General features: G+C 50.6%; 5 long non-coding RNA genes across 7 annotated transcripts; 4 read left to right on the top strand and 1 right to left on the bottom strand.

Moving 5' to 3' along the window:
• The first annotated feature begins 3205 nt into the window (after positions 1-3205).
• Positions 3206-6843, top strand: LOC136290482 (uncharacterized). Its single transcript, XR_010721144.1, has 4 exons — positions 3206-3929; positions 5092-5314; positions 5476-5541; positions 6607-6843. It is a non-coding gene; the product is annotated as an uncharacterized lncRNA (long non-coding RNA).
• Positions 6844-13857: 7014 nt separating this feature from the next.
• On the top strand, positions 13858-15210 carry LOC136290481 (uncharacterized). The gene is made up of 2 exons (XR_010721143.1): positions 13858-13897; positions 15071-15210. It is a non-coding gene; the product is annotated as an uncharacterized lncRNA (long non-coding RNA).
• A 1681-nt stretch (positions 15211-16891) lies between these two features.
• LOC136290793 (uncharacterized) lies at positions 16892-20670 on the top strand. The gene is made up of 3 exons (XR_010721382.1): positions 16892-16985; positions 18041-18687; positions 20584-20670. It is a non-coding gene; the product is annotated as an uncharacterized lncRNA (long non-coding RNA).
• Positions 19832-20923, bottom strand: LOC136290792 (uncharacterized). Of its 2 annotated transcripts, XR_010721381.1 has the most exons (4): positions 20851-20923; positions 20517-20655; positions 20255-20377; positions 19832-20150 (listed from the first exon to the last, which is right to left on the bottom strand). It is a non-coding gene; the product is annotated as an uncharacterized lncRNA (long non-coding RNA). The 2 variants fall into 2 exon arrangements; XR_010721380.1 differs by lacking the exon at positions 20851-20923 and having other exon boundaries at positions 20513-20599.
• Positions 20924-52351: 31428 nt separating this feature from the next.
• Positions 52352-56163, top strand: LOC136290480 (uncharacterized). 2 transcript variants are annotated; one of them, XR_010721142.1, is made up of 4 exons: positions 52353-53376; positions 54539-54761; positions 54923-54988; positions 56054-56163. It is a non-coding gene; the product is annotated as an uncharacterized lncRNA (long non-coding RNA). The 2 variants fall into 2 exon arrangements; XR_010721141.1 differs by lacking the exon at positions 56054-56163 and having other exon boundaries at positions 52352-53376; positions 54923-55453.
• The last annotated feature ends 7417 nt before the right edge of the window (positions 56164-63580 follow it).

Raw genomic sequence — 63580 nt, 5'->3', positions numbered from 1 at the left:
GGCTGCGAGGTGCAGGGCTCTAAAGAAGTTGGGTTTAGAAGGGGGGAGGTGTAGCCACACACACAGAGGCTGAGGTAAAGGACTCGAGGACTAGAGGACACACGGTGAAACTCAGGGGAGCAGGCTAGGATACAAGTCAGAGTACAGGTGTAGCGGCCCTCACAGCACTGCTACCAGCACACTTCCCCTGAGAGCAGGTGCAGGCAGCAGCCCTAGTGCAGGAACACACCAGAAGCTCTGACCTGTGCAGACACTGTCAGGCTAGGGCCAGGCAGGAAGCGATAGTGGGGAGCAGGATCCAACAGGGCTGGGGATAACGGGGGTTTCCCGCCCCACCCACCCTGGGATTCCCTGTCTCTCCGCAGCCGGTGGAAGTGCTCCTGATTCCCTCTCGAGGCGGCGGTTGGTAAGGCTTCGTGCCTTTTGCCACCGCAAAGAGTTCGGCTCTGTCAGCCTCTGCCCTGTCTCAGGGCCACGTTTCTTAGGGTAGGCAGGGAACAACTGTGGATGTACCTGTCCTGCGTGCGGGACAGCTCTTGGGACCCTAACGGTGCAGAGCGTCCCCGGCTGCAAGGTCTAGGGCTCTGAAGAAGCAGGGTTCAGAAGGGGGGAGGTTACAGTGATACACACAGAGGCTGAGGTAAAGGACTCAAGGACTAGAGAACACACAGTGAAAATCAGGGGTACAGCCTAGGATACAAGTCAGAGTACAGGCATCCCGGCCCTCACAGCGCTGCTGCCAACACCGTTTCCCTGAGAGCAGGTGCCGGCAGCAATCCTAACGCAAGACAAGGCCAGAAGTCCTGAGAGGTGCAGGCAGTAGCCCTAAGCTAGGGCCAGGCAGGAAGTGACCGTGGTGGGGCAGAGTCCACAGGGTTGAGGTTCACCGGGGATGTCCACCCTGCGTTCCTGTCCTGCTCTAACCGGGGATGCTCACAGCCCTAATGGAGGCCACGGTGGGTGGGCTCGGTGCCAGTAATGCCTCTAAGGCTTTGGCGCTGCGAGCGTCGGCCTCCGAGCTCAGCTGAAGCACGCACGGGGCCCGAGGACCCGGTCCTGCTTAAGAGACGGTGAGTAGCAGAGCTGCTGGGTTTTGGCTGATGTGCAGCTAAGATTATGCTTTGATATTTGGTTTTCTTTATCGTAGCTGACTGGGAGACAGCAGCCCAGTGACAGGAGGAATTTCCCAGAGGCATAGGCGGCCTTCTTTGGGGCCCAGCGTGGATTCACCTCCCCAGACATCTGAGAGATAAGTGGAGGGCTTGGAGCCACAGAGGGGATGAAAGCGGGGTACCAGGGCAGGGGTCAGCGGGAGGGATTTTTTCGAGTCGGGTTTGGAGCTGGGGATGTCCCAGATGTGACCCCTTAGGCTACATGAAGGGAAAGTCTCATTTTTCATGTCAGTGCTGAGGTGTGCAGGGCAGAGCAGTCCTGGTGTGTGTTGTGTCACTTGTCTGTTGTGCACTCTGTCTGTTTGGTGTCTTGTCTTTTCCTTTAGTCCTTTCAGGGGCCTGTCCAAACCCCTGGCATCAGTCTTAGCATTTCTGATCTCTGTGCTCCTCAGCCAGGTGCCTTTGTCTCAGCTGCTCGGACACTCATCAGAATCCATCTCTCTTCACAAGCATCCAGTCCAATGCCTTTTCAGGTCTTGTTCTGAGCTGTATTGACAGCCGTGCACCGCCCTGATCCATTCCGGCGGGTTAGGTCTTGTGAGAATGCAAAGACAGGTGGAGGATTCTGACCGTAGGATTCTCGGGCATCCATCTCTGCGTCTCTTGGGATAAGTCATCCCGATGGCATCTTGTTCCTGCAGGGTTCTCTGAGCCTGGCCAGCTCACCTTCCATCTTACCTCGGTCATCTCATTCCGAGTTCTCTGGACCCTCAGGGTCATTCTTCTTGCCAGAGTTTTCTGTCCCTGTTGCGTCCCCTCGTTTGTCCTGTGCTGTGTCACGGGTGTTGGTGTGTGTTTGGCCCGGAGCTGCTCTGCCTTGCTGCTCAGTCTGGGTGTAGGGGTACGAGGGTAATAGTCCTGGGGGCTTGAAATTTGTGATGTGGGGTGTGGTTAGACTGTAGAGGGTATTCCTAGATTGCCACAAGATGTGTGGAGCTGTCAAGGTATCCTGCAGCACTCTGACTTTTGTCCTGACTCTGTTTCAGATGCAGAGAGATGAAATCTGTGGCAGAGCCCCCCATCCTGGGTGAGGGGGCTCCCCTGAGAAGGTCAGTCCCTGTTTCTGTTTGCAGGGGAGGTGTAAATGATGGCTGTGTTACAGCTCTGTTCTTTGTCTTTATTTTTAGGTGGTGAAGCCGGATCTCAGCAGTCAAGCTGACGTGGGCGAGGTGAGCAGTGACGGGTGGACAGAAGCCGTTGCTATTGTTCAAGCCTCACTCGCTGGTGCAACTCTAAGCCTCCGTTATTGTGCGTTTTAGGGAGTCCACTCGCAGGAGGCCGAGCTCCCCTCTCACCAACGGGACGACAGACCCGGGTCACCTCACCCGTGAGCCCTCCGGGAGCATTCCAGGAGTCTGTGATGGAGCCTTGATCTTCTCCTTGGGAAGGCCCCATCCAGGTAGGCTTGGATAACGGCCGAGGAGTTGAGGTGAGTCAGGGAGGAGAAGGAGGAGGAGGGAGGGTCCCCTCAAGTTCCAGCGCTGCCACGTCACCTTGTCTGCTCTTTACCCAGGCAGACCCTGCGACGCCGGCGTTGGCCTCTGAGCGCAGCTGAAGCGCGGGGCCGAGGACACAGGCAAGCTTAGGAGACAGTGAGTAGCAGAATTGTCGGGTTTTGGGTGATGGGCTGCTAAGATCACGCATTCATGTTTGGTTTTTTTTGTTGTAGCTGACTAAGAGACGACAGCCCGGCGACAGCAGGAATTTTCCTGAGGCAGAGGCGGCCTTCTTTGGACCTGGCAGGGATTTGCCTCCCTGGATGCCTGAGAGATAAGTGGAGGGCTGTGGCTCACAGAGGGGATGAAAGCAGGATGCCAGGGCAGGGATCACCGGGAGGGGTTTTTTAAGTCAGATTTGGAGTTGGGGGCACCAAGATGTGACCCCTTAGGCTACATGAAGGGAAAGTCTCATTTTTCATGTCAGTGCTGAGGTGTGCAGGGCAGAGCAGTCCTGGTGTGTGTTGTGTCACTTGTCTCTTGTGCACTCTGTCTGTTTGGTGTCTTGTCTTTTCCTTTAGTCCTTTCAGGGGCCTGTCAAAACCCCTGGCATCAGTCTTAGCATTTCTGATCTCTGTGCTCCTCAGCCAGGTGCCTTTGTCTCAGCTGCTCGGACACTCATCAGAATCCATCTCTCTTCACAAGCATCCAGTCCGATGCCTTTTCGGGTCTTGTTCTGAGCTGTACTGACAGCCGTGCACCGCCCTGATCCATTCCGGCGGGTTAGGTCTTGTGAGAATGCAAAGACAGGTGGAGGATTCTGACCGTAGGATTCTCGGGCATCCATCTCTGCGTTTCTTGGGATAAGTCATCCCGATGGCATCTTGTTCCTGCAGGGTTCTCTGAGCCTGGCCAGCTCACCTTCCGTCTCACCTCGGTCATCTCATTCCGAGTTCTCTGGACCCTCAGGGTCATTCTTCTTGCCCAGAGTTTTCTGTCCCTGTTGCGTCCCCTCGTTTGTCCTGTGCTGTGTCACGGGTGTTGGTGTGTGTTTGGCCCGGAGCTGCTCTGCCTTGCTGCTCAGTCTGGGTGTAGGGGTACGAGGGTAATAGTCCTGGGGGCTTGAAATTTGTGATGTGGGGTGTGGTTAGACTGTAGAGGGTATTCCTAGATTGCCACAAGATGTCTGGAGCTGTCAAGGTATCCTGCAGCACTCTGACTGTTGTCCTGACTTTGTTTCAGATGCGGAGAGATGAAATCCGTGGCAGAGCCCCCCATCCTGGGTGAGGGGCTCCCCTGAGAAGATCCATCGCTATTCAAGGTGAGAGTCACACATTTCACATTTATTGGCACTCCAGTGCAGGCCACCTGCGTTTACAGCTTCAAACAGGTGAGTCCCTTGGTAACCCCCCTGGGCAGCAGCTGGAGCCTGCTCCGGGCTGGGCTGCGGGAGCAAACACTTGTGGCTGACACAGCTCCACACTGAGGGTACTTGGGAAAACACCTGCCTTGTCCTGGAATTTTTTTTTTTGAGCTTTTGACAAGGTTTTAATCATCACCTTGGTAAAAATAAATGGTAAGGACTGAAAACATGAGAGGCTGGCAGGTTATACGCACGAAAGACAACTTTTTTTTTCTTAAATATTTGTGCAGCCTATATCTTAATTTTGAGACTCTTTTTTGGTCAACTTTATTGTAAAAACCCCTTATTTTCAAGTTAGCTGCTTCAATAATGAATTTGTTTTACAAATACCCGCTAATGTCCGAAGGTTAAAGCACTAACACCAACATCCCACCTCTTTTATTTTTGCAGCAAAATTTTATCTTTACTAAACTTGAAACTTGATGTTTTTGCAGGTAGTAAGTTAAAGAAGGTGTTTATCTGCCCATCACTGATAGTCAGGGTCATGAAGAAATTGCTCTAGTGTTCTAAAATAAATGCAGATTTTTAGGCCTCTCCCATTCTCTCTGACTAGCAACATGTGAATTGATTTTTGATCTCCTTTCTGTTGGTGTCTGTGGGTTTTAAGCTGCATGGAGAAGGTGTCTGTGGACATGGCACCCAGGGAATGGTGCTGGGAAGGGCAGGATGGAAAGGAGCTGCTCAGGAATCCAGAGCAGCAGTGGAGTGGGAGCTGGTGCTGCTGCCTCAGTCACACCCTCCTGGACAGTCTGTGCAGTGATAATATTCCTACTTTCCTTCCTGAACCTGGGGTTGGAGGAGAACACGAGTCTTGGCATTGATGGAAAGGGGAACTCGAGGGAAAAACTGCTGTTTGTGTCCTTAGAGAGCAGTGGGAAGAGCCTGGGAGAAATCCTGGCTGGCTGAGGGATCCTTGTGTCCCCTCGGGAATAAATCCCTGCGTCTCCTCAGCCCTGCTGGTTTGCAGTAGCGTTTGTACACCTTTCGCTGCAGCTGTGGTTCTTAATAACTGGAAGTCCAGGGATTCTGGGCGATTCCCATAAGTTCTCCTGTTTTGTAGGAGCTGCACGGTGAGGTCAGCATTCTGAGGGAGGCCCTGGCACAGCTGCCAAGGGCAAGGAACGTGGAGCATCCCGGGGCTTCTCCCGCCCGAGTTTCTCCCGGAGCGTGCTGCGTGTCGTGCCGGATGTTTAACCCGGGTTTGGGGTGTTCTCCTGCAGTCCCAGCTCTAACTGCTGCCCCCGAGCCCCGGCCTTGCTCTGTCCCAGCACTGAACCTGGCAGGTGGGTGTGCTTTTCCAGCCCTTGAATCCCACGGGCAATCCCAGATTCCCGGAGCTCCCCGAGGCACAGCCTGGCCTCCCTCCCTGGGAGCTGCACCTCAGTCTGCCTGGACCAAGGCCATCCTGTTTGAGACTTTATTCCTGTTGCTTTTCCTCTTGCAGGTAGTTGGCGAAAAGGAGAGAGCCAGTAGGAAGTGAAGCCACTGGAAGGCCTTATCCCAGTCCAAGGTTGGATGGGAGTAACTGGACCTGTTGAATTCCCACTTCCCTTTAAATCAGTGCAGAGGAAGCAGATTTTAAACCATCATTCCATGAACTTTCACCAACTTCATGACTCTTGCAAAAGTTTTCAATGTTAGAAATTCCTGAGCTTGTTTTCCAGGCAGGCTTGGATTTGGATGTTATTCCTTCCTTTTAATTGAAGGAATAACTCTGATTTTCTCTCTGATTTTAGTAAGGGAATATTTATTTATTCCAATTTTCCATCCTAATTGGAATTTTTGTACCTTGTAGAGCACATTTCTAAGGAAATTTACCCAATTAATGTTGGTAAATCAGCAATTGTCCAGCACCATCTCCACAAAATTCTGTGATTTCCCAAGAAAACTTTGAAGTATTTATTTGCCACGATTCGTCTCTTTGTAAAGTTCAATTTACTGCATTTTTAATTACATAAATGCCATTAAAACCTGAATCCAGGCCTAGCTGCTGTTCCTTGGACACAAGGGGCTGGTTCTTTCCTACCTTGGCACATTTGGATGTTTGTCCAAAATGAGCTTCCCACTACAATAGAATTTGTTTCCAAGCAGAAGTGGGAATTGTCTAGAAAACCTTCTGTTCTGGGGGGCACTGGGTTTGTTTCCCTTATTGCTGCATAATTGAGGAAAGCCATGGCGCTTTTTTAGGCAGTGGCAGGAGGTGAGAGCTGCGTTTATTTAATTTTGTATTTTATTTTTTGTTATTTTTGTATTTTTGTGCTCTTTTGTTGTGGTTTTTCATGTTGCGTTTTGTGGTTTTTCAAAGACTTTTTCTTCAGTTTTTTAATTTTTATTTTTTTTCTTTAGCTATTTATTTACTTGTTAAAACTACTTTTCGTTTTTTATTTTAATTTTTTGTTTAAATTTTTTTTCCACTTTTTTGTTACTTTGAAATTTTTTTCTTTTGGTATTTTAATTTTATTTATTATTTTCTATAGTTTTGGTTTATTTTTTCATGTTTTCTTTGTTCCTTTTTTTTTTTCCCCATACTCTTTCTTCCCCCGGGCGCCTGGGGGTTTGGCTGTTGGCAAGAAAGATGAGAAATGACCTCGGTGCCCGCTGGACGTCGGGATGTCATAGAGAGCGCAGTTGGCAAAAGCTCTGTATTTTCTGCTCCATAAAACTCCTGAAGGGAGAAAGCTGTGACCACCGTGGTGCCGTTTTTTCCTTTCCAGCCCCGACCAGGTCTCCTCCTACCCGTGCACAGTGTTACCAGCAGCAGCCTGCTGTCCAGGCTGTCGAGGCGTATTTCAGAGGGAGCAATAAAAACAAAGTAGACGTTTTATTTTGTAACTCTCCGACCCTGCTTGTTTATTAGCAAAGAAATCCAAAACAAAGCGAACAAAAAAAGAAAACCCCCAAAATAAACTCCCCCGCAACCCACCAAAAAAACCCCATACAGATAGAGAAAATATGCCCATATTATCTAAATAAAGATTAAAACTTTACCCCTTAGAAAACCAGGCTCATTTAATTCAAATTAATTGTGTTTCTGATGTGTTAGGTTCATGAATTCATCTAGTGTAAAATATCGTTTAAAATATAAACAAACGAATTTAAAAAATAATGAAAAAGAAAAATAACAAAAAGTATAGGATATGAAAAATAATATCAATAAAAAATACACAATATATTATTACTTACTACACGTTTTATAAATATATTTAATATACATAATATAAACATCTATAATGTACATAATCATATTTAAATGAAATGTATTATTATTTATAACATTACATAATAAATAAATTATTTTATATATAACTTTCTATATTTAATATCTATAATAAATATAATAGTATAATAAACATAATACATGATGTATAATGTACATAATATAAAAGATGAATTGTAATGATGAATGTAAATATCAGAATCACAAAGATAAAAAATATTGAAATAGAGCCTGAACGAAAGGCTTTTTTTTTCGGTCTGGTTGCTGGCAGGGCTCTCGCAGGTGTGCTCGGGGGTCTTTTGGGCCGTTTATTCCGGAGGCTGTTCGCCAGGGCATTCCTGGGCACGTTCGTTTATGCCTCCGCTCCGCGCCGCCGCGCGGCAGTGCTGCCACCCTGTGGGCAGAGAGCGGTAGTGCAGCTGTCCCTCCCGCCCGTCCCGCCTGATCTGTGTGGCAATGCTGCCACCCTGTGGGGAAAGAGCGGCAGTGCAGCTGTCCCCCGTGCCCGTCCCCGACGCGCGTGGCAGCCCCGCACTGTGAGCTCGGGGGCGGCGCTGCCGCCCGCCCGCCCGCAGCTCGGGGCCGAAAGGGAGGGAAAAAGGCAAGGAGCCCGGGCGCGTGGCAGCCGGCTGCCTGCGCGCGCCACCCGGACCCCGGAGCCGTCCGGGCGCGATTTTCCGCGGCGTTTGCGGGTGTGCGGACACGGGATGGGGGCGCAGCGGCGCCGCGGGCTGCAGTCCATTCAGTCAGGCGCTTGTGGGAGGAGCCGAGGGGGCATTTTAGTGGGTTCCACTACCAAGATGGCGGCGAGACGCGAGGCGCCCGACCTTCCAAAAAGGGCGGCCAAAAGGGCGGGAAAAAATAAGGACCCTATAGGCGTTTAGCCAGACGCCTGCACAAAAACCCCGACTACGGCGCCGCTAGGGCGCAATTTTCCGCGGCGTTTCCAGGTGTAGGGACACCGGTCGTGTGCTCAGCCGCGCCGCGCTTGCGTTTGGATTCGCGGATTTAGTCAGGCGTCTGTGTAAACACCTGGCGGAGGCCTATGCCGAGCCGCAAAGAACATGGCGGCCGGGACGGAAGTGGCCTCAGCCGCAACAAAGATGGCGGTAAGGAAAAGCGGAAGTCACGCGACGCCCCTCACAAAATGGCGCCCAGGCGCGAGGCGCCCGACCTTCCAAAAAGGGCGGCCAAAAGGGCGCGAAAAAATAAGGACCCTATAGGCGTTTAGCCAGATGCCTGCACGAAACCCCGACAACGGCGCCGCCGGGGCGCAATTTTCCGCGGCGTCTCCAGGTGTGCCGACACGGGCCGTGTGCTCAGCCGCGCCGTGCTCGCTTTTAAATTCGCGGATTTAGTCAGGCGTCTGTGTAAACACCTGCCGGGGGCCTATGCCGAGGCGCCAAGAACATGGCGGCCGGGACGGAAGTGGCCTCAGCCGCAGCAAAGATGGCGGCGAGCAAAAGCGGAAGTCACGCGACGCCCCTCACAACATGGCGCCGAGGCGCGAGGCACCCGACCTTCCAAAAAGGGCGGCCAAAAGGGCGCGAAAAAATAAGGACCCTATAGGCGTTTACCCAGATGCCTGCACAAAACCCCGACTACGGCGCCGCCCAGGCGCAATTTTCCGCGGCGTCTCCAGGTGTGGGGACACGGGCTGTGTGCTCAGCCGCGCCGCGCTTGCTTTTAAATTCGTGGATTTAGTCAGGCGTCTGTGTAAACACCTGCCGGGGGCCTTAGAGGTGCCGCAAAAAAGATGCCGGCGGGACCGGAAGTGGCCTCAGACGCAACCATGATGGCGGCAAGGAAGGGCGGAAGGCTCGTGGGGCTCGTCGCGGCCGAAAATCGCCGAGTGCAGCTCACACCCTGCAATGGCAAAAGCTGTTTTATTAAAACTCAGCCGAGAATTTTCCTCTTATTTCCAGGTCACAGGATATACTGAGGCTGAGAGGGATCCTAAAATCTGACTCTCAAGCGGACGGACCGTTTGAGAATCGAACTCAGCACCTTGGCATTACCCGGACTCTGCTCCAAGCAGCTGAACCAATCTCTGCATTATGGGGATGGACCTCCATAGGATGGCAACGCTTGGCCCCACTAAGGTAAGTGCAGTGCCGCCTTCTCTGCCAAAGCTGCTTCACACACCAGCCCCTGGAATGGCTCGAGGGCAGAAGTGGCTGGCAGCTCACGACAGCACAAAGCTCTTCCAGTGACGCTGATTTCCTGTCCTTTCCAGGATTTACCCAACAGCTGCCGTAAAAGTACTCACACAAAGTCTCTTTCCGGGCGGAAAGGAGCAGGACAAGTCCTGAGGCTTCCCTTCTTCCACGGCCAAAGCTCTGCAGAGAGGCAGGGCCGGTCCCACCCGCACAGGGGCGTTTCCTGCAGGTGAGTGTTGCCGGGCCAAACTGATGGCAGCTGCTGAGGCCGGGGCTGCTTTTCTGGCCGGAGGCCTCGGTGCCCCCCCGTGCCGCCTGCAGTGTCCCTCGGGGTTTCCTGCAGGTGTCCCGGGTGCCCGGAGGCGCAGGGAGGAAGGAGGCCGGCAGCCCCAGCGGGGCCAGCAGCCCTGGGATGATGTGCAGGGAGGAGCTGTGCCTGCGGGGCCCCGCCCGTGGCAGCGGCGGCCAAACGCAGGGCCCGGGGCCGGGCTCGGGGCTGGCACGGACACGGCCCCGGGGCTGCCGCGGCTCCTCGGCCAGGGGCTGCTCCCGCCGGGCACGGGGAGATGCTGCAGCCCGGACAGAGGCACCCACAGCCCAAGAGCTCCCCGGGGAACAGCTGGCATTGCCCGGGAACGGCGGCTCGGGCTGTCTGCAGAGGGGCTCAGACAGCAATTCCCACCTCCCGGAGCTCCCACACAGTTGCCAGGGATGTCCTGGCCACCCCAAATCCCCTCCCTTTCAGCCTGAGGACATCACCCGTCGGCAGCATTAAAGCCAAGGCGCTCCTCCCTCACAGAAATTAAATCCAGAGCAACGGCCCTCGGAGATGCCTCAAAATCAAAGGTTTGAGTGGGATGGAGTTTCGTTTGGATGAGGTCTGGACTTTTCCAGGGAGCCGGCCGGAGTGCAGAAGCGATGGAAAGCTTTTGCAGGTGGGTCCCACTGGAGGTGTGCTGAAGGCAGGGATGGGCGTCCCTTGCCTGAGGGAAAGGCACTTGCAGAGGCCACTGCTGGGGCTCGGAAAGGAGCTGAGCTCCTGCAGGGAGCTGTGTCCTCCCGAGGGCACAGGGGCTGCCTCAGCACAGGCCGGCCAGTGCCTTCTCCTGCTCTGAAACATCACCTGGAGCCCGAGCTCAGGGGGGTGGCTGAATTCCAGGGAAATCTGACAGGTGACCCCCAGGGGGTGAGGGTTATAATTAACCAAATCTATGGAATAGAAACCTATCCTGTCCCCATCCTGCTGAGCTTCCTTGGAAGCTCTGCTGGTTCCTGACACGTCTGGCATTCAAGCAGCAGCTCTGTGTGGGAATATCCGTGCTCCGTGAGGCACTGTGAGGTTATTGCAGCAGGAACTGAGCAGGGAATTCGGGGCCGTGGGTATAATTCATCTAAACTAGCAAAGGTGACAGTGAACCCCAAATCTGGGCACCACACAGAGAACAATCTTTCTGCTGCCCTGTCAGCTCAAGCCCCTGGGCTGGGAAGTTTTGGGAGTCAAACATATGGAATGATAGAAGTCACAGCAACTGGTGTCACCCCGAGGGACAGTCCAAATCCCAGACAATTCCTCTGCAATCCCCTCGGGGGGAAAACACCCTCTGTCTGCCAGGAGCCCTGGCTCTGTTTCTCCTATCAGCTGTGTTGGGCTTTAAGAACTTGAAATAACTTTGAAGCCAAAGAAATCACCTTTTCCTACTGGTTTGATTGTTGTGTTTGTTTTTTGTTTGTTTTTTTTTTCTTTCAGATGCTGGACTTGCTTCTGTGGATGTGTGCTGAGCTCTGGCTGCAGGGGACTGTCAGGCCTGAATGGCTGTGAGTTTGTGTTCTTCTCGCTGGGGAAGCGGAAATAATTATTAATTAGACTGCAGAAATGTTTTCAGAAACCTTTCCCCTTTCCTGCCCTTTGCTGGTGGATCTTCTCTTTCTGCCTTTGACTTTACAAAGCTGTTCCCTGATGTCATTTCCCCTGCCTGAATTCCTTGCAGCTCCTAGCTGGGAAAAACTGGGATGATGTCCTGGGGGTGTCCTTAGGGGAGGACAGAGGTGAGATTTTTTGCCTGTATTTTTCTAATATTTTCTAAAATTTCAGGGAGCTGCTGCTGCTGCTGCTCCTGCTGCTGCTCCTGCTGCTGCTGCTGCTCCTGCTTCTCCTGCTGCTGCTCCTGCTGCTGCTCCTGCTGCTCCTGGTGCTCCTGCTGCTCCTGCTGCTGCTCCTGCTGCTCCTGCTGATCCTGCTGATCCTGCTGCTCCTGCTGCTCCTGCTTCTCCTGCTTCTCCTGCTTCTCCTGCTGCTCCTGGTGCTCCTGCTGCTCCTGCTGCTCCTGCTGCTCCTGCTGCACAAGTGGAGCCTTGTCAGCGAAGACCTGCACCTGCAGGAGGCCCCGCAGGCCCTGGCTGGGAAGTGCCAAAACAAAGAAGTGATCAGTAAGTGCTGAACTGCTTCCAGGAGGGCGTATTTTGTTGCAGCCGTTACAGACCAACAGTACAAGTGAGGCCAACTGCTCTGGAAACAGTACTAATGCCTTCTGCCAGCCTGATGGAGCTTGAGGGAGGAGGAAAGGAAATGGCAAGGCATTTTTCAGGTCTTCCTTGGGGTGAATTCTAAGCTTAGCACAATTGGGAAGCTTTGAGGAAACACAGTTTAAAAAGGGGAAGAGTTGTAAAATGAAACTTAGTTGCCAATCTCATGTCAGGCTCTGAAAAATGGTCTTCTTGAATCAAATCTCAGAAGAAATAAGCGGTGCCTGGAGGCTCTGTGCTCAAAGGTTTGAATGATTCTGAGTGTGGATGGGGATCTGAAAGTCACGTGTAAGTAAAACCAAAAAATACATCAAGCAAGCAAAACTGCAATAGTTGACTTTTCTTGTTGTCATCGTTTTGGAAGAAAGGAAAAATATGGGGCGAGAGGTGAGAGCAGGATCTGCAAAATCTCGGAGTTCTCCGCGTCTCCCTGAGGCTGAAGCCGTGTTTGCTGTCAACGATGGCAGAGTGGAAGATGCTAAAGACTGAAAACTTGGGGTTTTCCCCCCTGAATCCCAAGGCTCTGTCAGCAGCTGTGCCCTGTCTATCTCTTCAAGGAGTTTCCGGGTTTAGGAAGGCTTTTCCGTTCTTCCGCATTTCTCTAGAACTCCACTCCAAAAGAACGGTGCTGTGTCCGTGTGGTGTTGGTGACTTTGTGTGAGTTGCTGTATTAAAGCCAATCGTTGGTAAGGGTTCTGAGCCTGCCTTGGAGAGCCCTTGGAGGTGGCAGCTCTTCTTTAATTTCCCTTGGTTCCTTTCATGCCTTTCAGTGATTCCTGCGAGGTGCACTGCAGTCTGCCTGAAGCCAGCACATCCTGTCCGTGTTTGAACTTGACTCCTGTTGTTTTTCCTCTTGCAGGCAGTTGGCAAAAAGAGGAGAGAGCCAGTAGGAAGTGAAGCCCCTGGAAGGCCTCATCCCAGTCCAAGGTTCCCACTTTTCTCTCTGACTCCTGGGTAATTACCTGGCCAGAACTGGACACAGACTGTCCCTTTGATTTCCTGCCTTTTCCAAGAAATCCTTGCTGTCAGCCGGAGTGTGTTCCTGGTCTCCTCCTCCTCCTCCTCCTCCTCCTCCTCCTGCTCCTCCTCCTCCTCCTCCTCCTCCTCCTCCTCCGCCTCCTCTGTTTGCCAAGGTGAATTTTGGTTATTGCAGGAATTCTGCCCAGAAATCCTGGCTGGCTGAGGGATCCTTGTGTCCCCTCTGGAATAAATTCCTGCGTCTCCTCAGCCCTGCTGGTTTGCAGTAGAGTTTGGGCACCTTTCGCTGCAGCTGTGGTTCTTAATAACTGGAAGTCCATGGATTGCTGGGTGATTCCCATAAGTTCTCCTATTTTGTAGGAGCTGCACGGTGAGGTCAGCGTTCTGAGGGAGGCCCTGGCACAGCTGCCAAGGGCAAGGAACGTGGAGCATCCCGGGGCTTCTCCCGCCCGAGTTTCTCCCGGAGCGTGCTGCGTGTCGTGCCGGATGTTTAACCCGGGTTTGGGGTGTTCTCCTGCAGTCCCAGCTCTAACTGCTGCCCCCGAGCCCCGGCCTTGCTCGGTCCCAGCACTGAACCTGGCAGGTGGGTGTGCTTTTCCAGCCCTTGAATCCCACGGGCAATCCCAGATTCCCGGAGCTCCCCGAGGCACAGCCTGGCCTCCCTCGCTGGGAGCTGCATTTCAGTCTGCCTGGACCAAGGCCATCCTGTTTGAGACTTTATTCCTGTTGCTTTTCCTCTTGCAGGTAGTTGGCGAAAAGGAGAGAGCCAGTAGGAAGTGAAGCCACTGGAAGGCCTTATCCCAGTCCAAGGTTCCCACTTTTCTCTCTGACTCCTGGATAATTGCCTGGCCATAACTGGACAGAGACTGTCAGTTTGATTTCCTGCCTTTTCCAAGAAATCCTTGCTGTCAGCCGGAGTGTGTTCCTGGTGTCCTCCTCCTCCTCCTCCTCCTCCTCCTCCTCCTCCTCCTCCTCCTGTTTTTGCCAAGGTGAATTTTGGTTATTGCAGGAATTGTGGCTCTTTTGTTCCACTGAAACTTGCCAACTCTGCTGAGAGTTTCAGATGTCAAATCCAAGTAAGATTGGAGTTTCTTTGCATTGGTACTCCCACAAAACACAGATCATTCTTGGATAGGAGTAACTGGACCTGTTGAATTCCCACTTCCCTTTAAAATTAGAGCAGAGGAAGCAGATTTTTAATCATCATTCCATGAACTTTCACCAACTTCATGACTCTTGCAAAAGTTTTCAATGTTAGAAATTCCTGAGCTTGTTTTCCAGGCAGGCTTGGATTTAGATGTTATTCCTTCCTTTTAATTGAAGGAATAACTCTGATTTTCTCTCTGATTTTAGTAAGGGAATATTTATTTATTCCAATTTTCCATCCTAATTGGAATTTTTGTACCTTGTAGAGCACATTTCCAAGGAAATTTACCCAATTAATGTTGGTAAATCAGCAATTGTCCAGCACCATCTCCACAAAATTCTGTGATTTCCCAAGAAAACTTTGAAGTATTTATTTGCCACGATTCGTCTCTTTGTAAAGTTCAATTTACTGCATTTTTAATTACATAAATGCCATTAAAACCTGAATCCAGGCCTAGCTGCTGTTCCTTGGACACAAGGGGCTGGTTCTTTCCTACCTTGGCACATTTGGATGTTTGTCCAAAATGAGCTTCCCACTACAATAGAATTTGTTTCCAAGCAAAAGTGGGAATTGTCTAGAAAACCTTCTGTTCTGGGGGGCACTGGGTTTGTTTCCCTTATTGCTGCATAATTGAGGAAAGCCATGGCGCTTTTTTAGGCAGTGGCAGGAGGTGAGAGCTGCGTTTATTTAATTTTGTATTTTATTTTTTGTTATTTTTGTATTTTTGTGCTCTTTTGTTGTGGTTTTTCATGTTGCGTTTTGTGGTTTTTCAAAGACTTTTTCTTCAGTTTTTTAATTTTTATTTTTTTTCTTTAGCTATTTATTTACTTGTTAAAACTACTTTTCGTTTTTTATTTTAATTTTTTGTTTAAATTTTTTTTCCACTTTTTTGTTACTTTGAAATTTTTTTCTTTTGGTATTTTAATTTTATTTATTATTTTCTATAGTTTTGGTTTATTTTTTCATGTTTTCTTTGTTCCTTTTTTTTTTTCCCCATACTCTTTCTTCCCCCGAGCGTCTGGGAGTTTGGCTGTTGGCAAGAAAGATGAGAAATGACCTCGGTGCCCGCTGGACGTCCGGATGTCATAGAGAGCGCAGTTGGCAAAAGCTCTGTATTTTCTGCTCCATAAAACTCCTGAAGGGAGAAAGCTGTGACCACCGTGGTGCCGTTTTTTCCTTCCCAGCCCCGACCAGGTCTCCTCCTACCCGTGCACAGTGTTACCAGCAGCAGCCTGCTGTCCAGGCTGTCGAGGCGTATTTCAGAGGGAGCAATAAAAACAAAGTAGACGTTTTATTTTGAACTCTCCGACCCTGCTTGTTTATTAGCAAAGAAATCCAAAACAAAGCGAACAAAAAAAGAAAACCCCCAAAATAAACTCCCCCGCAACCCACCAAAAAAACCCCATACAGATAGAGAAAATATGCCCATATTATTTAAATAAAGATTAAAACTTTACCCCTTAGAAAACCAGGCTCATTTAATTCAAATTAATTGTGTTTCTGATGTGTTAGGTTCATGAATTCATCTAGTGTAAAATATCGTTTAAAATATAAACAAACGAATTTAAAAAATAATGAAAAAGAAAAATAACAAAAAGTATAGGATATGAAAAATAATATCAATAATAAATACACAATATACTATTACATACTACACGTTTTATAAATATATGTAATATACATAATATAAACATCTATAATGTACATAATCATATTTAAATGAAATGTATTATTTATAACATTACATAATAAATAATAAATTATTTTTATATAACTTTCTATATCTAATATATATAATAAATATAATGGTATAATAAACATAATACATGATGTATAATGTACATAATATAAAAGATGAATTGTAATGATGAATGTAAATATCAGAATCACAAAGATAAAAAATATTGAAATAGAGCCTGAATGAAAGGCTTTTTTGTTTCGGTCTGGTTGCTGGCAGGGCTCTCGCAGGTGTGCTCGGGGGTCTTTTGGGCCGTTTATTCCGGAGGCTGTTCGCCAGGGCATTCCTGGGCACGTTCGTTTATGCCTCCGCTCCGCGCCGCCGCGCGGCAGTGCTGCCACCCTGTGGGCAGAGAGCGGTAGTGCAGCTGTCCCCCTCCGCCCGTCCCGCCTGATCTGTGTGGCAATGCTGCCACCCTGTGGGCAAAGAGCGGTAGTGCAGCTGTCCCCCGTGCCCGTCCCCGACGCGCGTGGCAGCCCCGCACTGTGAGCTCGGGGGCGGCGCTGCCGCCCGCCCGCAGCTCGGGGCCAAAAGGGAGGGAAAAAGGCAAGGAGCCCGGGCGCGTGGCAGCCGGCTGCCTGCGCGCGCGACCCGGACCCCGGAGCCGTCCGGGCGCGATTTTCCGCGGCGTTTGCGGGTGTGCGGACACGGGATGGGGGCTCAACCGCGCCGCTGCCGGCGGTCCATTGAGCCAGGCGCCTGTGCCAGCAGCGGGGGGGCACCCCAGCGAGTGCCCGCACTGAAGATGACGGTTCGACCGGAAGTGGCTTCAGCCTCAACCAGTATGGCGGCGAGGAAGGGCGGAAGTCTTGGCACGCTGCTCGCAACCTATTGTAACCGAGTGCAGCCGAAAATAGCCGAGGCGTGACGAAAATCGCCGACTTTCGGCCAGCAGCCGGACTCAGCCGAGGGCAGTTCGGGGTGATCCCGGACCGGTGCCCGCCCTCCCTGTCGCTTCCTCGGCCGGCGGTTCGAAGGCGATGTCGGGGGCCGCTGTGCCCGGAGCGGGAGCACTCGTTGTCGCTGCTGGAGCCGGGCGGCGGCCGGCCCGACCAGCAGCAGCGGCTGCTTTCTGTTCACACTCAGAATGTCATTCCTCACCCCAGTTATGCTATCACAATTACTTCATTTTTGATCTGCAGTTACAGCCACATTTCTTGAAAGCTGCCCGGAAAACCTGGCTGGGACTCAGGTAAAGAAAGGGAGACTGACCGGTCACACCCCGCGGGGCCGCCGGCAGCGGCTCGGGAGCGCCGGGCGCGGGCCCCGGCTGCGGCAGTGGCGGCCGTGAGGGCTGTGCTGACAATGGAGGAGGGCGGGAGCTGCCGCAGCGCGGTTGAAGCGGAGCGGAGAACGGCCGGTCCCGGGAGAAGCCCCGAGGACGGCGGTGGCAGCCGCGGGGGGCGGCCCCGAGCGGAGCCGGGCCGGGAGCGGGCGGCCGGGGCTGCGTGGGGCGAAGGCGGTCCCGACGCGGGCACGGAGCCGGGGAGGAGCAGCGGGGCCGGCTGGGGCCGCCCGGCGGAGCCTTTCCTGGGAAGCAAAACCTGCGGTTTCTCCCACCTCGGCCCCGTGGCGAGGGGCAGCGCAGCAGAAGGGAGCAGCACCTGAGCGGGTGGGGCAGTGCTGGGGCGCAGGGAAGATGCGGCTGGGGCAGAGCTTGCAGGCTTCTTACATTTAAATGAACGTGGAAAGCTGAGAGAGAGGTAGTATAAAAGCTCTGTGGGTGCTCGGACAGGTGAGACGTGACTCAGGGGAGGGAGTCGCTTTCCTGAGCTCCTGAAGTTCCATTTGTCTCTCTCAGGAGCAGATGTGAGAAGTTTCCTGTTTGGAATTGGGCTCCAAAAGGAAGGAACCTGAAGCTGCTTCTTTTGATAAATCCATAAGCATGGGAGGCTGTATGAAGCACACTGTTTTAAGTAGCCAGTAACTTCCATGGATATTTTAACTTTTAAAAATGGTGACTTTTAATTCCTCTGCACACTGATGATTTGGCTGTCCCACACAGGTTTCACTGAGGCTGTGAATTGCAATCCCGACCATCTTCCGGTTTCTGGTGCTTAGGGCTGTGGCATTTGGTGTGCAGAAAACATCCCAGGCTGTCCACCTAGGAACTGTATGGGCATTTCCACAGTTCCTCAGAGTGGGAAAAGGCCAACAGGGTGGTGGTGGGACCTCTCTTTCTCCCAGGCCTGGGCATCCTCAAGACACCTCTAGATTGGTTTTTAAGTGTTGTTTTTTGTTTTCCAGCCCAGGACTAAGCTGGAGAAAAGGTGGAGAGTAGCAAGTGGGACTGCCATGTTAAGATCCATCCTTGGATTCCAGGTTCTCCCAATGGGTTTGTCCAAAGAAAGGAGGTGTTTGCGGTACCTGTTTGTTCACCTGTTGAGCTTGGAAGAGATGCTGAGCATGAAATTCCAGGGAAGCTGCACTTGTGTAGTGGCTGGAGTGAGAAGCATCTTGCCTGTCTTTCCCCACTGGTGTGCTGTGGTCATTTCCTCTCTGGGTCCTTGTTTCCCTCTTTGTCTCTGTATCCCTCTGTCCTTGCCATGTGTTTGGCACTCTCTCTTTTTCTCCATCTTTCTCCACGCCTCGTGTTCATGCTTATTCTCTGTGGCTTTGTGGTGCTCCCCGTGCCACTGTTTCCCATGGGATCCTTGTGTCCTGTTTGCTGTCCCTGTTCTTTTTTAATCCCTCTCCGTCGTGCTGCCCATCAGTGTACAGAGGCTGACTGGAGGGAGGTTCTTGTGCTGCAGGTTCCGTTCAGGAGGCTGGTGTGATTCAGCAAGCCCACAGTTTGAATTGCCCCCTCCATGTGGTCCAGCCAGCTGTGCCCAGTGCCCATCCTGGAGTGCCTTTTCTGTCAGCTCACGCGCCATCGTGCTGGAGACTGTCAGGCAGGTGCTGGGGTGGACGAGGGGAGGGCAGGGGGCTGAGGTGCTGTTGTTGGGCAGGGCTTGCTCTTTCACCCACACCGAGTGGTGGCCAGGCTCAGCTGAGCACAGCAACTGGTGTTGGAGAGATGATGCCTGTCTCGTCTGTCTGAGCTGCCCCAAAGGCCGAGGACAGGGCTGAGGCTCTGGTGGTTTGGCTGTACGAGGCCCATGGCAGCACAGTCACCGCCCGGCTCCAGGCCTCCCTCCCCGTTACGGAGGCGATGCTGTGAGTCCCTGCAGAAGGGCTGGGGCATGTGGCGATGGAGATCAGTCCCTTCAGCCCTGTGCTTTGTCCCCCAGCTGTGACCTCCTGGAGCATCTGGCTGTGTGGGGCCACCTGCTGCTGAAGCCACAGGGCCTGAGGCTTTCCTTTGCAGCCTTCGTGTGCTCTCTGACCTCCTGGTCCTCCTGCAACCACCCAGGCCAACACTGTGAGCTCAAATCACAGACTGAGCTGTTCCCCATCCCGAGCGTTGTGCAAGGCAGCAGTTCCAGGGAACAGCAGTGTCCCCATGTCCTGCACCCAAGTGTTGCAGAGACGCGCTTGAACAACCCCGCTCCTCAGGGAAGGAGGACAGCTGCCCACTGCCCAGCCAGGGTAGGTGGTCTTGAGCGAGTTCTGAGTTCTTTAAGTGTGGACAAAGGTGCAGAAAGGCTGGTGTGCACAAGTTCTGCTCCAGCCATAGAGGTGTGGGGAGCAGCAGCTTCCACAGTGACTCCTGTGTTGCAGCCTTCATCTTGCCTAGCAGTGAGTGTAGAAACACACTCTACTCCCTTCCTTCTCCCTCTGCCTGTCCCTTGCACCACCCTTGCAGAAGAGGAAACACAAAAAAATCATGAGGATTATGTAAAAACAAGCTGGAGCCTGTTTTTTTAACTTGTTTCCAGGTAACTGCACTGACCTTCCTCCTCCCAGGGGCTTTGTTGTAGTTGCTCTTTTAGTGTCTGCCTCTGAGCAGCATCTCACTCCTGGGACTGGGGAGGCTGAGCTTACCTTTATTTTTTGGGGATGAGGTGGAGGGGAAGTCTGCTTCAGCCCCTGTGGGGAAGAGACTGGGCACAGGGATTTATCCTTCCCATGAAAAGGCACGCACGGTGATTTCTACACAAAATACTTTATTAGTCAACTAAAAGCAGTGGATCAGCAGCCGGAAAGGGAAGAGGGAGAGGAAAGAGTCAGAGTCCAGCACAGCATGTGGTTTTCACCCTTTTCCCCTGAAATGCCTGTGGCCGGCCATAAAAAGCCCCACCACCAGGCTCAGCTTCTCCCTCCCACACTGGCAGGGTGCAACAGTAGCAAAGAAGCGTGAGGACAGGTACAGGGCAGCTCCGTCTGTGGCCAGGCCCTGCCTGAGCTCCTCTTGGCCCCTTAAATGTCCCTCAGGAGGTGGCAGCAGGTGACACTCACATGGCAGGGGCTGCACCTGGAGAAGGAAGAGGGAAATGAGGAGTCAGAGGGCATATCTGGCTCTGCCCCATGGGCTGTGGGAGAGCTCCCCACAGCCCCCACAGGGACTGCCAGTCTCACCTTTGGCCCTGCGAGCAGATGTCCAGCAGCTTCTTCTGACACTTGGAGGCACCTCAGGCAAGGCTGGAGCAGCAGTCACTTTCCTCCTCCCACGAGCACGTCCCTTCCTTGGCCCTTCAGCTACTGGCGATTGAAGGAGAGACAGGAAGACTGATTCAGTGATCAGAATTTGGTTTCACTGAGGTTTTCCAAAAGCTTGTATACCATTTCAGGAAGGTTAATAGTTTCTACTACAATAATTAGGTTAAAAGATCATACAAACAGCTCATGCATTTTACAGCATCTTTTTCGTAGGGGGTTGATTGAATCTCTCCTCTTCCCATAAACAGGTTTAATCCCATCTTCTGTAATCTCAAAGTTCTGTTTGTTCCTGCCATGGCATCCTGGTTATCAAACCAAGCCTGCAAATGAATGGTGAGCGGTCTGGGGCAGATGGAGGGAATGGCAGGGCTGTTTCAGAACTGCAGAGAGAGGACGGAGATGTGGGGGAGCTGCTGGTATTGCAGCATCCCTTCCAGCATCCCCTTCCCAGCGTGCCTCCCACAGCACCTTCCCCTGCAGAATCCTCCCTGCTGCCACCCCTCCGGGCGCCTCACCTGCCAGCAGCACCTGGAACTTGTTGGCCGAGAGCATTGCAGGGACAGCTGTCATTTTCTCACACTCTGTCCCGCACACTGAAGGTCAGGTGCACCACGGGCTCATTGACCTCCTGCAAGTCGCTGGAGCTGAGGGTGTAATCCACGTGCCAGCACACTGAGCCCAGCTGGGTCAGTACGGTGGGGAGTGGGATGGTGTCAGCACCCCGGTTCACTCCAGCATGGTGATTTACACTGACCCCCACACTCCTGTTAAGACCCAACACCCCGCTCACACCTCAGGCTGCAGGCACTGAGCCAGTCCTGGAAGGGGCTCTGCTTCTCCTCAAAGGAATGGCACAAGGCGCTGGCATGCTCTGCTCTTGAGGGGAGACAAGAGAAGAACCCCTCTGCTCACACCAGACCTGAAGCTGCCAAACTCCACCAAAGCACCTGGGGAGGCCCCAGGGACTGATGGACAGAAGGGAGGTGACAGAGGACAGCACAGCAGCCAGCCTGCCCTCCATCTGGATGTGAAGGCAAGGCTGGGAACTGTCAGCAACATCCCAGCACGCCTGAGGAACCTTTGGGCAGCCCCAGCTGCTGCAGGTCACCTGACAGAGACTCACCATCTACCCAGTGCTTGGCCGCGCTGGAGAGGATGAAGCCGAGGACAGCAATGGTCGCCTTCAAATCCCCCGACTCTGCAGACGGGAGGGGGGGTGAGCTCTGTCACCTTGGAAAGGCATCCCCAGACACACTGCTGCCCATGCCTGGAGCATGGCTCCATCAGGGGATCGTGGTAAGGACAGCCGTGCTCACCTAACTTTGCATCTAAGGGCAGCTTCGGGATCTTGTCATACTGTGGGAGAGCAGAGCACCACGGTAAACACCAGCTAACACACTCACTATCAGTGTTAACACTAACAATTCTTACCTAAATATTAATACTAATAACATATACATAATATACGCATATTATTACTACTAGAAGAGGCCGGTAGTGTTCTTAACGCTGAGGCTTGCATGAAGAACACGAGATTAAATAATGTTGCTGATTATGCCATTGTAGTGTTGAAGCGCTTGACCCCCCCTGCGGTGAGCAGCGGGCCCGCAGCAGGCGGGGGGCGGGCACTTGAGTATCTTGGCCAGGGTGCTGATCCTCCCAGCGCTGATCTCGGCCAGCACCCAGTCGGGGCGCCCAAGTCCCCGCAGAAGCGGAACCGCTGCGGGGAAAGAGGCGCCCACAGCCGGCAGCGGGCTCTGCACGCGCCCCCGCTCCCCGCCGCCGACCCCCCTCCCCCCCACGTCGCCGCCGCTCCCTGGCCCGCGCTGCTACCGCAGAGTCCGCCTTGGCGACTCGGAACCGCTCCCGGCCGGGCTGCCGGCTACGCCCCTCCCTGCCCCGAGTGCCGACGGGCGCTCCGGTGGGGGCTCTGCAGGGGCCTTTCAGCCGGGACCGGGGCACAGGGAGGGTCGGAGAAGGGGACGGGGGTCTCGGGAGCGGGACCCCGGGCGACCGCGGACCCCCGAGCGCCCCTGGCTCCGCCCGCCTGAGCGCTCGCGCTCCCATTGGCTGCAGCCTCAGCTGCCAAGCCCCGCCAATCCCGGCCCGCCTTTCTCCGCCCCGTCCAATCACAGCCGCCCTTTCAATCCGGGCGCGGTCCCGCCCAGATCCGCCCGCTCAGTCGCGGCCCGGCCCCTCAGCCCGGTCCCGGTCCCCCGTTCGCCTGAGGCGTCCCTCCCGCCGCCCCGGCTTTGGGAACGAGCGGAGCCGTGCCTCCGCTGCCGCAGCCTCGGCAGGTGCTGCCGGGACCCAGGAAGGGCGGCGGGAGCTCCCCGTTGAGGTCCCGGCCGGGAGTTCTCCCAGGGAAACGGGGAGACGGCGGGGAGCGGGCGGAATGGCGGGAGCGGGGCGTGAGGGGACAGCGGGGGGTCGCGGAGCCGAGGGGGGCGGGAACGGGCGGGCCGGGATTGGCGGGCCGACACTGCGCTGTGATAGGTTGGGCTGGCCCGGCCGCCGCTGCCTCAGGTTGTGATTGGCTGGGGTGGCCCGGCCCTGGGGGATAAATAGCGTGCCCTGAGGGGTCTCGGCGCTAGTTCGGCGGCGGCGCGGAGAGCGACGGGTGGGACTGGGCGGTCGGAGGAGCGCGGCCGGAGGAGCGCGGCTGCGCCAGGACGGGATGTTTGCGGCTTCCGGTCAGGGGAGCGCCGGTGAGCCCGCACGCGACTCCCGCGTCTGTCTGTGCTAGCGTGTGGGGACTGGCGGTGTCCTGGGGCAGCGCTGCCGGCCGTGCCCGGTTCTTTCCGCCGCGCCCTGCGTGACTCGGACGGCCGGAGGCTGGTGCGGGGCTTGGTGCGGCGCGGGGAGACCGGCTGGGGCTACCAGGGGAGAAGTGCTTCCGTGGTTTCTGGATACAAAGTAACGCTTAAGATATCAAAAATAAAGCTGCATTTTTTTCAGTTTTAATGTTTTATTTTGTTTTATTCGAAATAATTATGATTTTTTTCTTTATTACTCCGTTTCAATAATTTCGTCGCTTTATTACATTATTTTGGTTTATTTTTGTTTTCTTTTGCTAGATAGTTGTTGTTACTTCAGTAAAGGTTGTAGGGCTAGGGCTGAAACACCGGTTGCGAGGCCAGTGGAGGCATAAAGCCCCAGGGTGTGGAATAAGGATCTTGGCACTAGAGGCCGGCCCAAAACAATGAGGAGCAATGGGAATGCTGGGGCTGGAGTGGATAAATGCCACGGGAGAAGGGGATGGAGCTGCAGCTCAGGGCCTGCAGGAGATGCCTGGGGGGTTGCCAGCCCTTGCCCTGTGGTACCAAGCAGAGGCTGAGGGTGTGGGGGTTCGGAGGGCACCAGGGCCCGAGAACCAACACAAGGGCACTTTTTGGGATGGGGGAGCAGGGGCCCAGTGGCTCTTCCCAGCCCCCGGTGCTGCCTGGGGGAGGTGAGGGGGGCCTTGGGGCAAGTGCTGGGCTGAGACCCAGCGAGAGGGGGAAGACAGATGTTGGGCTTCAGGTGCCAAGTGTTCCCAGGGCTGGGAACCCAGGAGGATGGGTGGTAGAGCTCCTAAGGACATTGAAGCGATGATAATAACTGACTTGTGGCCTTATCAACAGTCCTGAGCTGCAGGGAGAAGCAGTAGCGGCTTTTAGCGGCAAGCAGCGGGACGCTGAGGAGCTGGAGCTGAGACAGCAGAGCTGGAGGAGACACAAAGATGGTAGGGTTTGGGGTGAAACCCCTGTGGGGCTGGTCTAGGGAGTATGGAGCCGGGACGGGAACTGCGTGACTGGAGCTGAAATCACTGTAAGGGGGGGATAGGGATGGTAGAGCTGTTGCTGCAGTAAGGATTAGTAGGTTGGGGCTGGAATGTGGGTACAAGAGCTGTGCTGAAACAACACAGAGTTAGACCTAAAACAACAACCATACTCTGAGAACCAAAAGCAACGTTATTATGTGCCAGTGCTGGGAAGACATGGAGACAAAAGTGAAACAAGAGCTGGCAGTGAAATAAAGCCTGTGGGTCAAGAGCTGAAATCACTGGGGCAGGGAAGGGGACTCTCCAGGGCTCGAGCTCAAATCACTTTTAGAGTAACATAGGAACTTTAGGGCTGACGAACTGACTGTGAGATTGGTGCGCTGAAATGACTGTAGGCCTGTGATACTGATGTTGTAGCTGGGTACTGAGCCCAGAAATGGGAGAGAGGGTGGAGAGCTGAAAAGGGATTGCTGTAAGATTGCTCCTGAAATGCTGGTGCTGCTGGGATATTGCCCGTGTCAGGGATACCCACTGTAGGGCTGGGGCTGGGATGTTGACTGCGGGGTGGGCATAGACACGGTGGGGTCAGGGCTCAATGGCTGCTCAGCTGGGGCCAAGATGAAGACCCTGCCCCGTGGACGGTGGAGAATTTTCAGCTGCCAGAGTCGGAGAAATGCGCTCGTGGAGCTGGAAGAAGCGAGCTGGCCGTGAAATAAAGCTTGTGGGTCAAGAGCTGAAATCACTGGGCCTGGGAAGGGGATGCTCCAGGGCTCGAGCTCAAATCACTTTTAGCGTGACAGAGAAATTCTAGGGCTGATGTACAGACTGTAGGATTCAGCCCGGCCCCACTCCCCTGGCCCGGGCTCTGCCCCAGTTCCCCAGCATCGGCACCGGCCCGGGCTCTGCCTGTGCGCGGCGTGGGCGCTGCCCCGCATCCCCGTCCCTCATGGTGCGGGAGAGGGCGGCTCGGGGCGGGCGGCAGCCCCGCCGCCTCACATGGTGCGGCCGGTCCCGGCTGGCGCCCTCGGGGCTGCCCTTGCCCCGCGGGCGGAGGAGGAGAAGGGGCAGAGGGAGGGCGAGGGCGGAGCAGCCCTGCCAGCGGCCGCGGCGGGAGCGGGTCCGGCGGGCGCGGGCGCTCGGGACGCGGGGGCGGCGGGGAGGGGACGGGAAGGGACGCGGGCTCCCGGCGGCGCCGTGCCGGGCGCTGCCCTCCGCGCACATCGCGCGGCCGGGCTGACTCAGAGCCGGCTGCACCTCGCCCGCCCTCCCCGGCTCTCCCCACCCCTCTCCGAGCAGTTCGCGCCTCCCTCTGCTCTAGAGGCTCCATCTCACCGTCTCCCCCATCGTTCTCGCCTGGCAATGGTTGGAGGACTGTCACGGACTTGCACACACCGCGACTCGTGACCGCGTTTCCCCGCCTGTGTTTTTCCCGAGGCAGGTGCCAGGTGCTCCCCATCACTCCCCGTCCCCCGCAGCCCAACTTCCCTGCCTTGCCTGCTCCAGGCGCCCTCGGCCCTCGTGCCCGACCCTGCCAAGTCTGCCGCTGCAGCCCTTACACCTCGGCTCACGGGTCTCTGAGGGGACCCAGCTGGCACCTACGCCTGGCAGGATCTCTGGGTGGGGGATTTCAGTGGGCAAACAGCACTGACTCTTCCAGGCTGCAAAAGGACCTTCTCTCTTTCCTCACACCGGTGGCACCTCCTTGCCTCATCCCCGCAGCGTTCCGACTCCAGCGGGTCTTGAGTTTGAAGTGTGTAGGCTTGGCTTAAAACCTTCACTGCAAAGTGGGGAAACATCTTGAAGTTACTTTGAGAGAGTTCAAGTTGTTCCCTGTAATCTTTTGTGATACAGAAAAGTGAACCGGTGAGAAGTTCCAACAAATTGTCATTACTACCTGCTAAACTACCTTCAAATGTCATTTGGTGCTTCTTTTAAGGTATGAGGGACTCAAGGGGATAAATCAGGACACTCATTTCCCAGTTCCTGTAAGAGCTGTCCTCAGGAAAGAGAGCTTAGAACCAACTCTGGAAATGGGGAATGAAAGCATCTTTTCTTCCTGGGGCTGTGCTGGGGTGTAAAGTGGGTAAACATGAATATCCAAATGTTTACATCCTGCTATGCATGTTCACACTGATCTTTCTCCTGAAAAAAAAAAAATCAACAAAACCCCATGAGTGAGTAGGTGAAAGATGATGGAACTGTGAAAAACGAGATTTTTTTAAAATGTAAAATTTAAAAATAAATTTAATAAAGTTATAAGGGAGATTAAAAAAGCAAAATAGGGTTGGTTGGGTGACTTGGCACTCAGCTAAGTCTACACTTTGCTATATTAAAGTTATACTTTAGATACTTTTTTATTGCATTAGTTTGTTGAATATTCATTTTTTTATAAATTAGTTTTTATATTTTAGGAATTGTTTTGTATGGCTTTTTTGGGGGGTTGCTTTTTTAGAGTATGTGGTTTTTGTTTGTGTTTTTGTTATTACTTTTAATTTGGGCTTTGGTTTGTGCTTTTTTTAGATGGTAGATGTTTGATAGTTGGTATATTAATAGTAGAGGGGTTTTTTTGTATGTTTACTGGATGTTGTTTTGACCAAACAGACAGTTTAAGCAAATAGCAGAGTCTTTTTTATATGTTTATTGGATGTTATTTTGGCTAAATAGACAGTTTAAGCATACTATATTAGCGAATATTAATATGCTTAGTTTTCTTTACTAATAGAAGAAATAAAAGAAAAACTTATATTTTTACTACAACATTATTACTTATATAACATACATTTTGCGGAAAGCCAACCCTATAATATAGATTTCTAACAGGACCAAACTAATTGTGTTAAAACTATTCCTCTCCTCCTGTTCCAACTGAAGTTGGAATGCATCCAGATTTGAATTTCCAAAGTCTGGCCCCTCTTTTCAGAGGTTACACTGAACTTTGACCAACTTGGTCTTCGTGTTTGAATCTGAATCCACTTTTATTCCTCACCTTGTCCCTTTTAACACCCAGAAAAACAACGGGGTATCACATATATCAGACTATGCCTCCGTAGTCTTGGGCAGCTGGTTTGATAACCAGGATGCCATGGCAGGGACAAACAGAATTTTGAGATTATGAGAAGATGGGATTAAACCTGTTTAGGGGAAGAGGACGTGCTGTGTCACATCTCAGCATCCCACATGACAACACAAAGTGACTCTGCAAGGCAAAGACTTAATTTTAACAGGTCTCATTGATACTAGGCAAGCCTGATTGTTATCTCAAAAAGCCATTGCCTAATGATTGGCCGTTAATGCCCGTCTCCCAGGCTCTTTCAGGGGTGGGTGGAAATAGTCAAAGCCTGCAAAGGACACTTAATGCAAATTGCTGCAGTCAAACCTTTTCTACTGTCTGTCCCCCGGTTTTGTGGGGGAAGATTCTCTTAACACAGCGGGGTTTTAAAATTCAAACAAATTTTGTGGGGGGTCATTGAAGCGCAATCAATGCAGAAGAATATAGACAGCATCCAAAATCACTGGGAAGTATCCCATTCTTGTGCTTGAAAGGCTTTGAATCAGAAGGTCTGCCAGGGCTGTTGCCTGATGAGTATTTGTGAATCTTCCCAGTGAGATAACGTAACTTTTTCTAGCCTGGTGATGCTGTAAGCAAAAGACCATCCCAAAGCGCAGGAATGAGCCTGGCATTCTTTTGGCAGTGTGCAAGTATAACCCGAAGGCAAAGGCAGTTTCCAAGTGGAATGACTGAACTGGGAGAGGTTTGAAATGCAGGTAACCTCCAGGGAGGTGAAGCGGGGAGGGCTGAAGGACAGCACAGCGCAAGAGGCAGCTGGGTGCTCCGGCTTGTACACATCTTCCAGGGAAGCCTTCCTGTGGAGAAGGAAAACTCACGGACACTGTGGCTGACAGGAACTGAAGACATGCTTTCAGTAGAATGGCACTGAGATATATGTATACACTTTCTTTTTCTTTTCCCGCTGAATGGGGGCTACTTTGCTATTCAACATTAACCTAAAAACCAAGTACCCTAAAATATAAAAAGTATTTTTGCGAATCTCTGCTATCCCCCGTGATGGGTAGTGTGTGAATAGAAAACTTGGAGACAGTAGCATAAAACACAAAGGCAGGAAGGGAGTAAGTGTTTATCACGATGTGCAGAATGCACCTCTCTGCTACAGCCTTGAAAGCTGCTTCTACAAGCTGGCAATATTCAGTTGCTGGAAGACAATATAACTAATCCAGACATGTTCAGCATGTAGAATTCCAGAATCTCAGCCTTGTCCTTCCCTCACGAGCAACAGGAATTGGATTCATTTTTTCCCCAAAGAAAAAAATCACTTGAAAGTCTAGAAGTTAGAATCCAAGAAAGATATCACATCTGCTTCAGTGAGTTTCTCTCTTTTGAACTTGGGGAGGAATGATTTTACTGTGCCAGAAATGCAGGAATTGTGTTGTTACATGGAAGCTTTAAAAAAGCAAAGACAAAATTTGAGCACTTCACTTCTTTTTCTCCTTGATATTCATTTTCCCCTGAATTTCAGCCAAACTGCCAATTCAAAACTCATATCATTGCTTAGTGTATGGAAATTCCGATAAAATTAGTGTGTCAGTTAAGAAGAAAACAATGTGAAATAAAGAAAGTGAATGTGAAAATAGTAATTTGAAATAAAATAGTTCAGTTAGATGGTCTAAAATCTTCTATTAGTGAAAAAAAATCACTAGATCTAATGTAGAATAACAAGAGTTGTCAGAAAAATATCTCAGAAATACTTTTACACACACACACACACACACATTCCTCTGTGTGTGTGTGTACACTTCTCCCCATCCTACTGCTTTTTCTTCCTGCTTTCTCCCCTGTAATTTTTTAAGAGCTGGTATTTGTCATTTTCATTCTATTCGCCCAGAATAAAATTTCCAAGAAGTTCCCTAATGTTCTTTTTGGCTTTTGAGAATTAAAACAAAGAAAAAAAAAAAAAAACACAAAAAAAACCAAAAAAACCCCCCATAATTAAGAGCAAAACCCCAGGCCTTTCCCACATTTTTAAAAGCTTTATATTCCTGCATTCTGACACAGACAGAATCCACAGGACAGTTCAAACAAGTGGGCTGTTATCCTCTCTCTGTTTCTATGGAAATGAGTGTCAGACCACTTAAAACAAAGCACATACCTTACAGTAATCACTACATTTTGATTATTTAAAATAACAGAGCGCAGTTTTCCCAATCCAACCTCTATTTCTATGGATACAAGCTGAAAATCGTTGTAGAGAAGCCTGTTCCATAATTTTTTCCAATTCTGAATTTGTTTTGGATGCTGTAAGTTCTCACAAGGCGCTATGGATGATACGATCTAACAAGAGCTTCAAGTGTGCTGTAATTTGAACTGGAGAGGACCAATTCTGTGAGCCAGAGTTAGGAAACATTCTTGTGTGTGTAAATAGAAATTGGAATGAATACTGAGTGAAGTACTCCACCCAGCAGGTTTAGAAGGAGGGGAATGATTTGCTGTTTTCTGCTATTTTTTGACTTGCTTCAGAGAGAGTGAGCTGAGCTAAGCAAGTTCTGAGTTTGGTGATCATGAGCTCCTCCTTGGCCAAACTAGTCAAAACACCATAGAGACCCCCACCACTTCACGAGACAGAAGATGTGACCCATGAAGTTTGCAAAGCCAGTCTCCTCACGTTTCATTTGGAATGAAACCTCACTCCATTTCCTCAGGAGAGGCAGCAGAAGGTCCCCGCTCCCCACCCCCCTGAATGCTGCCAGTCTTGCTGGCACTTCTCCTGTACGCAGATTGTTTTTTCTAGCAGTGCACCTGGCACTTGTATAGACATGAAGTGAGAGGCATGTCCCATCTCAGAGAGCTTACTGCTGCAAACAAGAGAATGTCCCTGGTCACTTCCCGACATGATGTTTCAAAGACACAGTGGGAAAGACTGTGTGTCCTGCCCCTCAGTTAGGAAGGACATTAGGCCACAGTTACTGGGTGGAGCACGGTCAGGGAAATCACCCTCTTTGTCAAAGTGCTTTACTACGGTTTTATGAGCCTGCCTCTGATGGGTCGTTATCATGACACTGTTCCCCTTCCGTAAGTATTTAAGACAAGATTTTCCAAAATGACCAATGACTACGTACTTGAAATTCAAGACAGAAGCTTTTCAAAGCCACAGAATCAATGTCAAAACACTGAAAAAACTGTGGCTTTTCCAAGAGCCTTGAAAAAATCGGGCTTCCAGATGTCTCAAGTTAGGTATGCAAAGGCATGCAAAACTGATGGTGTTTCAGAAAAGAATAGCCCGTATCAATATCTAATCAGTGAGAGTTAATAGTTTTGAGATCCAGACCTCAGGCTAATTCGACCTGAGCACAGTGAAATTAGAAGCATATAACAAAAATTTAAAATGATATTGCAGTGCTTATAAGTGCCTGCTTTTCCCATCAAGACTGTAAGGGCTCCCTGGTAAATTCTGTGACTCAGTGACTTTGTCAAACTCAGACTGGATGATGCTTGAAGATTATTCCATGTGTATAAGGTGGGAAGGATTTCAGTACACAGAAATACCCGAGAATCGCAGTAGATACTCAGAGGTGCTCTCAGCAAATGCCTCCTCTGGCTATGCACAGCCTGCTCATTGACACTTTTCTGTCCTCTTCCCTCTTTTTCTGGTCTTTCCACCCATCTTCAGCACCTGGGCATGCGGCCCAGTTCCAGAGTCTCACCATGCTCTGACTCAAACCCCTGATGCTCATAATGCCTGGTCGGCAGATCCTCCCATATCGACAGGCTCTAATATTCCTCGTGGGAGGAAGATAAATTGCCATTAGTCAGGCTTAAAATGCACTCCTTGCACTCCAGCTGAAATAACTACGGGATTGGAGGAGGAGGAAGAAGAGGAGGAGAGATGATTTTGTTTTACAGCATCTAGAGTAAAAAAAGTTGTGGTTTTACCTCAGCCTTGCCAGCCCACTCATCTCCTGGGTCCATACACGGACCTTGCACATACCCTGGACTCCTCGATGCCGAACTCCTGGAATTCAAGCTCTGCAATGAATGTGTCCAAGTGTGTGAGCTGGCACTGGGCTGATCCCAGCAAGGATCATGGAGGTGCAGGGCACAGGGCATTTGGACATGTGATGACAAAGAAGAGATAGTGTTGGGAGCATTCCCTTCTTGGGAGGCTGTGCCGAGGAGGTGGTCCTGTCAGCCCATCCCTGGGCAGCGTCACCCTCTCTCCTTCTGTCATCCCATGCCTCAGGGTGCCAAAGGCTGGAAAGCAGGAAGATTTGACAAAGAGCTCTATATCACACATGAAATTTGGGGAAAAACTGAAGGAAACTTTTCTGTGTAATAGTTGTGTAAACTGAGAGCGAACACTGAGAGCTACAGTTTTAAGGTGCGATTTTGGATTAAATGTATTCCCTCTGAATGCTTTCTATACTTAATTTATACATAAAAAGAAACATTTATTTTAAGACACTAATGCGTTTCTTACCAAAGGAGTGAAGGGTGGGAGATTGCAACTCACAGATGAAGCGAAGTGAAACCACCACAGGGGTTACTGTAACTGTAAGTGGGGTATCCCAACAGCAGGACAGGTTTGGGCTGGGATTAGCATGGGCTGTATAGCTGGGGTCATGCAAAGGTCTGTCTGCAGCCCTTCTCATAGTCCCTCATCTGCAGGGAGAGGCTGTAGGCCTGGAGATCAGGCTGAGTTTGGGAAGGGTCAGGAGGACACGGTTACGGAGTGATGTAAATGCGTATCAAGAGACTTGAGGAGTGGCAATGTCAGCTATAGAACAGCAAGGATCCATGGCTAACGGCTGGAGATAGGGGCTGCCTGAGGAGGACAGGAGTGCTTAAGGCTGAAATCAGAAGAGAAACCTCGGTGAAGATTTTGTGTTAGAAATGGTCTCATCTGCCAAATCAGATATTTGTCTTCAGGATTGCACGAGTAAGGAATCCCAGAGCAAAGAAAAAGGTTCAGGTTTGGGAGCAAAGGCAAGTTGGGCAGGACTGCGGGGCTGGGGCTTAGCTGTTTACCTTCTGTTCAGGACAGTAAAGGCCTCAGAGGACATAACTGAGGCAGGAAAGGGTCGCTTGGCTCAGTTAGTCTTGTATCTAGAACTGTTCCTTGAACAAGGGGGGGAGCTGAGGTTCATGCAAGGGACCAGGAATTGCTTTTTAGCCTTGAAAATGCCAGAGGGGTGTGTGTAACTTGGATATGATGATAAGTTCATCTGGCAAGAATCACAGAATATTTTGATTTACTGAAAAACCGGGCAGCTCAGAAGTTACTACTCGACTCATTGCTGCTCCCATCTGTTGCACACGTAAGCACAGCAGAACAGATGATTTTTTTCTGAGCCTGAGGTCTTCGACTGACCCTCTGTAAATGCGTCTTGCCAAAAAGCAGACTCGGGGGAGGAAAGTTGTCAGATATAATAGAGAAAGAAAAGGACACAGGCTTCAAAGTCCACTCCAGCAGAACATGGAAGTGACCTGGCTGGAAATGAAACCCGTAGTCTGCTTCCCCAGCCTCCTGGAAGCCTCTAACAGCTCCACAGGCAGTGAGGGGAGAGAATAATTGAACTTCAAGTTGAAATAAAAATAATTTTCAGTAGCATTCTGCAGTACTTTTAAAATACTAGAACCATGAAATATGGTGTGATGATAACTATCAGGCTTGTAAGCCTGGTAACTAGGACTTTTACCTTGAAGATCTCAGTATGGGTACTTTAAGCCTTTTAAAACAGAGTTAAATCAATTTTTTTTTCCCCTAGTTCTGCTAGCACTAGCCTTTCTTTTCACCCCCTCAAAAACAGAGCAACTCCCTCTTGAGGATGTTATTTACTTTCCATATTATGTGCTTACCGATTTCTGGAATTGCCAATGTATTTGGATACCTGCATAAATTTAAGTTTCAAGAAAACTGTAAGGCTGAAACAAAAGAGAGAGACCGCTGCAGATGGGATACTGGGAAGGAATTCTCGTCTGTGAGGGTGCTGAGGCCCTGGCACAGGGCCCAGAGAAGCTGTGGCTGTCCCGGATCCCTGTGGCCTGACTGAACTAGAGGTAAAGCCGCCTGGGTGTCCTGCCCACGGCAGGGGGTGGGAAGGGATGGTGGAACGAGATTGAGGTGAATGTTTTGAGATTAATTCGTGGGTTTTTTAATAATATACTTTATAAGCCTGTGTAGTAGATATTTTAGAGTTAGTTTGTGTTTTACTGGATAACATCACTTTCTTAAGCGTAAAGGAATGCAGGGTTCCTGGAAGACATTCCTCTGCCGAGAGGGACGATAATCACCCAGCGCGGAGAGAAAGGAGGGTGTGACCCCTGGCTGATGGAGCTGAGCACCGCCATCAGCCACCGTCAGCCGAGTGCTCAGCGCCCCACAGCCATCATCCCGACTGTCGTCAAGGACATACATCTCAATACCCGGTTCCAGCAAACCCGGACAAAAGCTTCTGTCTCCCCGGAAAAAACTATTCACCTGACTTGCAACCGTAAAAGACCCTAGATGAATATGAATCAAGAATCATACACACAAAGAACCCATGACGTAATCGGTTGCCCAAGCCCAAAAACTGTATAAAAACGGGCTCTGCACACTCTGAATTTGTGAACCGGAGGGGGACTCTGTGCCGTTCCATGGTAACTATTTTTAACTCTTTTTGCTCACCTGAGCACCGGTCGCTGGGCAGGCCCGACAACTCGGCCGGGGCGGGACCGCGGGAGCACCACCCTGCCCGGGCCGCGATATCTCCGGGCCGCTGCCGCTCCCGCTCCGCCCGCCCCTGCCTGCGGGAGCAGCGGCGATTCCGGGGTGCCGCCGTGCCGGCTCCGAACCGGGCATGGCCGGGAAGCGGAGCGGGGCGCCTGCGGCCCGCGGGACGAGGAGTTCGATGGCGCCCGCCTCACGGCGCTGCTGCGGGACCCCGCGGCCGCCGCCAAAGGTGAGGGGCTCTGCGTGGCGGGAAAGGCGCGCCCTGAGGCGGCCGCGCTGGACAAAGGCGGCCGCGCCGTCCCGGGCTGAGGCGGCTGCGCTGGACAAAGGCGGCCGCGCCGTCCCGGGCGGAGGCGGCCGCGCCGTCCCGGGCTGCGGGGGCCGCGCCGTCCCGGGCGGAGGCGGCCGCGCCGCGCCGCGCCGTCCCGGGCGGAGGCGGCCGCGCCGCGCCGCGCCGTCCCGGGCGGAGGCGGCCGCGCCGCGCCGCGCCGCGCCGTCCCGGGCGGAGGCGGCCGCGCCGCGCCGCGCCGCGCCGTCCCGGGCGGAGGCGGCCGCGCCGCGCCGCGCCGCGCCGTCCCGGGCTGCGGGGGCCGCGCCGTCCCGGGCTGCGGGGGCCGCGCCGTCCCGGGCTGCGGGGGCCGCGCCGTCCCGGGCTGCGGGGGCCGCGCCGTCCCGGGCTGCGGGGGCCGCGCCGTCCCGGGCTGCGGGGGCCGCGCCGTCCCGGGCTGCGGGGGCCGCGCCGTCCCGGGCGGAGGCGGCCGCGCCGCGCCGCGCCGTCCCGGGCGGAGGCGGCCGCGCCGCGCCGCGCCGTCCCGGGCGGAGGCGGCCGCGCCGCGCCGCGCCGTCCCGGGCGGAGGCGGCCGCGCCGCGCCGCGCCGTCCCGGGCGGAGGCGGCCGCGCCGCGCCGTCCCGCGCGGAGGCGGCTGCGCTGGGCAGAGGCGGCCGCGCCGTCCCGGGCGGAGGCGGCCGCGCCGTCCCGGGCGGAGGCGGCCGTCCCGGGGCACGTCGCAGGGGGTGGGTGGCACCGGTGCTGCTGCTGGCGGGGCTGGCGCATATGGCACCGCTCGGCCCCTCAGGGTCGCGGCCGGGCCGGAGCGGGCCCTGCACGGGGCGCCGGTGCCCCGGGTTGACGCTGCGCCTTTGCAGGGCTGGAGACGTTCGTGTCCGTCGCCAGGACGCTGCCATCGGCCCAAGTGTACGATGTCGTGGAGGGATACGTGAAAATTTCCATGGAGTGTGCTGAGATATTCAAGCTTCTCGATGGAGAAAGGAAGCCTGAAAGTGAAGTAAGTTGGACAGGGGGCTTGTAATTCAGGGACTGGCGGCTGCAGTCCCAACAATCCCACCCTGGAGAAGAAGCGACAAAAGGTTGCCAGAAAATGGTCACAGTGGCCAAGGCTGCCAGAGCTCCAGGAAGGTTTGGGCAGCGCTGTCAGGCGTGGGACTGTTGTAGTGGCTGTGCAGGACCAGGAGTTGGACTGGATGATCCTTGTGGGTCCAGCTCAAGATACTCTGTGGTTCTGTGAATAAATGCTTTGTGGTGTAGATAACTCTGATAATTGATTATGGCTTTGGTTTGGTTTTTTTCTTTTTTTTCTGGAAGTAGCAGTGGCAGAAGCACCTACCGAGTGGGAGATGCTCTTTTCAGTTCATAGATGTTCCTGGATTTAATGACACACACAGCCAATCGTCCCGTCCAAATCAAGCTGTTAAGGTTCTTTAAATGTTATCAAAAGATCTTTTAGGAAATAAGGGGATCAATAAAAGCAGTTAAGTAAGCAAAACAATAGTCTGGTGAAAGTAAATGTTCTTAGGTATCTCCCTGATATATCAGTATTTCTAGGAAGCCGCTGGTAAAGTTGACCTCATTTTTCTTATTTTAGCTGGACACAATTTATCCTCATCAGAATATGACGAATGAACAAAGAGTTCAATAATTTTTCACTCTGAATGCTGGTGCAGCATTGCTGACTGCTTACAACATAGTACTGTATTGTGTGGCTTTTTAACCATCGCCTGCTATTCTTTGTCTTCCAGTATCATTTTTATCTGTGTCGTGTTCAGTGACAGCCTTCCCTCAATATCCCGTTGCTCACAGGGGCTGGTGTTTGTAATGGGCGCAGCCCAGTGCTGTGTGGTTTCTGGATTCCTCTGCAGGGAAATAATTGCAATACCGGAACAGCCCCAGTGTTTTTCTCGGGGACATTTTGTTTTTCGTCGTCCACTTAGGAGCAGCCGTCTCTTAAAGCAGTGATTCCTTGAAACTACATGCTCTCCAAAGTGATCTTTTCCGAGAGGAAGCATTAATTTGGGAGAGAATCTAAAAGTTAATGTCACTTTCGTGTGTGGAAGCTTTCCTCTTGGGGTGGGGTTACCCTTTATCGATGGTGGTTATTACTATTTGCTCAGCTAATAATTTCAAGTCTTACCTGATATTGTCAGATACTAACATACTTTTTTATCCGGCAGATGCTGTTAGTCTTTCAAGTCCTAGAAGCCATTTTACTGAGGACAGCCAGCAACCGCTCACATTTGTGGGAATGAACATCGTCAGAAAGTTGATTCATTCCTATATGAGACTGGTCTATGCTGCTTTGTATTCTGAAAATCACAAGTAAGTCTTCTTGGTGCTCTGCTGGAGAATCTCTGTCAGTTGATCTGGAGGGACTGTACGGGACGTTTCAAAATTCATCTTGAGTTATTGCTAATAATCCACCTTTATTTAATAATCCTTTTCCACTTGTCATAAAATAATTGCCTGTGGAAGTCTTTGCAAAGTGAAAGCTCTGATGCATCATACAATCCAGTGCTGTAGGATAATTTCCTGAAGGTGTAGTTTTCATCGGTTGGGCCTGCCCTGGTGAGAGCTAACACTGGTGGTACCTTGAGTCCTCTTACTTTATTGCTGCTTGATTTGTGGGGTGGAATGTACTGCGTGGAACAGGGCTGGGCAGTCTTCCTGTGACAGCAAAAAGAGCTGCTCTTGAGTTCTTTGTTTTCCTGTATTTTTTTTGGAGTCAGGTTGCCATGTTTATAATAGATTTTTCTCTTTCAGACTGGCTTTTTCTGTAATTTTTTCAGTCTCCTAAAACTGAGGTCATTTTAGGTTGCTCAATAACTGTTGTTATTTAGTCCAGACCAAACAATTTCTCATGCTCCTGTGGATGGGGAAAAAAGTTGCAAATGCCAGAGACATTTCAGTACAGACCTGGGAGGAAGAGGGAAGCAGAGAAAAAATCAGACTGAAATTGACTTGGCCGAGGCAAATGACTCATCTTTCAGTCTTTGAGCAGAACTGGAAAACCTTTTCTCTGCTTGCCTAGTTCATAGGCACAGCTGTGCTTCCTGAGCTGTGCAGTTGATCTTATTGCAGCAGGCTTTTTAACCTGACAAAGAATCTCAAATGTGTAAACTGGAAACAAATTTTGAGGCTGTGCAAGATGTGCACTTCTGATGAAATGTTTAAAGATTGCAGGTTCTGGAGGAATCCTTCTAGAACCTGCACAGAGGGGGCTGCAGATTTCTGGTGGGAGATGCTCTGCATTTTCTGTGCAACCTCTTTGCTGTGCAGAGGGATTTTCTTTATTGCATGTCTAGATGGGATCTCTGCTTGAACCACACGGCTTTTTACAGGTTGTCCATGACAGATGCACGATGGACAGGTTATAAATCTGTTCATGGTAGTGGCTGTTCAGATGATGGAGGTCTGCTGTTCTCTTATGTATTCCTGTTGAAATAAATGGCAGACCTCTATGAATTTAGGAGTTCATAGAATCATAATTAAGGCTTGCGTAGTCCAGCCCCACTGCCATGAACAGGTCATCTTAAAGTTGTTCGTTTTGGCACTTTCACCCTTTTAAACTACTTGATAAAGGGAATATCCAGCCTCACCTTATGGCCTAATTTTGGGGAAGAATATGAAAAGGCATTTCCTTCTCCCTTCCTCCCTCACCCCTCTTTCCCAGCTGCTGTTATTACTACCTAAAATAATTGCTTTGATTATTTAACTTCCCTTCTATTTTCTCTTGAAGTTTTAATCTGTTGGTTTGGTGATTAGTATAACCATGATCCTGGAAATAACCTGCAGGTTTTCCCTCTGCTTTGTCTTTTTAGGATGAGCCAGGGGTGCCTTACACTGCTGTCAGCAATGGTGGCTCAGGGCCCGGGTTCAGCAAGGGATCTATATAGTCATTTCGATTTCAATGAAATACCTGCCTGGATTGTTGGAAAGAAGATGCAAGAAGGTAAATTAAGGTCCTGCATGCAATGAAATGCTATGCCATGGCTCCACCAGCATTTTTAGCTAACTGTTGGGAACAAACTGTTGCCAATGTTTGTTGTATTTTCATCTGCAAGAGCTTAACTCTCCCTTCCTGTCCTGTGTCAGGCTGAAGTCCTTGACTGTGCCTAACTGGACACATGAAAATGCCTTACGTGTTGCCAACGAGCTGTGGAGAAACATAAATGTACAGTTTCTGTGAACTGTCCTTCTGGTGTCTAAAACAGAGTGAAAGCGATAGTACACTCCTGGAAACTAGTCAGTCATTTTGTGGTTTGGTCCCACTGAAATAAATGGAAGTTGGAGAGGGGATATTGCTCAGTACTAATACAGGGTAATTGTGTTTGAAAGCATAAACAGAATAATCCAAATTATCTCTAACTGGAAATCCTTAAGAGGAATATGTGAGTGAGGGGAAGAAGTCACTCCTCTTTTTCCTGAAGAAACTATCTCTTGTTTCCTCCCTGTTTGCTAAAAATAGTCAGGATTGACCCAAACCAGAACAAGAATATCTAAGTGTCATTCCAAATGCAAGTATAAAATTAATCCAGTATTGTTTGCAATGTTGACATATTGTTTCTAGATTTTAAAGATTACTTGCAGAGTGAATGTGTAAGTTTGTGTTAGGTTTGTGCCATGTGAGGTGAAAATTCAGACGTTTTCTTTATTAAGCAGTCAAATGGAAGGCAAAAAACCAAACATCCCTTTTTCCCTGGAACCACCTTTTATAGTTCTGGAACTGTCAGATTCCTCGAGTTTTGACCTCACTGCAGGAGTTGTCTGCAGGAGTACCTCCACCCTTAATTTTGAGTGCTTGGGTGTAGTCTTTTGACCACAAGCTGCTCAAGTGCTCCAGTAAGGTACAAGGAAACAAGCATCCAAAAGGTCTTACTCTTGTACAGCTTTCCATGAAATTGTGTCACAGCTGGTTATCAGAGGTGAGTTTTTAACACAAAAATACCAGGCCCAAAGCTTCCAGCAAAATTTTGTTTGTTTCTATATTTCTTCTTTCAGCCTTTTCATGAGTCCCTGCTGCCTTATCTTTTGCATACACAGAATCATCTTTACATGCAGATTATTTTGCACAGCAGGTTTATAAAAAATTGTAAACCATGGGGGGACTCTGTCAGGGAGTGTAGTGATAGGATGAGGGATGAGGTTTTTTTTAAAAGAGGGTGTATTTACATAGGATATTGGGGGGAGATTCTTGGCCATGAGGGTGGTGAGACGCTGTCCAGCACAGGTTGCCCAGAGAAGCTGTCACTGCCCTGTCCCTGGAAGTGTCCAAGGTCAGGTTGGACAGGGCTTGGAGCACCCTGGGATAGTGGAAGCCATCTCTGCCCATGGCAGGAGGTGAATGAGGTGATCCTTAGGATCCTTTCCAACTCGAACCATTCTGTGATCCGTTGTTCATATCCTGTGGTGCTGTTACAGGTCAGGGTGTCGCTGCTTCCACTGTGCCTGAGTTGGTAGTTTTATACTTGCCCCTTTTAATGGGCATTTTTGTGACCTGACCAAGCAGGGCACAAGTGAGGAGGTTCAGTGACGCAGGGTTTGGCATGAAACTGCTGTTAATGTTTCCTTTTTCTTTAGATCTGTGGCCTGGTCTCATATCTCTGGAATTGAAGAGCACGTGAACTAGCACATTTTCCTTTTTAGGTAAAAGTGATCTGCTTCATGCCAGAAGCGTTTTAGCTGAATACACTGTGGATGTATTGCATGTAAATGTGGCTCTGTGGCTGCATGCAGCATGTTTACAGAAGTTGTTTCATTTACCCATTTGTGGCACTGGTACAGGTAATCAGCAGTTGCAGTATTGATTCTGCAGTTGGGTACCGCCTGTGTGCTGACAGCTTTTTTTTTAATTTTATATTTACATTTTTATGTTTCCAGGGGAGAACAGATGCCCGCATGGCCTGTATTCAGTTTGCTCTCTCCTTTCTCATTGCTGGTGGCAATGCAGTCTTGGCACAGGTGCTGGAATTAAAAGGTACTTCATAATTGCATTTGGGTTTTTGTTTTCTAAGGCACGGTCATTTACATGACCTAATTAAAATGCAAACCAGGTAGAGAGCACTAATGGGGCAGCAAAATGTCAGCACTGACAGTCCAAGGCTTGGAAACCAGTGGGGCAGCTAGGTTCTGTAGGACTGCAGCTGTAGTTCCTCAGCATTCTGTGGTCATCATGCTGTCACTTACTCCCAGTTCACCTTTAACAGCTTTATTTGCATTGTGGCCTCTAGAGAATTCCTTTCTAATGGGAGCTGAGACTCAGGCAAACAAAGTTTATTTGTGGCATTCATCCAGTTCTTTCTAGCTCCCTGAGGGAGATGAAGTTAACAGGGAAGAGTTAGGTGCTGATTGTTTTGGTCCATGTGCTTTGCTTGCTTTCATTAATGGCTGGATAACAAGTAGCTTTTATGCCTCCTCCTGTTACAACTGAAACCTGAGATGGCTTTTCCTAGGAAGTGAACAGTTGCATTAAGTGCTACTGCTGTTTCTCTCAGACAGGTATTTGTTGTCTGCCTCTTGCCAAAAGCTTACGCTCACAAGTCTTATTTTGAAAGGGGAAAGGGAAAGAGAGAAATTTTTAACTGAAAGAATAAATTTTTCACAAACTGTAGTGTACTGTCTCATGCACTTCCCCAGCCAAACCTACCTGACATTAGCTAAAAGTAGCGCGCCCAGAAATCGGCAGCACGACCATATCCTTTCCTTCGCTTTTTCCTGTTGTTCAGCCCTGCACTGAACAGCAGTGGGACTGGTGGGGTTCTTACAGGGAGTATTCAGATGCTCAGGTTGTGCTTTATATGTGTGAGCACTTGTGAGTCAAATTAGAAACGGCAGCTCTCGATCTAAGCACCGAATAAGTGGATTTAGTTTTGAAAGTATTCATACAGGAAGGTGTGGGGAAGGAAACTGGGGATTCCGTGGGTGTTTTTCTCATTCCTGTTGGGAAGACGGCAGGTCATTTCCTAGGCAAGCGTGCTGGAAATAAAGTTGGTAATGCTTGTGCTGGGTAATGGAGGTGCGACACTCCACTCTTGCTGTGAAGGAAGGAGAAGCCAATTATGGAAATATTTTGTTTAGGTTCAGATGATGCTGAGATGCTGCTTCTGAAAGCTGCACTGCTTCAGGTCATGTCTTTATCAGAAGGTTGTGCCCCACTTGGTAGCACAGAGCAACTCTGATTTTAGCAAGCTGCTAAAAGGTATGTGATGGGGGTTTGTATTTCCTCCAGTGTTTTCTCTGGCTGTCTACAAAGTCCACAGCAGAAGGGAAGGTTTGCTTTTCTGTGGAGATAAAGGAACTGTTTTCTAAAAGTAGCCCATTTTAGTTTCTCTGTTCTGTTTTTATTATTTATTAAGTTTTTGTTGTTTGGTCTTACTGTTGGATTGCCTGGGTGGTGACTTTTTAAAATGTGTTGTTGTTTCTCTGATGAGGGCCACAAAGATCCTACCCAGGCTCCGAGAGGCTCAGACACCAGTGCTTTGTGCTGCTGATGTCAGGTCAGATGGGGGCAGCTCAGGTTCTGATTGCACTGCGAGAGCTCCCTGACCTGTCACAAGAATAAGTGAGGTTATTCATGAGCTGGTGATAGCAGGGATGCAGGGAGAGACATGAGTGTGAAGTTCCATTGTCTGGAGCAAGTATTGTCGTGGTATAAGCATTTGTTAAGTTAAATTCTGTATTTTGCTCTCCAGTTTGTCCTTTGTCCTGCCTGTAGGTCACAGCTTTTCAAGGTTGCTGAGACTGATAGAAGAGATTTTATATTTCCATGCACGACCAGTGCTTTGTGCTGGGGTTAGATGATGAAATCTCCCTCTGAGGGCTGGATTCCCGCCTTGGGTTGGCCAGCCTTCGCTGCAGTGTGTCTGGGGATCCCATGACATGAAGATCTGTGAATTGCCAGCTTGTCTCACAGTTGTGTTCTAAACCCTAAAACAGGAATGTTCTGAAGTCTCAGGCAGATGGACCGAAGTGAAGTTTGTTTCTTGCGTTCGCACCTCAGGTATCGTCACTGGAAAGGGCCTGCGGGAGGAGGTCCCTCCTCTTCTGCAGCACCAGATCCTGAAAGTGGCTTTGGAACTTCCTGCCAACAAGTTTGCCTGGTTCAGAGTACAGGTAAGAGGCTGGTGCAAAGTTATGTTTGCTTGCTCTGTTGTCCTCAAATGTTTTCCTCTGGCATCGCCTTGTTTTAAATTAGTCCAGACATTTTAGGGGTGACCCTTTTGTAAAGCAGCAGGAATTACAGTCTTAGCAGTAGTGAAAACTCCCTTCTGAGCTGGAAGGTTTTTTACAGGGAAAACATTTTTTGCCTCCCTGATGAACGGAGGAGGATGTTGCTGTAGCTCTTTGTGTCTCTGGAGATGTTCCCTCACAAGAAAGAGTGTGCTGGATTCCACTTGTCTGGAAAGCCTGAGCTGCAGACCAGGGAAATGAGCTACTGATGGGAGCCGTCCCACCCCTTCCCAAGGAGGATTCCAACATTTTTTAATGCTCTCCATAATTAGTGGAAGCCATCAGGGCCCCAGCTCTATTTTACTGCAGGCTTGTCAAATAAGAACTCTGTCAAGACTTGGCTTGTCACGTCAGGAGAAAAGAGTGGACCTGGCTTTGAGGAGGTAGCAGGGATAGACGTGGAATGATTAGGGAATGAAGTATGATTGATGAGGGAAGTTGCTTTGTCTCGGGCCCTTTCAATAGTTGGGGGTTTCTGTTACTACGGTCTTCTTCCGCTTTTCAGGCAAACATTTTGCAAATGAATGCAACGATGCTGGCTCATTGACTGCAAAGTAGTGTAAATGATCCCACTGGTTTCTGGCCTTGGGACTTTTGGGCAGGTCTATAAAGTAACACGCTTACCTTGCGTATCATTGTCAGTGCAACATAGTCCTATACAGTGTTGCTGTAGCAGAGGAATTCTAATACATTTTTCTTGTAGGACATCTCTGAAACAGAGAAGCTATCTGGTGAAAAATCAGTCTTCTATTTACTGATGAAAATGTTTGTTACAAGTACCCACTCTCATCTGAAAACTTCCAGCAAACAATTAATCTTCAGGGTACGTATTTGAATTGAAATATTGGGATATTCACTATATCCCACGGGTCTGAAATGCCAGGATGGTAAAATTTGTTCTTGAAGCAGCAGATACCTTTACTGCATGATTGTGTGGTCGACACCGGATTCAGGTTTAATTTAGCGATGATTTTCTTTGTTAGATCAGTAGTTTTCTAAACTGTCCTACAGGCTGTTGTTAAGGCGCACTTTTTTTCTGCCTGTGATGACATGAAGATGTACAACCCTCTGAAAGCAGTATAACCTGCTTTCCAGAAATTATAGAGGTAAGGTTTTTATTGTCCACTATGCAGTTGACAAGTCCCACTAGTGAGTGGAAAGAAAAGGCCTCTTGAGTTGAGGGGGTGAGGAGAGTGGCAGGTACTTCTTTTCATCGACCTGCGCTTCCTCTTTCCTTTCCCAAAAGAAGGAATCATGAAGTTACTGTACAAAAAGATCTGCATCTCTTGGAGTTTTGTATTTGAGGTGTTTTGAGGTTTATTTACACACCTCCCCCTTTGTTTCCTGGACAGGTTTTACGTGACAGTGGCGTGTTTGAGTACACATGGAAGGGAACTTTCAGTTTGGCTGGAACATTTGGATAATGCAAAAGAAGACCAGAAGGAAGCAGTGATTCAGTTTTTGGAAAGGGTAACAGTGTTCAAATTAGCTGGATGAACAATGCAAAGAATAATGTTGGTGGGAACTAGAGATTTTGTTCTGTTGTTGAGAAACCTGTCAAAGACCAGTGAATGGATTCTCAGAAAAGCATTGTTTGGGGTTCTTTATACAGAGGTGGCATCATTCTTGTCTCAAATGGGAGGACAGGAAAATTATTTGCAGGAAAATGCAATCCAAAAGGATCAGTTCTTATTACAGCATTGTTGGTATAAGTGTAGAGAGCCGTATGTGTGGTACCTTTTATCTCCTCTTTAGGTGCCAAAATTATCAGACCTCAGTGAATTGTGGTCTTTTACAAGGAAAGCTGACACTTGCTGTTACTCTTCAGGATGTTGAATGCCCAGTGCTTCATTTCCAGTGCGGTCTCCCCAGGGACTCAGTCTGTGGTAGCAATCTGGATGCCAAATTGCAGTGGACCTTTCTTTTTTCCACTCCCATGCAGAGAAGGAACCGTAGACAGAATGCTGCAGAAGTGATATGGAAGTTGTCCTTCTAAAACCTGCCCATCTTCCAACACCTTTTTGCACACGGTCTTTCTTAGCAGCATATGCTTCCCCTGCGCTTGACAGCCAGCGCACTTACCTTCCTCTCCACCTTTGCTGACAGATCCTGCTGAAGCTGGTGCCAGAGCCCTGCCCCTGCACAGACAAGGCAGCAGACCTGGTTCAGGAAGCCAGCATGCTCCAGGTCGCCGTGTTTAATTAAACAGGACTCTGATAACATCAGCATCCCCGTCTCTCACATTGCTGGTATGTGGTGACTCCTCAAACACAATTTCACGACTTGGGGCTACATTTTCTATCCCCAGTAAGCAAACTGGGGATGGATAACTATAGAAATCCTGTTAAGTAAGGACCTCCAGGACTCAGCCCTCCATGTGAACTTGGTATCAGAAGTAGAAGTTGGAGTTGCAGTTACCACTTTAACCCCCAAAAGTAATTTCTGATGTGGTTGTGCCACTTTAACAGTATTTGAAGTCTCTATTCATGCTCTTGCAGCAGCATTTTTGAACTCAAATGGAAATTTAGTCCTTCTGCCTGGGGCTGTTCATAGAATTGTGGAATCCCAGAATGGTTTGGATGGGGAGGCCCCTTAAAGCTTGTCAGTTCCACCCCCTGCTATGGACAGGGAGACCTTTCAGTAGCCCAGGGTGCTCCAAGCCCCATCCAGCCTGGCTTTGGGCACTGCCGGGGATCCAGGGGCAGCGACAGCTTCTCTGGGCAGCCTGTGCTGGACAGCAGCATTGACAGGCAGAGTGAAGTTCAGCTGTGATTTTTGTGTTGCACTTAACAATGTATTGCGTGACAAATGGGGCTTTCATCCTTTCTTTGATTTTTTTTTTTTTTTTTTGGAGGGATTGAATTTAAAAAAAATGCCTTATATTCCTGGAGTGTTGCGTTCTGCCTCTGTTGTTTTCCCAGTTAGTCTAGATCCTCTGCTTAGATTTTTTTCTTCACTTATTAGATGTCCTGATTATATGGTGGATGTCCTGAGCGAGGGCAGTGATGGCTTAGATGAAGAAATTGGGCTCTCTTTAAATGAAGATGTGATGTCCAAACATTTCCCTTCAGTGCTGTTGTTCCTGCTGCGTTAGAAGCCAGGAATATGCTGTTGCTTCAGTCTGAAACTGGAACAGGTACAGATTTTTTGGTTTAATGTGTCATTTCTACCAGTGGAGTGAGAAGTGGCATCATTTTTACCCATTTTTAATAATTTTTTTACCATTTATCGTTTTTTTAGCTTAAGACATGACATTATCTTCCCTGCAAGCAGAAGGAGATTCAAATCCACGGTGTTTCTTGCTCAAGAGAGGCATTGAAGCTCTGTAGGTGCCTCTGCCACTTTTCCCTGACCTTGAAGAGAAGAGACACTGTCCCTGCATGGACAGTCTGGGTCTGGAGGTAGTTGGCTTCAGTAACACAGTGTTTTAAAGGACAGAGTGTGGAGACCAGGAGAGGAAAGTGGTTTCCATGGCTGTAGGCAGCTCTTCCGAGATCAGGGAGAGAGGACTGCGCTGTTAAATAGGAAATGGATGCATTTTCCAAAGAAAACTATTTCAGAAATGAAGCTCTGGTGGCAAAGTTCTGCCACCTCCTTGAAGAAAGCGCTGGAGTCCCAGGGGCATCAGGCGGGCTTGGAGCAGGACTTGCCAACTCCACAGCACCTCACTGCGTTCTCTGGGTGTATTTGGCGATCGAGTAGCACCGGGGGTGGACTGGAAGTCCCAATTCTGAAAGAAAATTCTATTTAACTTGCACACGTTCACTGGGGTGCGTGCCCCCGGTGCAAATCAGCTCTTCGCTGAGGTGGGGCTTGGCAGGGGTGTTTTGCTGTTGAAATACAGGCATGTTTAGCACAACACAGTGAGGGTGGATTATTTACTTCAGCAAGTACTGATGTGTGGAGGATTTTTCAGGTATCTCAGTGGTCAGGAACATTTGTCTAGGTCACTACAAACACTTCTTGATCTTATTCAATACTTTTCTGAGTGATGCTTTGTGGGCTGCTGCCGAGGCCCAAAGGAATGAGGGTTGCCCCAGTGTCTGTGCTCATGTTAATAGTTTAATTTATTTTTACTTTTCTAGGAGCACGCATCGTGGAGTACCTTGTTGCTGTTTTCACTGACCTCCTGCCCTCTCAGAGAGAACCACTTGCTCTCTGCTTGATGTTCCAGCCCTATGATAAAGATCTCAAGTCCCTGAAAGTTGTTAAGTATCCTCAGCTCTACCAGTTCAGCCAATACTATAAACTCTGGATGCCCAAGCAATCTCAGGATCATGTGGTATGGAATACCTGAAGTTACTGAATTCTTGAGACAGTATTCCTATAAAAACCTTGCAGTTTCTAGAGGTGACATTTCCATCAGAAAAGTGCGGTTTTATTGAGCTAATTCTGTATTTGTTGTTGATCGTGTTAGGACACAAAATTTTGTGTTGGGACACAAGGACTAAAATGAAACAAAAGGTGTAAAAAAAAAAAACCCCAAAATGATTTCAAGAGGGGAGATAGTCTGCAAAAAAATGTCCACTTAGGCCTGGATGCTGACTGCTATTGCTGGTCAATGATAGCAGCTGACAGGTCAGATTTCGAACTGTTTTGTTTAACAGGAAACTGGTTTGTTCCTTCTTGTGAGTAGGATCATTAGTTTTGCATGGGCAAAGCCACTCCAGATTTTCCATCTAGGAAAAGTAGTTAGGGAGCCATTTAAAAACATAATCCTGGAGGTGAACAGCTTGGCTTGGTATTACTGTGTGGAAAGGGAAGAATATATGTTCTGATTTTTCTCTCAACTTTCTTCCACAGCTGTTTTTGTGTTCCTGACTTCCGTTGACATCGGGGACACGTGGCTTGGAGCCCAGGAGCCGGATATGTCACTTACCCGTGTCAGATGGGTCTGCACTCGTGCAGGTTAGGAATTACAGGATCGCTCGGGAACTCAGAAACAAGGAGAGGAAACTATTGTGTCTCTTTGCAAAAGAATTTATCTCCATCAGGGCATTAATTCAGGGAACTAACATTCCATCTTTAATGTTCTGTGCTCTGCCATTATCACACTGAGCCATGAAAGCCTCCTCAGCTGTTTTCATACAGACCTAACTTGTTTGATCAAAAAAATCGGTATTTTATTTCTGTGTGCAAACTCAGGGGACAGATTTTATTCAGCGTCTCTCAGGAGGACATTAAAGCTCGAACTTCCACTTTCTTAAACAATCTGAGACACAATATTACTTACCATTTTTATTACAGGCATTATTAACTTTTTGAAGAACCGTAAAGACTGTTTGTGGACGTGTGTGTCATTAATATCCATCCTCTTTCCAATACAGAATGGCAAAGAAAGGCTGCAGAGCGTCCTACAATATGCTCTCAGTGTAAATAACGAGGAGCCAGAGGCAGCACTGGTTGGACAGTGGCCTTGGGCTCCACCCCGGCCCCCCCCCAGGCCGCGCTGTAGTAGATTTCTGTTTGGTTTGTGTCCAAAAAGTGGGATTTGTGCTGGAGAGGTGCTTTTGGGAAGAAAGGATGGAGTAAATCTGCTCCAGGGAAGTGCAAGGAAGAGCTACCTACCAGGGGAGGGCAGTATCTATAAACTGTCTCCGTATTTGCCTGTAATTCTGGGTGTTTGGATTTAGCCTGGGATTGTCAGCTAAGTTATAAACAAGCCAACCCGGCTACTGAACTCCCAATGAACGTTTGGAACCCTTGCACAGAAAGACAAGGTAGTGATGATTCCAAAGGAGAAAATGTAAATGAAGGGTAACGATTGCTGGGAAATTTCCTTAGGAATTGTGAACCTCACACAAACGGAATTTAGGAGGTGGAATCCCAGTTTCAGCCTTGGGCACGTGCAGGAGCAGAGGGATCCTTATTCACAGCAAGGAAAGCCCGGTGCCCCAGCGTGTCAGTGCACACAGTGCAATGTCCAGGAAATGAGCAGCTGGGACTGGCAGCAGCTGCAGGTGAGAGCTGTCACAGGCTGATTGAGGGGACAGAGCAGCCCCAGGTGAGAGCTGTCACACTGATGAGGGGACAGGTGGAAGCTGTACAGGATAACGAGGGGGCGGGTCCTGCCAGCACTGCTTTAAGAGGGGAGCCCGAGCTGAGTTTGGCACGGAGCTGTGGGAGGAGAGGGGTTTATGCTGGGCTCCCAGGTGAGGCTCATGGAAGGATGGTGAGTTCATCTCACAGGGGCTGGGGGAGGCCTTGGGCGTGGAACATTACTTCAGGAGGTGCTGAGGCACAAACCTTTGTGCCGAGCAGCAGCAGCACAAAAGGTTGAAATAAGTTTTGGTTTGGCATGTAGTGATGGGATTGGTGTCTATGGTGTGCTAGTGTTGTCTAAAGGTTTAAACTTTAATGTTTATTTTTAAAGTTTTAAGTTAATGAATTAATATGGGTCGCAAGACATGGGCTTTTTCCTTTTTATTTGGCTAGGGGGAAGTCTTTAACTTTGGGGGGGCTCTGAGTATATGTTCTGGAGTATTATTGAGGGGATTGGACGTGGGGTTGTTTTTATTATATTCAGTAGTTTGACTGGGGGTGATAAGAGTTGGCTTTTTTTGCTGGAATTTTTTTGGAGTTGTCTGTTTGAAAATTTATATGTTTATGCAGTTAAGTGTGGTGGTGTTTCTGGTGTAACTCTTCAGCATATGTTATTGTTTGTGTGTTTTAGGTGGTCCACTTGTCTTACGCCCTGACCGATTGGCCAACAGATCTGCTGAGATCATACATCGATGTTTGTTTTATTTCTTGTAGCCGAATAAGAGACAGCAGCCTGGTGACAGCAGGAAATTCCCAGAGGGCGAGGCGGCATTCTGTGGCACCCGGCGTGGATTCTCATCCCCAGACGTCCAAGAGATAAGTGGAGGGTTCAGAGCCACAGAGGGGATGAAAGTGGAGTGCTGGGTCAGGACTTGTCAGGAGGGGTTTTTGAGTCAGGTGTGGAGATAGGGATGTCCAAGATGTGCCAATTGAGAGTACAGGTGTACCAGCCCGACCCCACCCCTACCCCAGACCCGAAGGAGTAGCCCTAAAGACATGCCCGTTTCCCTGAGTGCGGGTACAGGCAGGAGCCCTTATGCAGGACAATGCCAGAAGGCCTGGCTGCGAGGTGCAGGGCTCTAAAGAAGTTGGGTTTAGAAGGGGGGAGGTGTAGCCACACACACAGAGGCTGAGGTAAAGGACTCGAGGACTAGAGGACACACGGTGAAACTCAGGGGAGCAGGCTAGGATACAAGTCAGAGTACAGGTGTAGCGGCCCTCACAGCACTGCTACCAGCACACTTCCCCTGAGAGCAGGTGCAGGCAGCAGCCCTAGTGCAGGAACACACCAGAAGCTCTGACCTGTGCAGACACTGTCAGGCTAGGGCCAGGCAGGAAGCGATAGTGGGGAGCAGGATCCAACAGGGCTGGGGATAACGGGGGTTTCCCGCCCCACCCACCCTGGGATTCCCTGTCTCTCCGCAGCCGGTGGAAGTGCTCCTGATTCCCTCTCGAGGCGGCGGTTGGTAAGGCTTCGTGCCTTTTGCCACCGCAAAGAGTTCGGCTCTGTCAGCCTCTGCCCTGTCTCAGGGCCACGTTTCTTAGGGTAGGCAGGGAACAACTGTGGATGTACCTGTCCTGCGTGCGGGACAGCTCTTGGGACCCTAACGGTGCAGAGCGTCCCCGGCTGCAAGGTCTAGGGCTCTGAAGAAGCAGGGTTCAGAAGGGGGGAGGTTACAGTGATACACACAGAGGCTGAGGTAAAGGACTCAAGGACTAGAGAACACACAGTGAAAATCAGGGGTACAGCCTAGGATACAAGTCAGAGTACAGGCATCCCGGCCCTCACAGCGCTGCTGCCAACACCGTTTCCCTGAGAGCAGGTGCCGGCAGCAATCCTAACGCAAGACAAGGCCAGAAGTCCTGAGAGGTGCAGGCAGTAGCCCTAAGCTAGGGCCAGGCAGGAAGTGACCGTGGTGGGGCAGAGTCCACAGGGTTGAGGTTCACCGGGGATGTCCACCCTGCGTTCCTGTCCTGCTCTAACCGGGGATGCTCACAGCCCTAATGGAGGCCACGGTGGGTGGGCTCGGTGCCAGTAATGCCTCTAAGGCTTTGGCGCTGCGAGCGTCGGCCTCCGAGCTCAGCTGAAGCACGCACGGGGCCCGAGGACCCGGTCCTGCTTAAGAGACGGTGAGTAGCAGAGCTGCTGGGTTTTGGCTGATGTGCAGCTAAGATTATGCTTTGATATTTGGTTTTCTTTATCGTAGCTGACTGGGAGACAGCAGCCCAGTGACAGGAGGAATTTCCCAGAGGCATAGGCGGCCTTCTTTGGGGCCCAGCGTGGATTCACCTCCCCAGACATCTGAGAGATAAGTGGAGGGCTTGGAGCCACAGAGGGGATGAAAGCGGGGTACCAGGGCAGGGGTCAGCGGGAGGGATTTTTTCGAGTCGGGTTTGGAGCTGGGGATGTCCCAGATGTGACCCCTTAGGCTACATGAAGGGAAAGTCTCATTTTTCATGTCAGTGCTGAGGTGTGCAGGGCAGAGCAGTCCTGGTGTGTGTTGTGTCACTTGTCTGTTGTGCACTCTGTCTGTTTGGTGTCTTGTCTTTTCCTTTAGTCCTTTCAGGGGCCTGTCCAAACCCCTGGCATCAGTCTTAGCATTTCTGATCTCTGTGCTCCTCAGCCAGGTGCCTTTGTCTCAGCTGCTCGGACACTCATCAGAATCCATCTCTCTTCACAAGCATCCAGTCCAATGCCTTTTCAGGTCTTGTTCTGAGCTGTATTGACAGCCGTGCACCGCCCTGATCCATTCCGGCGGGTTAGGTCTTGTGAGAATGCAAAGACAGGTGGAGGATTCTGACCGTAGGATTCTCGGGCATCCATCTCTGCGTCTCTTGGGATAAGTCATCCCGATGGCATCTTGTTCCTGCAGGGTTCTCTGAGCCTGGCCAGCTCACCTTCCATCTTACCTCGGTCATCTCATTCCGAGTTCTCTGGACCCTCAGGGTCATTCTTCTTGCCCAGCGTTTTCTGTCCCTGTTGCGTCCCCTCGTTTGTCCTGTGCTGTGTCACGGGTGTTGGTGTGTGTTTGGCCCGGAGCTGCTCTGCCTTGCTGCTCAGTCTGGGTGTAGGGGTACGAGGGTAATAGTCCTGGGGGCTTGAAATTTGTGATGTGGGGTGTGGTTAGACTGTAGAGGGTATTCCTAGATTGCCACAAGATGTGTGGAGCTGTCAAGGTATCCTGCAGCACTCTGACTTTTGTCCTGACTCTGTTTCAGATGCAGAGAGATGAAATCTGTGGCAGAGCCCCCCATCCTGGGTGAGGGGGCTCCCCTGAGAAGGTCAGTCCCTGTTTCTGTTTGCAGGGGAGGTGTAAATGATGGCTGTGTTACAGCTCTGTTCTTTGTCTTTATTTTTAGGTGGTGAAGCCGGATCTCAGCAGTCAAGCTGACGTGGGCGAGGTGAGCAGTGACGGGTGGACAGAAGCCGTTGCTATTGTTCAAGCCTCACTCGCTGGTGCAACTCTAAGCCTCCGTTATTGTGCGTTTTAGGGAGTCCACTCGCAGGAGGCCGAGCTCCCCTCTCACCAACGGGACGACAGACCCGGGTCACCTCACCCGTGAGCCCTCCGGGAGCATTCCAGGAGTCTGTGATGGAGCCTTGATCTTCTCCTTGGGAAGGCCCCATCCAGGTAGGCTTGGATAACGGCCGAGGAGTTGAGGTGAGTCAGGGAGGAGAAGGAGGAGGAGGGAGGGTCCCCTCAAGTTCCAGCGCTGCCACGTCACCTTGTCTGCTCTTTACCCAGGCAGACCCTGCGACGCCGGCGTTGGCCTCTGAGCGCAGCTGAAGCGCGGGGCCGAGGACACAGGCAAGCTTAGGAGACAGTGAGTAGCAGAATTGTCGGGTTTTGGGTGATGGGCTGCTAAGATCACGCATTCATGTTTGGTTTTTTTTGTTGTAGCTGACTAAGAGACGACAGCCCGGCGACAGCAGGAATTTTCCTGAGGCAGAGGCGGCCTTCTTTGGACCTGGCAGGGATTTGCCTCCCTGGATGCCTGAGAGATAAGTGGAGGGCTGTGGCTCACAGAGGGGATGAAAGCAGGATGCCAGGGCAGGGATCACCGGGAGGGGTTTTTTAAGTCAGATTTGGAGTTGGGGGCACCAAGATGTGACCCCTTAGGCTACATGAAGGGAAAGTCTCATTTTTCATGTCAGTGCTGAGGTGTGCAGGGCAGAGCAGTCCTGGTGTGTGTTGTGTCACTTGTCTGTTGTGCACTCTGTCTGTTTGGTGTCTTGTCTTTTCCTTTAGTCCTTTCAGGGGCCTGTCCAAACCCCTGGCATCAGTCTTAGCATTTCTGATCTCTGTGCTCCTCAGCCAGGTGCCTTTGTCTCAGCTGCTCGGACACTCATCAGAATCCATCTCTCTTCACAAGCATCCAGTCCGATGCCTTTTCGGGTCTTGTTCTGAGCTGTACTGACAGCCGTGCACCGCCCTGATCCATTCCGGCGGGTTAGGTCTTGTGAGAATGCAAAGACAGGTGGAGGATTCTGACCGTAGGATTCTCGGGCATCCATCTCTGCGTTTCTTGGGATAAGTCATCCCGATGGCATCTTGTTCCTGCAGGGTTCTCTGAGCCTGGCCAGCTCACCTTCCGTCTCACCTCGGTCATCTCATTCCGAGTTCTCTGGACCCTCAGGGTCATTCTTCTTGCCCAGAGTTTTCTGTCCCTGTTGCGTCCCCTCGTTTGTCCTGTGCTGTGTCACGGGTGTTGGTGTGTGTTTGGCCCGGAGCTGCTCTGCCTTGCTGCTCAGTCTGGGTGTAGGGGTACGAGGGTAATAGTCCTGGGGGCTTGAAATTTGTGATGTGGGGTGTGGTTAGACTGTAGAGGGTATTCCTAGATTGCCACAAGATGTCTGGAGCTGTCAAGGTATCCTGCAGCACTCTGACTGTTGTCCTGACTTTGTTTCAGATGCGGAGAGATGAAATCCGTGGCAGAGCCCCCCATCCTGGGTGAGGGGCTCCCCTGAGAAGATCCATCGCTATTCAAGGTGAGAGTCACACATTTCACATTTATTGGCACTCCAGTGCAGGCCACCTGCGTTTACAGCTTCAAACAGGTGAGTCCCTTGGTAACCCCCCTGGGCAGCAGCTGGAGCCTGCTCCGGGCTGGGCTGCGGGAGCAAACACTTGTGGCTGACACAGCTCCACACTGAGGGTACTTGGGAAAACACCTGCCTTGTCCTGGAATTTTTTTTTTTGAGCTTTTGACAAGGTTTTAATCATCACCTTGGTAAAAATAAATGGTAAGGACTGAAAACATGAGAGGCTGGCAGGTTATACGCACGAAAGACAACTTTTTTTTTCTTAAATATTTGTGCAGCCTATATCTTAATTTTGAGACTCTTTTTTGGTCAACTTTATTGTAAAAACCCCTTATTTTCAAGTTAGCTGCTTCAATAATGAATTTGTTTTACAAATACCCGCTAATGTCCGAAGGTTAAAGCACTAACACCAGCATCCCACCTCTTTTATTTTTGCAGCAAAATTTTATCTTTACTAAACTTGAAACTTGATGTTTTTGCAGGTAGTAAGTTAAAGAAGGTGTTTATCTGCCCATCACTGATAGTCAGGGTCATGAAGAAATTGCTCTAGTGTTCTAAAATAAATGCAGATTTTTAGGCCTCTCCCATTCTCTCTGACTAGCAACATGTGAATTGATTTTTGATCTCCTTTCTGTTGGTGTCTGTGGGTTTTAAGCTGCATGGAGAAGGTGTCTGTGGACATGGCACCCAGGGAATGGTGCTGGGAAGGGCAGGATGGAAAGGAGCTGCTCAGGAATCCAGAGCAGCAGTGGAGTGGGAGCTGGTGCTGCTGCCTCAGTCACACCCTCCTGGACAGTCTGTGCAGTGATAATATTCCTACTTTCCTTCCTGAACCTGGGGTTGGAGGAGAACACGAGTCTTGGCATTGATGGAAAGGGGAACTCGAGGGAAAAACTGCTGTTTGTGTCCTTAGAGAGCAGTGGGAAGAGCCTGGGAGAAATCCTGGCTGGCTGAGGGATCCTTGTGTCCCCTCGGGAATAAATCCCTGCGTCTCCTCAGCCCTGCTGGTTTGCAGTAGCGTTTGTACACCTTTCGCTGCAGCTGTGGTTCTTAATAACTGGAAGTCCAGGGATTCTGGGCGATTCCCATAAGTTCTCCTGTTTTGTAGGAGCTGCACGGTGAGGTCAGCATTCTGAGGGAGGCCCTGGCACAGCTGCCAAGGGCAAGGAACGTGGAGCATCCCGGGGCTTCTCCCGCCCGAGTTTCTCCCGGAGCGTGCTGCGTGTCGTGCCGGATGTTTAACCCGGGTTTGGGGTGTTCTCCTGCAGTCCCAGCTCTAACTGCTGCCCCCGAGCCCCGGCCTTGCTCTGTCCCAGCACTGAACCTGGCAGGTGGGTGTGCTTTTCCAGCCCTTGAATCCCACGGGCAATCCCAGATTCCCGGAGCTCCCCGAGGCACAGCCTGGCCTCCCTCCCTGGGAGCTGCACCTCAGTCTGCCTGGACCAAGGCCATCCTGTTTGAGACTTTATTCCTGTTGCTTTTCCTCTTGCAGGTAGTTGGCGAAAAGGAGAGAGCCAGTAGGAAGTGAAGCCACTGGAAGGCCTTATCCCAGTCCAAGGTTGGATGGGAGTAACTGGACCTGTTGAATTCCCACTTCCCTTTAAATCAGTGCAGAGGAAGCAGATTTTAAACCATCATTCCATGAACTTTCACCAACTTCATGACTCTTGCAAAAGTTTTCAATGTTAGAAATTCCTGAGCTTGTTTTCCAGGCAGGCTTGGATTTGGATGTTATTCCTTCCTTTTAATTGAAGGAATAACTCTGATTTTCTCTCTGATTTTAGTAAGGGAATATTTATTTATTCCAATTTTCCATCCTAATTGGAATTTTTGTACCTTGTAGAGCACATTTCTAAGGAAATTTACCCAATTAATGTTGGTAAATCAGCAATTGTCCAGCACCATCTCCACAAAATTCTGTGATTTCCCAAGAAAACTTTGAAGTATTTATTTGCCACGATTCGTCTCTTTGTAAAGTTCAATTTACTGCATTTTTAATTACATAAATGCCATTAAAACCTGAATCCAGGCCTAGCTGCTGTTCCTTGGACACAAGGGGCTGGTTCTTTCCTACCTTGGCACATTTGGATGTTTGTCCAAAATGAGCTTCCCACTACAATAAAATTTGTTTCCAAGCAGAAGTGGGAATTGTCTAGAAAACCTTCTGTTCTGGGGGGCACTGGGTTTGTTTCCCTTATTGCTGCATAATTGAGGAAAGCCATGGCGCTTTTTTAGGCAGTGGCAGGAGGTGAGAGCTGCGTTTATTTAATTTTGTATTTTATTTTTTGTTATTTTTGTATTTTTGTGCTCTTTTGTTGTGGTTTTTCATGTTGCGTTTTGTGGTTTTTCAAAGACTTTTTCTTCAGTTTTTTAATTTTTATTTTTTTTCTTTAGCTATTTATTTACTTGTTAAAACTACTTTTCGTTTTTTATTTTAATTTTTTGTTTAAATTTTTTTTCCACTTTTTTGTTACTTTGAAATTTTTTTCTTTTGGTATTTTAATTTTATTTATTATTTTCTATAGTTTTGGTTTATTTTTTCATGTTTTCTTTGTTCCTTTTTTTTTTTCCCCATACTCTTTCTTCCCCCGGGCGCCTGGGGGTTTGGCTGTTGGCAAGAAAGATGAGAAATGACCTCGGTGCCCGCTGGACGTCCGGATGTCATAGAGAGCGCAGTTGGCAAAAGCTCTGTATTTTCTGCTCCATAAAACTCCTGAAGGGAGAAAGCTGTGACCACCGTGGTGCCGTTTTTTCCTTTCCAGCCCCGACCAGGTCTCCTCCTACCCGTGCACAGTGTTACCAGCAGCAGCCTGCTGTCCAGGCTGTCGAGGCGTATTTCAGAGGGAGCAATAAAAACAAAGTAGACATTTTATTTTGTAACTCTCCGACCCTGCTTGTTTATTAGCAAAGAAATCCAAAACAAAGCGAACAAAAAAAGAAAACCCCCAAAATAAACTCCCCCGCAACCCACCAAAAAAACCCCATACAGATAGAGAAAATATGCCCATATTATCTAAATAAAGATTAAAACTTTACCCCTTAGAAAACCAGGCTCATTTAATTCAAATTAATTGTGTTTCTGATGTGTTAGGTTAATGAATTCATCTAGTGTAAAATATCGTTTAAAATATAAACAAACGAATTTAAAAAATAATGAAAAAGAAAAATAACAAAAAGTATAGGATATGAAAAATAATATCAATAAAAAATACACAATATATTATTACTTACTACACGTTTTATAAATATATTTAATATACATAATATAAACATCTATAATGTACATAATCATATTTAAATGAAATGTATTATTATTTATAACATTACATAATAAATAAATTATTTTATATATAACTTTCTATATTTAATATCTATAATAAATATAATAGTATAATAAACATAATACATGATGTATAATGTACATAATATAAAAGATGAATTGTAATGATGAATGTAAATATCAGAATCACAAAGATAAAAAATATTGAAATAGAGCCTGAACGAAAGGCTTTTTTTTTCGGTCTGGTTGCTGGCAGGGCTCTCGCAGGTGTGCTCGGGGGTCTTTTGGGCCATTTATTCCGGAGGCTGTTCGCCAGGGCATTCCTGGGCACGTTCGTTTATGCCTCCGCTCCGCGCCGCCGCGCGGCAGTGCTGCCACCCTGTGGGCAGAGAGCGGTAGTGCAGCTGTCCCTCCCGCCCGTCCCGCCTGATCTGTGTGGCAATGCTGCCACCCTGTGGGGAAAGAGCGGTAGTGCAGCTGTCCCCCGTGCCCGTCCCCGAGGCGCGTGGCAGCCCCGCACTGTGAGCTCGGGGGCGGCGCTGCCGCCCGCCCGCCCGCAGCTCGGGGCCGAAAGGGAGGGAAAAAGGCAAGGAGCCCGGGCGCGTGGCAGCCGGCTGCCTGCGCGCGCCACCCGGACCCCGGAGCCGTCCGGGCGCGATTTTCCGCGGCGTTTGCGGGTGTGCGGACACGGGATGGGGGCGCAGCGGCGCCGCGGGCTGCAGTCCATTCAGTCAGGCGCTTGTGGGAGGAGCCGAGGGGGCATTTTAGTGGGTTCCACTACCAAGATGGCGGCGAGACGCGAGGCGCCCGACCTTCCAAAAAGGGCGGCCAAAAGGGCGGGAAAAAATAAGGACCCTATAGGCGTTTAGCCAGACGCCTGCACAAAAACCCCGACTACGGCGCCGCTAGGGCGCAATTTTCCGCGGCGTTTCCAGGTGTAGGGACACCGGTCGTGTGCTCAGCCGCGCCGCGCTTGCGTTTGGATTCGCGGATTTAGTCAGGCGTCTGTGTAAACACCTGGCGGAGGCCTATGCCGAGCCGCAAAGAACATGGCGGCCGGGACGGAAGTGGCCTCAGCCGCAACAAAGATGGCGGTAAGGAAAAGCGGAAGTCACGCGACGCCCCTCACAAAATGGCGCCCAGGCGCGAGGCGCCCGACCTTCCAAAAAGGGCGGCCAAAAGGGCGCGAAAAAATAAGGACCGTATAGGCGTTTAGCCAGATGCCTGCACGAAACCCCGACAACGGCGCCGCCGGGGCGCAATTTTCCGCGGCGTCTCCAGGTGTGCCGACACGGGCCGTGTGCTCAGCCGCGCCGTGCTCGCTTTTAAATTCGCGGATTTAGTCAGGCGTCTGTGTAAACACCTGCCGGGGGCCTATGCCGAGGCGCCAAGAACATGGCGGCCGGGACGGAAGTGGCCTCAGCCGCAGCAAAGATGGCGGCGAGCAAAAGCGGAAGTCACGCGACGCCCCTCACAACATGGCGCCGAGGCGCGAGGCACCCGACCTTCCAAAAAGGGCGGCCAAAAGGGCGCGAAAAAATAAGGACCCTATAGGCGTTTACCCAGATGCCTGCACAAAACCCCGACTACGGCGCCGCCCAGGCGCAATTTTCCGCGGCGTCTCCAGGTGTGGGGACACGGGCTGTGTGCTCAGCCGCGCCGCGCTTGCTTTTAAATTCGTGGATTTAGTCAGGCGTCTGTGTAAACACCTGCCGGGGGCCTTAGAGGTGCCGCAAAAAAGATGCCGGCGGGACCGGAAGTGGCCTCAGACGCAACCATGATGGCGGCAAGGAAGGGCGGAAGGCTCGTGGGGCTCGTCGCGGCCGAAAATCGCCGAGTGCAGCTCACACCCTGCAATGGCAAAAGCTGTTTTATTAAAACTCAGCCGAGAATTTTCCTCTTATTTCCAGGTCACAGGATATACTGAGGCTGAGAGGGATCCTAAAATCTGACTCTCAAGCGGACGGACCGTTTGAGAATCGAACTCAGCACCTTGGCATTACCCGGACTCTGCTCCAAGCAGCTGAACCAATCTCTGCATTATGGGGATGGACCTCCATAGGATGGCAACGCTTGGCCCCACTAAGGTAAGTGCAGTGCCGCCTTCTCTGCCAAAGCTGCTTCACACACCAGCCCCTGGAATGGCTCAAGGGCAGAAGTGGCTGGCAGCTCACGACAGCACAAAGCTCTTCCAGTGACGCTGATTTCCTGTCCTTTCCAGGATTTACCCAACAGCTGCCGTAAAAGTACTCACACAAAGTCTCTTTCCGGGCGGAAAGGAGCAGGACAAGTCCTGAGGCTTCCCTTCTTCCACGGCCAAAGCTCTGCAGAGAGGCAGGGCCGGTCCCACCCGCACAGGGGCGTTTCCTGCAGGTGAGTGTTGCCGGGCCAAACTGATGGCAGCTGCTGAGGCCGGGGCTGCTTTTCTGGCCGGAGGCCTCGGTGCCCCCCCGTGCCGCCTGCAGTGTCCCTCGGGGTTTCCTGCAGGTGTCCCGGGTGCCCGGAGGCGCAGGGAGGAAGGAGGCCGGCAGCCCCAGCGGGGCCAGCAGCCCTGGGATGATGTGCAGGGAGGAGCTGTGCCTGCGGGGCCCCGCCCGTGGCAGCGGCGGCCAAACGCAGGGCCCGGGGCCGGGCTCGGGGCTGGCACGGACACGGCCCCGGGGCTGCCGCGGCTCCTCGGCCAGGGGCTGCTCCCGCCGGGCACGGGGAGATGCTGCAGCCCGGACAGAGGCACCCACAGCCCAAGAGCTCCCCGGGGAACAGCTGGCATTGCCCGGGAACGGCGGCTCGGGCTGTCTGCAGAGGGGCTCAGACAGCAATTCCCACCTCCCGGAGCTCCCACACAGTTGCCAGGGATGTCCTGGCCACCCCAAATCCCCTCCCTTTCAGCCTGAGGACATCACCCGTCGGCAGCATTAAAGCCAAGGCGCTCCTCCCTCACAGAAATTAAATCCAGAGCAACGGCCCTCGGAGATGCCTCAAAATCAAAGGTTTGAGTGGGATGGAGTTTCGTTTGGATGAGGTCTGGACTTTTCCAGGGAGCCGGCCGGAGTGCAGAAGCGATGGAAAGCTTTTGCAGGTGGGTCCCACTGGAGGTGTGCTGAAGGCAGGGATGGGCGTCCCTTGCCTGAGGGAAAGGCACTTGCAGAGGCCACTGCTGGGGCTCGGAAAGGAGCTGAGCTCCTGCAGGGAGCTGTGTCCTCCCGAGGGCACAGGGGCTGCCTCAGCACAGGCCGGCCAGTGCCTTCTCCTGCTCTGAAACATCACCTGGAGCCCGAGCTCAGGGGGGTGGCTGAATTCCAGGGAAATCTGACAGGTGACCCCCAGGGGGTGAGGGTTATAATTAACCAAATCTATGGAATAGAAACCTATCCTGTCCCCATCCTGCTGAGCTTCCTTGGAAGCTCTGCTGGTTCCTGACACGTCTGGCATTCAAGCAGCAGCTCTGTGTGGGAATATCCGTGCTCCGTGAGGCACTGTGAGGTTATTGCAGCAGGAACTGAGCAGGGAATTCGGGGCCGTGGGTATAATTCATCTAAACTAGCAAAGGTGACAGTGAACCCCAAATCTGGGCACCACACAGAGAACAATCTTTCTGCTGCCCTGTCAGCTCAAGCCCCTGGGCTGGGAAGTTTTGGGAGTCAAACATATGGAATGATAGAAGTCACAGCAACTGGTGTCACCCCGAGGGACAGTCCAAATCCCAGACAATTCCTCTGCAATCCCCTCGGGGGGAAAACACCCTCTGTCTGCCAGGAGCCCTGGCTCTGTTTCTCCTATCAGCTGTGTTGGGCTTTAAGAACTTGAAATAACTTTGAAGCCAAAGAAATCACCTTTTCCTACTGGTTTGATTGTTGTGTTTGTTTTTTGTTTGTTTTTTTTTTCTTTCAGATGCTGGACTTGCTTCTGTGGATGTGTGCTGAGCTCTGGCTGCAGGGGACTGTCAGGCCTGAATGGCTGTGAGTTTGTGTTCTTCTCGCTGGGGAAGCGGAAATAATTATTAATTAGACTGCAGAAATGTTTTCAGAAACCTTTCCCCTTTCCTGCCCTTTGCTGGTGGATCTTCTCTTTCTGCCTTTGACTTTACAAAGCTGTTCCCTGATGTCATTTCCCCTGCCTGAATTCCTTGCAGCTCCTAGCTGGGAAAAACTGGGATGATGTCCTGGGGGTGTCCTTAGGGGAGGACAGAGGTGAGATTTTTTGCCTGTATTTTTCTAATATTTTCTAAAATTTCAGGGAGCTGCTGCTGCTGCTGCTCCTGCTGCTGCTCCTGCTGCTCCTGGTGCTCCTGCTGCTCCTGCTGCTGCTCCTGCTGCTCCTGCTGATCCTGCTGATCCTGCTGCTCCTGCTGCTCCTGCTTCTCCTGCTTCTCCTGCTGCTCCTGGTGCTCCTGCTGCTCCTGCTGCTCCTGCTGCTGCTCCTGCTGCTCCTGCTGCTCCTGCTGCACAAGTGGAGCCTTGTCAGCGAAGACCTGCACCTGCAGGAGGCCCCGCAGGCCCTGGCTGGGAAGTGCCAAAACAAAGAAGTGATCAGTAAGTGCTGAACTGCTTCCAGGAGGGCGTATTTTGTTGCAGCCGTTACAGACCAACAGTACAAGTGAGGCCAACTGCTCTGGAAACAGTACTAATGCCTTCTGCCAGCCTGATGGAGCTTGAGGGAGGAGGAAAGGAAATGGCAAGGCATTTTTCAGGTCTTCCTTGGGGTGAATTCTAAGCTTAGCACAATTGGGAAGCTTTGAGGAAACACAGTTTAAAAAGGGGAAGAGTTGTAAAATGAAACTTAGTTGCCAATCTCATGTCAGGCTCTGAAAAATGGTCTTCTTGAATCAAATCTCAGAAGAAATAAGCGGTGCCTGGAGGCTCTGTGCTCAAAGGTTTGAATGATTCTGAGTGTGGATGGGGATCTGAAAGTCACGTGTAAGTAAAACCAAAAAATACATCAAGCAAGCAAAACTGCAATAGTTGACTTTTCTTGTTGTCATCGTTTTGGAAGAAAGGAAAAATATGGGGCGAGAGGTGAGAGCAGGATCTGCAAAATCTCGGAGTTCTCCGCGTCTCCCTGAGGCTGAAGCCGTGTTTGCTGTCAACGATGGCAGAGTGGAAGATGCTAAAGACTGAAAACTTGGGGTTTTCCCCCCTGAATCCCAAGGCTCTGTCAGCAGCTGTGCCCTGTCTATCTCTTCAAGGAGTTTCCGGGTTTAGGAAGGCTTTTCCGTTCTTCCGCATTTCTCTAGAACTCCACTCCAAAAGAACGGTGCTGTGTCCGTGTGGTGTTGGTGACTTTGTGTGAGTTGCTGTATTAAAGCCAATCGTTGGTAAGGGTTCTGAGCCTGCCTTGGAGAGCCCTTGGAGGTGGCAGCTCTTCTTTAATTTCCCTTGGTTCCTTTCATGCCTTTCAGTGATTCCTGCGAGGTGCACTGCAGTCTGCCTGAAGCCAGCACATCCTGTCCGTGTTTGAACTTGACTCCTGTTGTTTTTCCTCTTGCAGGCAGTTGGCAAAAAGAGGAGAGAGCCAGTAGGAAGTGAAGCCCCTGGAAGGCCTCATCCCAGTCCAAGGTTCCCACTTTTCTCTCTGACTCCTGGGTAATTACCTGGCCAGAACTGGACACAGACTGTCCCTTTGATTTCCTGCCTTTTCCAAGAAATCCTTGCTGTCAGCCGGAGTGTGTTCCTGGTCTCCTCCTCCTCCTCCTCCTCCTCCTCCTCCTGCTCCTCCTCCTCCTCCTCCTCCTCCTCCTCCTCCGCCTCCTCTGTTTGCCAAGGTGAATTTTGGTTATTGCAGGAATTCTGCCCAGAAATCCTGGCTGGCTGAGGGATCCTTGTGTCCCCTCTGGAATAAATTCCTGCGTCTCCTCAGCCCTGCTGGTTTGCAGTAGAGTTTGGGCACCTTTCGCTGCAGCTGTGGTTCTTAATAACTGGAAGTCCATGGATTGCTGGGTGATTCCCATAAGTTCTCCTATTTTGTAGGAGCTGCACGGTGAGGTCAGCGTTCTGAGGGAGGCCCTGGCACAGCTGCCAAGGGCAAGGAACGTGGAGCATCCCGGGGCTTCTCCCGCCCGAGTTTCTCCCGGAGCGTGCTGCGTGTCGTGCCGGATGTTTAACCCGGGTTTGGGGTGTTCTCCTGCAGTCCCAGCTCTAACTGCTGCCCCCGAGCCCCGGCCTTGCTCGGTCCCAGCACTGAACCTGGCAGGTGGGTGTGCTTTTCCAGCCCTTGAATCCCACGGGCAATCCCAGATTCCCGGAGCTCCCCGAGGCACAGCCTGGCCTCCCTCGCTGGGAGCTGCATTTCAGTCTGCCTGGACCAAGGCCATCCTGTTTGAGACTTTATTCCTGTTGCTTTTCCTCTTGCAGGTAGTTGGCGAAAAGGAGAGAGCCAGTAGGAAGTGAAGCCACTGGAAGGCCTTATCCCAGTCCAAGGTTCCCACTTTTCTCTCTGACTCCTGGATAATTGCCTGGCCATAACTGGACAGAGACTGTCAGTTTGATTTCCTGCCTTTTCCAAGAAATCCTTGCTGTCAGCCGGAGTGTGTTCCTGGTGTCCTCCTCCTCCTCCTCCTCCTCCTCCTCCTCCTCCTCCTCCTGTTTTTGCCAAGGTGAATTTTGGTTATTGCAGGAATTGTGGCTCTTTTGTTCCACTGAAACTTGCCAACTCTGCTGAGAGTTTCAGATGTCAAATCCAAGTAAGATTGGAGTTTCTTTGCATTGGTACTCCCACAAAACACAGATCATTCTTGGATAGGAGTAACTGGACCTGTTGAATTCCCACTTCCCTTTAAAATTAGAGCAGAGGAAGCAGATTTTTAATCATCATTCCATGAACTTTCACCAACTTCATGACTCTTGCAAAAGTTTTCAATGTTAGAAATTCCTG

The sequence above is a fragment of the Chamaea fasciata genome, unplaced genomic scaffold (genome assembly GCF_029207755.1).
Source record: "Chamaea fasciata isolate MVZ Bird 193981 ecotype frontalis unplaced genomic scaffold, bChaFas1.0.hap1 SCAF_6, whole genome shotgun sequence".
In the NCBI taxonomy this organism is placed as follows: domain Eukaryota; kingdom Metazoa; phylum Chordata; class Aves; order Passeriformes; family Sylviidae; genus Chamaea; species Chamaea fasciata.
The sequence above is the reverse complement of the archived record's forward strand: the minus strand, read 5'-3'. Positions and strand labels throughout refer to the sequence as shown.